General features: G+C 49.2%; 1 protein-coding gene across 1 annotated transcript; it reads left to right on the forward strand.

The window, feature by feature from the left end:
• The first annotated feature begins 21,246 nt into the window (after positions 1 to 21,246).
• On the forward strand, positions 21,247 to 56,192 carry LRRC38 (leucine rich repeat containing 38). The gene is made up of 2 exons (XM_060141974.1): positions 21,247 to 21,889; positions 54,722 to 56,192. The coding sequence occupies exons 1-2, from the start codon at positions 21,247 to 21,249 to the stop codon at positions 54,973 to 54,975; spliced, it is 897 nt and encodes a 298-aa protein (XP_059997957.1). The 3' UTR covers positions 54,976 to 56,192.
• Positions 56,193 to 71,662: the final 15,470 nt, after the last annotated feature.

Genomic DNA, 71,662 nt, shown 5'->3' on the forward strand with positions numbered 1-71,662 from the left:
CAGGAAGGAAGGTTATTTTTTAAGGAGTTGTCTTCTCGGTGCTTAGGAGAATATTGCTCTCTATAGTTGAGCAGGTATTTCTGCCAATGGGGAGGTTTGGTGGATGCATAACGCAGATACACAACAGCTGAGGGGAGAGGGGAGGCCAAAGGGCAGAGAGAATGTTCCTATGTTTAAATTTTCCTTGTCTTGCCATAAAATATTGTTACTGAACTCGGGTTTTGTTGCTCACAAAAGCCAGTGCTCGAGAATCACGTATTGGTTGGAAAGGAAAGGCTGCTTTACTCAGGAGGCTGGCACCTTGCCCACCTTGGTTTCTCTAGGGAAGAGAAACCAGAAGTGAGTGTGCTTCCTGGGACATCCCTGAATTCAATTTCGGATCTCACGAGCAGATTGCAAACTGCTAGTTATTCATTTCATGTTTTCTTTACTGGGTTAATTTACTAAGAATTAGAAATCAGTGAAGGGAAAGATTATAATGAACTCTCTCTTATGTCTCTGGTGTGTTTTCTCTGACATCACACAATTCTCCAATTCTTTGGACACCAACAGTGTGCCCGGATATTCAGCTCAATCCTGACACTATCCACCTGGAGTTCTTAAGTCTCACCTGAACTTCTGACTGACTGGCTATAAATCCAGTGTTCCCATGACTCCCTCAGTTTTGACAGGTTGTGGAACAGCTCACAGAACTTAAAAAAACGCTTAAGTTTACCAGTTTATTATGAAGGACAGTTCAGAAGTAGCCAAATGGAAGAGATACATAGGGCGAGGCATGGGGAAGGGTGTGCAGACCTTCCATGCTCTCTCTGGGAGCACCACCCTCCCAGCACTTGATGTGCTCACCAACCCAGAATCTCTCTGAATCAAAGTGTTCAAGAGTTTTTATAGGGGTCAATCTCTAGCCTCTCTCCCCTCCCAGGAGGTCAGTGGTGGGGCTGAAATTTCCCACCCTCTAATTACTTGGTCCTTCCGGTGACCGTCCCTACCCTGAGGCTGTCTAAGGGTGCCACCCTAAGTCATGCATTAGCACGAACTCAGGTGTGATCTAAAGGGGCTTGTGTCAGAACTGAATTGAATGGTTGGGCACGAAAAGAACTGAAGAACTGTGTGGTGTCAGAGAAAACACACCAGAGATATAAAGGAGCGTTTTGGTACGAATAGCAAAAGATACTCCTATCACTCAGGAAATTCCAAGGGTTTTAGGAACTCTGTGCCAGGAACTGGAGACAAAGGCCAGTATCCAAAGGTGACTTTTTTCAGCCCTCTATACGTGCATCCCCACCCTGGGGATGGTCTTTCTAATTGTTCCCACTGTTTCCCCGGGACCTCTTTAGATCAAGAGCACTGACTACAACTGGCCTGAGATTGAAACAATAGTGAAGTTGCTGGTTCCTGTCGACTTTAAAAATATGCACAACCTAAAAGCTGAGGGTTATGTTTTATTCGGTGGGAATTTTTAGGACTTCACACCGGAAGACAGCATCTCAAGGAACCCTGAGAACTGCTCCCAGGAAGTGAGGGGGAAGCCAAGATATACAGGAGTTTTGCAACAAAGGGCAGGTAGTCAGAACATCAAAAGATTATGTTAAATTGAAGAAAACCAGATATCCCAAGTTAAGGAATTTAGTGCTTTTCTATATATGGGAAGATGCAAGAGTCTGGGCTCACTGAAATCGTTCCTTTGATATGCACCTCAGCTATCTGGGGCCAGTATCGTGTGTTTTCATATCGTGAGTTTCTTCAAGGCTCACCTTAGGGAGTGGCTGCAGTCTGATAGCTGCTAGGTGGCAGGTATTCTTTCCTTCCTGAGTTTCCTCAGGGCTCACCGGCTCACATTGGAGGGCTGCAGGTCTGCAGCTGTTGATGACTGTGACATTCTTTGTTTACTGATATGGCAGGAAATATTCCATTTCTCATTCCAATGGAGGTGGTATCTATTGTTTGCTGTTATTGTTGTTTTTCCAGTTGTGTGAGGCAGAAAACCCAACTCAAACTTCAAATTGCCTCAAGAAAAGTAGAACTTTATTGGCTCATGTAACTGAGAGGCCCAGAGAGACTGCACATCTTCTCACTGGCCCCCCAATCTGCTTCCCAACAATTCATCTGCAAGCTCCACACTGGTTCAGGGCCCTGCCTGCACACAGAAGGTGCTTAATAAATACTCACAAGGCCACAAAATGGCCCCAGAAACTGCAAGCACCACATCCTCACACCACAGCATCTCAACAGAGGGCGGGAGAGGATGCTCCTCTTTCCCACAAGCCCCAGCAAAACAGCCTCTGGCAACTTCTTAGAGCCAATTGAGTCATGTATTCAGAACCAAAGGAGTCACACGGAGATGGGGTGTGGTCTGTTAAACTGTTCACGACACTTGTTAAAAAAGGAAGGCAGGGTCTTCCCTGGGGGCGCAGTGGTTAAGAATCCACCTGCCAACGCAGGGGACACGAGTTTGATCCCTTGTCCAGGAAGACCCCACATACCGCGGAGCAGCTAGGCCCGTGTACCACAACTACTGAGCCTGTGCTCTAGAGCCCGCGAGCCACAACTACTGAAGCCCGTCTGCCTAGAGCCCGTGCTCCACAACAAGAGAAGCCACTGCAGTGAGAAGCCCGTGCGCTGCAATGAAGAGTAACTACCGCTCGCCACAACTAGAGAAAGCCCGCACGCAGCAACAAAGACCCAACGCAGCCAAAAATAAAAGAAATAAATAAAAGAAAGGCAGACTTTATTCAGGACTGTGGCAATAGATACAGTACTGCTGTATCTATTGCCATGGGGTTTTGCTCCCATGGGGTTTTGCAGCAGAGGAGAGAAATTGTGCTCAGCTCCCAACACAGCAAGGAGAAGTGGGAATTTATAGCCAAGAAGCAGGGGCCAGGGATGGTCAGTGGATGGAAAATTACTGAGAGGAAGCATCAGAGTTAAGGGGGGATTCTGGGTAAACTGACCTCACAGGATCTTGCTGAAATCAGGCCAGGGTGATCAGATATCACCTGGGGGATGGTGGGGGGGTGAGGAATTTGGTCAGATATTGAGAGTGAGGGTTCTGGCTAAACTGACTTAGCAAGATTCTTGCTAAAATTAAGCTCTTGAGGACATGCCCAAGGACAAGGCCTGGTGGGAAAAGAGGTCAGAGGAACCTGACTAGAATTTGGTCAAGAAGAGAATCTCTTCAGGTCAGTGCCCCAAACGCAAGTCTGAGAATGGGGGAGGGGCTGATTTCACCAACAGGAAGAATCTTGGGAAGAGAAGAGAAGAAGGGATGGTGGAGTGACAATCAAAGCACGTCTACTACGGGGATGGAGCCAATGCTCCAAACCTGCAGAAGAGGGATGTTCAGTCTCCTGAACTGCTGGGGTGGGGGGCGGCTAATGTGAGTTTGTTTCATCTATTTCCCCAGCATGGCCAACCCATTAGAAGGTACTGTTACCCAGAAACTGGGTTCGCCTCTTGGTGGGAGTTGACCCAAAAGAGACAACCAAGTCAAGATCAGGAGAGGGAAGGATTTATTACTTGCAGCGAGTAAGGAGAACCCCGGGGATCTTACCCAAAGCAGGGTCACCCGGAACAGCAAAACTGGGGGAGCTTTAAGCTAAGGGCACAAGCATACTCAGGAAGGGGCTTGGGCAGCAGGCAGAGTCCAAGCTTCGGTTGATTGAAGTCATGAGGGTCAGAAAAGGTCACCATCCTCATCCCTTAGGTTCCAGTTGACCTGGTGGTTGAGCACCTGAGGGGGGTTTAAATTCTGCAAAATAGCTCAAAGAAAGTGCTCTAGGCTCACCTGCCCCACTGAAGGGGAACTGGGAGCCTTTACAGCTGATTTGTTATGTTTGCTATCCTTACTTCTTTTGCCTGATAACAGTTTGTTCTTTTATGCCCTTAAGATCGTTTTTTACTGAGACCTGTTCTAGGTTAAGGATTGCGGCCAGGCTTAGATCACAAAATGTCTTAGGCAAAAATGGCTTCTCCTCTGTCCACAAAGCCGTGTCTGGTTTTCTTTCTCCAGGGACCACGCCCTCCACCCTATCTGTTTATAGAACCCCAGGAAGGGATATTAGGCATCATCTAGCCTAAGAGCGTCATTTCAGAGATGAGACTGAGGACGAGAGAGCTTCATGACTTGCTTAAGATAACAGTGCGGAAGAGGCTGCACTGACCCCAGAACACAGATCTGCTGGCTCAAAGTTCAGAACTCTGTCTCCTGTCTGGAGCTAGGTGGAGAATGATAACCGGTGCCCCCCCTGGAACCAGCTCCTACCTGCTCCCAAGAGCCAATTACCAGATGATCAGGAATTTTGCAAGCTGGTGGTAAACACAGCCATTATTAAAAATTAAATGCCATAAACTTACAATTAAATAAATTATATCAAAAATGAAGGCAATTGCAACTGTTCACAGCAGCACTATTCACAATAGCCGAAAGGCAGAAACAACACATCCACAGATGTCCATCCCCAGATGAATGGGTATGTGAAATGTGGTCTGTCCACACATGGAATGGAATATTATTCAGCCATGAAAAGGAATGAAGTACTGACGTACGATACCATATGGAAGAACTTTGAAAACATTATCCTGAGTGAAAGAAGCCAGACACAGAAGGCCACATATTGTATGATTCCCTTTATATGAAGTATCCAGGGCAAGAAAATCCAGAGAGACAGAAAGTAGATTAGTGGTCGCTGCAGTCTGGGGGTGGAGGTGGGGGAGTGGTGATGGGAAGTCCTGCCTGATGGGTGTGGGTTTTCAGTTGGAGTCCTGAAAAATTCTGGAACTAAATAGTGGTGATGGTTGCATAACACTGTGAATGTACTTCATGCTACTAAATTGAACACATTAAAATGATTTTTTAAAGGCAATAAATACTCAACACATCATTTTCTAATTATTTAACTACATTTTACTATTATCTATGCTTGGGAGGTTATTTCTATCTCAGATGTCTGCATGGCAGAAAGTCTATTAAACGGTGTTCTACTTACTGTACATTTCACCGCAGCTCCATACTCAGTAATGTCATGCTGGTTGCTAGCTGTTACCATGATTGGAGTATTTGTACCACAGAAATTGGAAAACACTTACATATCAGGGCTTACTTGGCTGGGCTTTTGAAAAATGCATAGACTTAAGAAAGTGATGGGAAAGCACTAATAACACAGATTCAACTGAAAAGGGTTTTGTGTCTGTGGTTATGATATTGAGACCAGCCAGAAAAATTAAGGAAATATTCCAGTGTAGGAAAACAGTTACCTGATTCAGCAAAGAAGTTGCTCACATGATCGATGAAGTCTCAACATATACCTTCATGGTTTAACTTTTATTTTGGTTATTAATGCAAATGAAGAGATCAATGAATATCCATGCTAGAACTATAGCCAACAACCAACTACAGGAGTGACTGCTTTGCTGAGTCAGATAGTGATCAGGAAGTTATTTGTAGTCTGATTTTGCCAAATTATGGTTGAATTGCGACCAGAGGTTTGCTACAGCTCAAGAGTTCTATAAAAATCAGTGAAAACATGGGCTTCCCTGGTGGCGCAGTGGTTGAGAGTCCGCCTGCTGATGCAGGGGACACAGGTTCGTGCCCCGGTCCGGGAGGATCCCACATGCTGCGGAGCGGCTGGGCCCGTGAGCCATGGCCGCTGAGCTTGCGCGTCCGGAGCCCGTGCTCCGCAGCAGTGGGAGGCCCGTGTACCGCAAAAAAAATTCTGTGAGAATTAGTTGGGTGTATGGAATTTACAAGAAAATGAATTGCATAATTTATTATTGGTTGTAAATTGTGTGTTCTACATCCTTTATGTCAGCAAAATTTTAACTTGTTTATGCATAAGTATATTTGGAATATATTTTTTCTGGAGAGGCAGATGGTTAAACACTTACCAACACATCACTGGCTGCAGCACCTTTCTAACACGATAAGGCTCAATTTAAATGGGTTAAGCGCTTCAAAGAGTCCTTCAAATGTGATAATCCCATTAGAGCTATCATTAATTATCATCAAGACCCAGAAACAGAATGTTGGCAGCGCTGAGAATAAGGGGGACTGGTATTTCTTGGAAAAAGTAGGATAAATTGAGTAAGAGACTTCTTGTTCAGAATTGGTTCCATTTATTTCCACCTGCCAGTTGAAATATCATTTTCTCCACTCAGAGAACCAATCTGCTGTATATTCTTTCAACCTTGCCTCCCAGAATTCAACTGGGAAACCAAGTTGTTTGATGTTTAAATGAATAAGCAAAATGACATTTGTTTAGAGTATGTTGTAGAAAATTTAGAACAAAATATTTTGGGATCCCCCAAGCATTCCTTGTATGCTTGTCAAGAGAAATACACAGTCTTCTAGGTACGTAAGCTGGTAGGATTCCCACCAAAGGACCAGTACAAAGTGCTCCAAAGGACTCAGAACTCATCTGGTTTATCATGCCATCCAAGGAAGGGAACATTTTCGGTGAAAAACAGGTTTGTCCGACTTTTCTGCTCTTTCATACTTGAATGAACGACGGATGGATCACAGTTTCCAGGGGCTCAGGAAAGAGAGGACTCAATATTTGTGAAGCTTTTTAGAATCAATCAGGAGCTTCACAAATGTTACCCCATCTAATCCTTGTGGCAAACTTGAAAGGGGGGTGTTATTGAGATACTGCATGTGAGGTGAGAAAACTGGGGCTCAGAGAGAGGAAACTAATGGTCTAGCCTCAAGCAACTTTAGGAAAAATCAGATTTGAGCTCAGCCAGGAGACAAGCAAGGACCATCGGATAAAAAGGAGAGAGAAATAGCACTATGGATTTTCTATTGATTACTGATGCCTAGAGATGAAGAGGGTTGCTCTGGGCAGGAGTGGTTAAAACTAACTCCTATATAGCTTAGAAAAGAAAGTAAGAAAACGTAGTCTGCACTGATTGGGCTGCTGGGAACAGATGGAAGGCTGAGCAGGGAGGTGGTGAGGTTCAGAGGGTCTTGATAAATACCATCCCTTGTCCCTACCTGAGTTCTATATCAACTGAGAAACGAGAGAGCTGTCAGTGGACAGAGGTCTGGAACATTCTCTGTATTACTAACTTTGGAGAAGGTGGCTTAAATCTGAGAGCAAGTGGACATCCCACAGTGGAAACAGGCAGACGAAGGTGCCACGTATACGCAGAGCTGGGCCAGTTTCGTGCTGCCTCTGTAAAGCCCCAGCTTGGAGGCGCACAGATCCCAGGGGAGAGCAAGGGGAGGGGCTGGGTTAGCCAGACTCCGTTTCTCCAAGCTGCTCTTCTTCCTCTGTGAGGGATGGGTGAACCCACTGAGGACAGCTCCCTCCAGGTCGCAGGAGACATTGCCCACCATCAGCCAGCGAGGGCTGTGCCCACTATGGCCTTGGCTGGTCTGCGTGTTGCATGGCCCCTTTCTTAGCCAGCCGTGAATCTGCGGCTCACCTGTCACGTGACAATGTGCATTCCAGTAGCTGGAACTGGAAAGGAGAAAGTCCCTTCCCACCTGCACAGCCCAGGAGCCGAGGAATGATTGTGTATTCACCTTCTCAGCACTTCCTCTCCATCTGCTTGGGAGGGTTCTGTCCTTTCTGTCTTTTCTGGGCTTTTGAGATATCAAATTGGGACCATGAGTAGAGAAAAGCAAGAGACAGGACGGGAAAGGACAGGAAAAGCGAGCGGGCCGAGGCTTCAGAGTGCGTGGAGAGTGAGGGATTTGGAGGGTGGAGCGTTCTGCAACAGCTGTGCGGATTTTTGCTTATATGTGGAATCTAAAAAAAAAAATGGTACAAATGAACCTATTTACAAAACAGAAATAGAGTCACAGATGTAGAAAAGAAACTTATGGTTACCAAGGGGGAAAGGGGGGGAGGGGATAAATTGGGAGATTGGGGTTGACCTATACACACTACTATATATAAAATAGTTAACTAATAAGAACCTACTGTATAGCACAGGGAAGTCTACTCAATACTATGTATTGACCTACATGGGAAAAGAATATAAAAAAGAGTGGATATATGTGTATGTATAACTGATTCAACTTGCTGTACAGCAGAAATTAATACAACATTGTAAATCAACTATACTCCAATAAAAATTAATTTAAAAAAAAAGAGAGAGAGAGTTGGGGAGAAGAGAACCAGGGAGAGATTTCTAAAGAGTTGCCCTGGCTTGTTACTTAGATCCCTTTAGTGTCACTGGAGAAGCAGCAGCAAGGACTGAACCTGTACTGTAATTACTTTCAGGGACAGGATGGTGCTTCTTTGAATTTGACACCATAGAGACTATTTACACGTATTCCTGGCTTATACTAGGGTGCCCTAGATAATAAAACGACAGGCCTCTACATGCCAGGAGCTGATGGTTAGGGTGAGTCTTGGAATCTCTCCTTACAAAGCTCATGGTTTCATGCAAGAGACAGACAGGTGAGCAAATAATAATTGTAACTCAGTGAGGCTAGAGTTGCATCTGAGGGTTTACCAAGGACCAGGAGGACACAGGTGAGGGAAGGAGCCATTCTATCCTGGGGAGCAGTGCAGGTCGAAGGGGGCCCTAGGAAGGAGGTGGTACAGAGCAGGGAAGAGCATTCCGCATGGAGACAATAGCGGGATAGAGGCACAGAGGGCCAGTGACCAGTGTGTTTAGAAGCAGGAGGGAGGGTGGCTGGAGATTAGGGTGGAAAGACCCCCCAGGATGAGGTCACATCTGAACACTGAAAGCCTCGACATGTGCTCAGACTTTCTCTAAAGACAAAGGTAAGCCATCAAAATTTTTATTTTGATTTCAATACCCTTTTCCTCATTATAAAATGCCAGTTAGAGATAAATGGTTTTATTTTATTCTTTTTTCTCTGTGTGCATGTCTGTAAAACAAAATTGGGACATAATGTTTTGTAAACTGCTATGTTCACTTAATATTTTCCATGTCACTGAACAGTCTTCTAAAATAAGATTTCTAAGAGCTGCATAGCATTTCGTTAGGTGGACATTTATGTAACGAATCTTCTATTGTTGGATATTTGCCATGGTCTGAATGGTCCCCCATCAAATCATATGTTGAAATTCTAATCTCCAAGGAGATGGCCTTAGGGAATGGGACCACTGGGAGGTGATTGGGTCATGAGGGTGGAGCCCTCGTGAATAGGATTAGTGCCCTTATAAATGGTCCCACAGAGCTCCCAGCCCCTTCCACCATGTGAGGACATAGCGAGAAGAATGCCATTTATGAACCGGGAAGCTGGTCCTCCCCAGCTATGGAACTTGACCCTGTGGGCACCCTGATCTCAGACTTCCATCCTCCAGAAATGTGAGAAATAACTTTTGTTGTTTATAACACCGCCCTCCCACTGCCCACTGCCCCGGTCTCTTGTATTTTGTTATAGCATCCCAAATGGACTAAGACAATATTTCAGGTTGTTTCTAAAAAATTTATGTCATTATAAATAACAATATAATGAACATCTTTGTGCATATCTCTTGACCAGAAGGCTATAGGCAAAAGTCAGCTCTCTTTTGAAAGATCACAGCGATAGGAATGTCAAGTGTGATTTAGGTTGTGGCAAAGCCTGGAGACAAGAAACCAGTTAGAAGAAGAAATGTTTTCCAACCACCGAGAATGTGAGGGCAACATTCCCAGACCAGGACTGTGGTCAGCTGGGAAGCAAAAGGATACAAGGAAAATATGAAGCAAATCTCCAGGACTTGGTGTTAATGGACATGGGATTGAGGCAGAAGCAGCAGCAGCCAGGGATATAATAGTGAAAATGGTGGAGACAATAATAATAATAATAGAATCTCATACTTATCAAGGGTTGCTCTAAGCTTATATTATTTCTTTCCATCCTCACACAACCCTCTGAGGGAGGTACTACGATTCCCATTTTACAAATGAGGAGAACGAGGCACAGACTGTTTAAATAATGAGGCAAGATCACATAGTTAGTTATCGACAGCCTGGGACTCAAATGCAGGCAGGGTGACTGCACAATCTGTCAATCTAGCCCTGTGCTCACTGTCCCTACCCGGCTGTCCCAGCCTGGACCACACATGATGGAAGTGGTCCAGCCTGGACCACACATGATGGAAGTGGTCCGGCTAGCACGAGAGAGGAGGCATGGGGAAGAGCAGGCCTGCAGGCATTTTACCCCAAAATGGAGCACAAAGTCTCCGTGGCCCTGAACCAGCTTGTAAGATACCTGTTCACCCCACCGAGGGCAGAGCCTAGTACCTGGTTTGCAGAGCAGGTATTAGGTAAAGATTTGTCTGACGAGTGCATGACCAAGTGACCAATGACGGGCTCTGCCCAGAAACCAGGTGTTGCTGGAAGAAGACAACTCCTGACTGGGACCAGCTGGGCTGCGGGCTGGGTCTGCAGGGATCCAAGTGTATCTGCAGAACCACATTCACAGAGCGCCACGGGACCAGAAGACTCAGGATGCGGCGGTGGGCAGCTGCCCCAGGGCTGTGGCTCTCACCGTGACGGCGGCTGGGATGAGATGCCGCAGAGGGAAAATGCCATCAGCCAAGCAGCTGACAGGTAACTTCCAGCATCTTTGTCTTCCTTTCCTGCCCCTACCTCCTGCCGGGGAGCGGGGGTCAGCCATAGGTACAGGTGAAGTAGGCAGTCACTGGAAATGCAGTGACCTCCAGGGACACCCAGGAGCTTCCAGCCCCCAATCGCCCCACCCCCTCATCACTGCTCCATCTTCATCTTCCACTGGCTCAGATTCTGCTCTTTCCAACTCCACTGGGCAGCTAGAGGGCTGCTTCCCAAAGTTCCTGCTGTCCTTAACAGTGTCAATATTGGCCATTTCCTTCTATGTGCTTAACCGTTTTCCTTACGTAAACTCACACTTTTAAACCCGATTACCAACTTCTGCTTTGTGGTAAACAGTAAGATCTGTGAAATGCCTAACGTGCCTAACTAAGTTGTGGCGTGTGGGTTTTCTCTCTCTAGTTGTGGCGCGTGGGCTTAGTTGTCCCGCAGCATGTGGGATCTTAGTTCCCTGACCAGGGATCGAACCCGCGTGCCCTGCATTGGAAAGTGGATTCTTTACCATTGGACCACCAGGGAAGTCCCCCCGTTTGCCTTTTTATCCCAGTTCCTTGGCACAAAGGAGTTCAATGTAGTATATTTTCTAACTGAACTCATCATTCTCAAGTCTCAAGCTCCCCCATTGTCAAAGGGGGATGACAGTACCTGCCCTAAGTACCTTAAAGGCCTTTTAAAAAGAGAGTAAGATGACTGATAAATAAAAATACCTCAGTAAAAGGCATGAGGGACTCTATGAAGGTCAAATCCAGTCACCTCTTGCTTAGCCAGAGCCCCTGGTTTCTCAGCTGGACGTGAATTGACTTTGTTTGGTTCAGGGAGTGCTTGGAACTCTCCTAAGCCTAACCCTCACTGCGAGCACGGGTGTTTGTTAAGGAGAGTGATTAAGAGCTCATGACGGTCTAAAAACACGACCCTCCAGCCCCTTCCCCTGCTTTGTTTTTCTTCACTGTGTTCATCACTCTCTGACATTATCCAGTAGAGTCCTTTGCTTGGTGGGTGTGGTTCCGCGGCAAAGGCGGACGGTTGCCCACCCAGATCCATCCTCTCCTCCTCATTGGTCCCCGGCCAGACCCTGATCCCTAGCCCCTCTTGAAGTTGGATGTGGCCAGGGGCTAGGCTTTCACTCCCAGAGAGGAAACGGGAGCGATGGCTACCTTCCCCTCCCATACCCCCAGCCTGGGCTTTAGCTGGGGTGGTCCCTGCATGTTCCCTTCCACCCTCCTTGACAGCTACACAGACGTGGCAGCAGCCCAGCTCCACTCAAGCAGGAGAGGACAGCATTGTAGGTGCTTGGCAGAGCAAGGACTTGGAAGGAACCTGGGCTCTCCCCAGCGACCAGGTGGAGCAGGGCTGCCCGCCAGCCTGGGACACACATCTTAAATTACTACTGCTTGAGAGAGATTCACTTCCTTGTTCTTTAATTTTTTTTTTCTTTTTTTAACTTTTTGGCTGCAACCCACAGCTAGCAGAATCTTAGTTTCCCGGCCAGGAATTGCACCCAGGCCCCAGCAGTGAAAGCACCGAGTCCCAACCACTGGACCGCCAGGGAATTCCCTCTTTGTTCTTTAATTTAACGAACGTTGGGGTCTCTTTGTTCAGCAATCCAACTTCACCCTAACTAACATATCCTGATGCTTTCTAACAGCTGGGCTTTGTCTTCTTTGTTCACTGCAGTGTTCCCAGTGCCTAGAATAATACCTGGCTCGTAGGAGGGGCTCAAACTAATATTTGCTACAGAAACGAACCGAGCCAGACTGCCCGTGTTTGAGTCACTAACAAGACATTTGACCTTAACCCCATGGAACTCAGTCTCCTCACCTGTAAAATGGGGATAGTTATTGGACCTTTTTGATTACTGAGATTAATATATTTAGAGCTCATAGAGCCGTGCTTCAGACACAGGAAGCACTCAGTATGTGTTAGATATTGTTAGCATGATTATTGCATAAATGTTGTGTTTTCCTTTGAGGTCTTCAGCAATTCTGAAAACAATTTCATGTTAAATTAGAAGAAACTTCAGGGATAAAGAAGCCATGGCAGCTTGGATAGTAGATGTGTCCATATCTGCCATTGGCTGGCACAGATGAAGTGGATTTACCCATTAATTGTTCATTTCATGAACTCCGTGTGATGGCTTTGGGAAATGCATGCAGGTATGTATGCAAATTACATGCAAATCCACATAAAAGTAGCCTGCTTTGTGCCTCTGCATTTACTAGCAAGAATGCTGGTGGCTTTATACTCTGTTCGGGTTATGTCACGTTCCGTTCCTCATGTGCACTCTCAGGAAGACACACCTGGCTGGAAGGAGGGAGGCGTGTGCAGGTGGATGTATGCCTGTGGGGCTGTGTGCACGTCTGTGGGATGGAGGGCAGAGGTGGCTAGTGAGGGCAGCTGAAATACTGCTCTGCAATCAGATATATGTGGCTGGTCCAAACTAAACGTTAAAATTCCAGGCTCTGAGGCCCTGTATCCAATCAGTCAGCAGCCATCCTACCACCACCCGTTATTATTAAACAGCTCCCTTTAGACCACAAGAGCTGCAAAAGGAGCACAGGAAACTTGTTCCTGGAGCGGGAATGTCAAATATCCTTAGAGTTCCCCAGCCGTGCAAGCTGAGTAATCAGTGAGCCATCTGAGGCTCAGTTTCTGTAAAATGGACACAATGACGCACGGCCTGCGTACCTGACAATTGCTTTGAGGATCAGCTGGGATTATGGGTGTAAAGGGGCTTTGCAGTCCTGTGAATGGTTAACGAGAGGGCTTGGGGTCACCATCATTGTTACTGGGGAAGGGGGAGGGTTTGCAAGGAGAAGCTGCCACGGGGCCACAGAACAGCGTTTAGTATTTGTGGGGCTGAATGAACGGTTCTGTAGTACAATTCCAGAGACTCATACCTCTTGAGCTTTCCAAAGCAATTCAGACTTCAAACAGTCTTTGCCCGCTTATCATTCCACACGGCAGAGTCATTCATTCATACAGGCATGTACTCATTTGTTCATCTAGCAAAGACATTGAGCATCTGCCCTGGGCAGAGTCCTGTGCTGGGTTCCAAGATTAAAAGACGGAAAAGACACGATCTTTGCTCACAAGGACATTTTCCTGCTGTCCTTGTTCCTAAGGATCTTTTTTCTTACACCAGAGCTCACTAACCATCCAGCAGGGGAGACAAACATGTCATCGATAAATGCCACACCACATGCAAGGGACGGTGATAGAAGCCTGGGGAGCAAGAGAGGTGAAGGGGGCTGCACTTCGGAAGGTCAAGACCACCTGGAGAAATGCATGGTGTCTTGAAGGGCAATCAGGCGCCTGCCAGGTGGACCAGCGGAGGGAACGCTGCATATGCCAGGGTACAGAGCATGAAGCCACATGGCCACATGCTCCCAAATCGGATTTGGAAAATATGGTTCATGGTGTCAAGACGTACCTTTTCCAGTCACACCAGTCCAGGCATCCCTGACTCCTCCAAATGCCTGTGACATTTATAAACTCCTAAGTCTTGTTGGCAGTCATCATACACAGTGAGTCCTTGAATTGTCTGCCCTCTGCTGCTGCTGTGTGTCCCATCTCTTCAGAGAGATTGTGAGTCAGCTGACAATGAGACTTTCTATTCTATCTTTAGCTCCCAAGAACCCAGGTCAATGCGTTTCTTGTGAATATTAAGCAGGCAAAAGATGTTTGTTGCAGGAGGCAGCCGAACGGATGACAGCACCAGGATGCTGCTACTTTTGAGCACCCACCTGGATGTTGTGCTACATGCTAATTTGTGCACTATCTCATTTAATCCTCACAGTAACCCTAAGAGGTGGATACTATGAGTGTCTATTTTACAGATGAAGCAACTGAGGCTGTGAGAGATTACTTGCAGAAGAGATGCAGTCCAGAAGTGATGGAAGTAGGATTTGAATGCAGGCTGACTGGCCCAAGGGCTGATGCTTTTAGCTCTGACTCTAGCCAAATTTACTGCCCCTATTTCAGTGTACGTAATAAAGCAGCGTGAATTGGAGTTTTCAGGCTGATGGGTAAGTCCTGAGCTCTAACCAAATTGGGATTACCTCTTCCTATGGCTGCCTCCTAAGCCAGGCGCTCCTTGAGCATGGGGCTGTGCCTGCTTCATCCTTGTACCCCCATACCTAGCATAGCATCTATTCTCCTGGGATGGATAATAAGGAGACCAGGAATTTGTTCAGAGCAACTCTGGAAGGCTCCCTGGAGGAGGCCAAGTTTCCTTGAGCCAAACTTGGAACATAGTGAGAGGCAAGCTGGAAAGAGAGTGCGTGTGAAGGCTTGAAGGTGGATGTGTTAAAGCGATTTATGGGGTGCTGTGGGCTTTGATGGAGTAGAGATAAGCTAGAAATGTGTTGGGGGGAGCCCCAAACACCCAAGCTACTTCAAGGGTACAGCTGGCATGCCTTGTCCTCCACACATGAATCCCTCCCCCTCCATGGGCCCAGAGCCAAGACCACCTTTGGAGGGATGAAGGTCCTTGCTCCCCCTAGGAGGTAGATAGGCATCTCCAGGTGAGATACCACTGGAAGCTGTTGAGAAACTGGTGGCCTAGTTGAGAAGCATCATTTGTAGGCGGCAATTAATTAATTAAACATTTTTCAAATGCCTATTATATTTTTGGGGTGATTCTAGCAACTGGGACAATGTAATGGTTCTCATAGAAGTTCTATTTTAGTGCCAGGAAGTAAAGCAAGTAAGTAAACTAACAAGCAAGCTAGATAATATCAGGTGGAACAAATGTTCTGAAGAAAATAAAACAAGGCGGTAGCACAGAAGTGATGGCGGGGAGAGGGAGGTCAGTGGAGGCCAGTCAGAGGAGGTGACATGGGGGCTGAGAAGACCCGAATGACCAAATGGCACCAAACATGCCAAAAACTGGGGGAGGTGGGGGCGGGAAGTATTCCAGCCAGAGGGCACAGCACAGGCAAAGGTCCTGGGGTTGGCACAAACATGATGAATTAGATGTATGAAAAGACCAGAGTGGCTGGAGGGTGGTGAGCCAAGGGGAGAGGGGTCCAAAATGGGGTGAGAGAAGCATGTGGGGCCAGAGGGTGCAGGGTCTGGTGGGATGATTTGATTCCAAGTGCCAAGGTGTATTAGCTAGCTGTTGCTACGTAACAAATTCCCCAGAAATTTAGCAGCTTAAACAAAACACATTTTCAATCTCACAGTTTCTGTGGGCCAGGGGTCTGACTGGCCTTTGCTGGGTCCTCTGCTTAGGGTCTCTCACAGGTTGCAACCAAAATGTTTGCTGGTCTTATGTGGTTGTTGGCAGGACACAGTTTCTCATGGGCTGTAGATCGGAGGCCACCTTCAGTTCCTCACCACGCAGGCCACTCCAACACGGCGGCTTGCTTCATCGAGGTACACAAGCCAAAGAGGCAGCAGAGTGAGTCTGATAGCAAGATGGAAGTCACCGTCTCTTGTAACTTAATCATAGAAATGGCATCCGTCACCTTCGCTAAATATGTTAGAAGCAAGTTATGGGTCCTGCCCTCACTCAGGGAATACCAAGAGGTGGGGATCATTGGGGGTCATCTTAGAAGTCTGCCTACCACTCACAGGAAGCCACTGGGGGTGTCTGAACTGGGAGGCAACATATTTTCAAAGGCTCACTTTGACTTTCTTGAGTGTTGGGAGCGTGAGTGGGGAGCATGAGTGTTCCCTTGTCGGGAACAAGGCTGGAAGCAGGAAGGCCAGTGGGACTTCTGTAAAGGACGATGCCAGTTTGGACTAAGGAGATCCCAGTGGAGGCAGAGACATAGTACCAAAGGGCCTTGCTAGTGGACAGGAGGTGGGTGTGAGGGAAGAGGAAGCGGGGATGAGTCCCGAACTCGCTGGAGATCATGTGCCTCCTGCCTGTGGGATGGTGGTGCCCTTGACTGTTGGGACGTGTGCTCTGCGTTTTTCTCCTGGGAGAGACGGGGTGGCAGTATCCCCATCCTCCTTACCCAAGGTCACTCATTTGCTGGCTGGCTGGCCAGCACTAGGAGCACCGGCTGTGAGCAGAGAACAGATGTCTCCTTGTGCCAGGCTGAGGGACTGACCCCATGTCCTTGGTCTCATTGGTCTGCCCACGTCCAGGCCAACCAAGCCAGGATGCTGGAAGCTGTGCTCACAAAGTCAGCCAGAGCTGGAGGGGGCTAAAGGGGTGGGGATGTGTGTGTGTGTGTGTGTCTGAGAAATGCTACATTTGGAATAAGGTTCAGGGCAGAGAGAGTTACTAAACCCAATCCTAGAATGTAGGCCATCCCTAGAAAATACATTCCAGATAAACACTTTAATTATTTACCTAAAGAATACCACTTCCATTAAATATTTACCTGCTATATGTGAAAAAACAAAGAAATAAATAATTATGATGTCAAGACTCACTGCTAAGCACTTGATAGATCTCATTTAATCCTCATAACAACCCAGTGAAATAGGCACTAGTATTATCCCATTTCATTGATGGGAAAACTGAGGCTTAGAGAAATTAAGCAACTTGCTCAAGGTGACAGAGCCAAGGAACAAGAGAACCAGGTTTGTGCCAGGTCTGTCCGACTCCAAACCCATGTTCTTAAGCACGACTACCACCCTGCCTCCATTGAGGCTGGTTAAGGATTCGTTTCCTAGTACCAGGGGTGAAACAGGGGCAGGAGCTTTTCTTCTAAAAAGTGGGTCCAGCCTTGCCGGAGGAGAGCAAAACAAAAGCAAGTTTTATGGGAGGAGACAGCTGCTGCCTTGAGAGAGGAAGGGTTCAGCTCTCCCCAGTACAAGCGGCGGATGGTGCCCCCTGGTGGTGGTGGTGGAGAAGGGCAGTGGGTGGGAACAAATTGGAGCTTGGGGTTTGCCAGTTAGTGAGGGGACGGATACAGAGCAGTGTCGTCCTCGGAGCGGAGAGCTGGTTCCACTGAGTCAGCCTGCCCCCAGGCAAAGGGCCAGAGCACGTCTCCCTTCCTGGGGCCCACGGGGTGCCAGGTCAGCCAGGTACTCATCACAGGTGACACAGGCCAGTAACCCAAATGACATCACCAAACGCCATCCACAGTCTTATCCTTCAAACCTAGCCTCTGCACCTAAATTCAGATTCCCGCACATACCATACTGGCATCATCTTGTTTACAATTTAGGGCCTAGGATTTGGGCTAATTTAGAGGCAACCAAAGGGGAAGCCCTCACGCCCCGTTTGCTTTTGCTTAGGGACCAGCCACCACGTGGGGGATTTCCTGCGGACCCCAACCACGTAGCTCCCCAAGGCCCAGCCTCAGGGGGGAGTCAGACAGGGGCCGCTTACAAGATAAGATAGGAAGTGCTCTGTAGCTCGGGGGGCATAGAAGAGGGGTGAGAGATTCTACTTGGTGATTTGGGGAAGGTTCTGAAAACATCAGGATACCTCCGGTATTTGTCCCACCCCTGTTTTGAACCTCTTGATCAGGCATCACAAAGTGTGTTGACTCTGGGAGTAAATACAGAAATGGAGCCGATAAACTGAGTCTCTGAAGGTGTCTCTCCACATCACCTGCAGTGTTTTTCCTCAATCTGTAAGAGGCCCCCTTCCCAGGGAGGCAGCAGGGTGAGTGGGGTGGCAGGGGAGTCAGGATGCCTGCGTTCTATTTCCAGCGGCTACCACTGACTCACGGTGTGACCTTGCTGAGGTCACAGCTATGTTTTCCTTGCTGGGGGAAAATCAGAGGTGGCAAAGCTTGCATTTTCCCAAGGCATGGGAGTCTTGGAATATGGTGGGCCTGTCTGCTCCCCACGAGCCCCAGCCATGTCTGCTCCTTCTGCTATTCACAAAAAAAGCCTTTCGATTTGGATTCAAGGCACTTTGGGGGACACAAAGCAAGAAGCAAGGCGTTCCTGCCACAGCAAGACTTACCGCCACTTTTATATGCAGTGTCTCTCCAAACACTTTTCAGCTCACGTTCCAAACCAATATTTCCCCACATGGCCTTCACAGTGGCTGTGGAAGGGGAGAGGGAAGGTATTTTCCCTCTAGTTTCAGGATGAGGCAGTCAAGGCCCAGAGTGTCATTTCTCAACATTTTCATTACCGGGGACCCTTTGATTCTTTTACAACCGTGCAACCCCCTGTTTTGCAGGCCCTTGCTAAATGCTCTGAACTTATTAGGTAGAAATTCATCTGTTTCCATGAATCAAAGTCACCAGTTTCTGCTCAACACAGAAGAACTAGGGCTATCACTGAGTTCATTGCCAAGAACTGCAGCATTTGCTCTGGGTGACCTCCTTACAGGAAAAGGCCCAATTTTCACCAGAGTTTTTGAAATTCTGAAAAGAGTTGATCCTCAGGGGGCCCAAGGATCCCCGACTGGGAAGTATTTCCCTAGAGAGGTCGAGTGGCCTGTGAAAGGTTTTGTGGCTAAGGGTAGGGCCAGGACCAGGTCCAGGGGCCTGACACTCCGGCCAGGGCTCCAGCCTACCAGACCACTTGGCAGGCAGGTAGGTGCTCTCAGACACACAGGCCCAGGGGGGCACGTGTGTAGGATGGCAGCCCAGCCAAACGCAGATGCCCCGAGCAACGATGCTAGGGGCTCAGACGGGTAAGGAATAGGTTCCCCTCAGTGCTAGAGTGAGGGACCAGAGCCAAGCCTGAGGCTGGAGGGGTGGAGGGTGTAACCGATCGTTCCAGGGTGTTCCTGGAGAGTTGTAATGGGGGGACCCGTTTGTTCTGCCACCTGCCTTTGCCTTGACACGGCAATAATGCATTATTTATGCAGCCTGGGGTGTTCACCCACTCTGGGACGATTCAGACGTTTCCCCCAGACCTGCCTCATCAAAGGGATGAGACCAGAATGGGGGCTGAGCCCTTGCAGCGGGGGATGACCAAGACAAACTGGGGACCCTGGGAGAGTGGGGACACAGACAGGAGACTCAGGAGGCCTGGTGTGGAGGCCTGGGGTGTAGGCAGGCCCCCAAGTGCCTCAGAGCTTCCCTCAGGGCTCTGTACCCCTCCTCACCCAGGGCTCTGTTGCGCCCGTGGCTGTGTCCCAGAGGCTGAGGCTTTGATCCATCGGAAGGCGTCAAGCTGCGTGTACCTTTGGAGAAAGGCCAGGGCTTAGCTTTGTGGCTTCAGAATTCAAGGCTCCATCAATCCGCGTGGGGCCAGGGGCCAGGGCACGGGCTCTGGGGGCCTGCTGCCCAACAGCTGTTCCTGGGTTATTTTGGTCCAGGGGGAGCTTATCAATTCCAGGACACTTGGACCAAAATAGCCAACAGCAGGACAATCTCTTGGTGGCTCTGTGGGGACTTCCCCTTAGAAAAGTTTCTAAATGGGGTTGGGAAGGGAAAGGAGTTTGACTTGGGGGCTGGTGAAGGCTCTGAGGCTACACATACTATTCCTTGCTGTCCTTCCAGCCTTGGCACCGCCCTGACCACCTTCCTTGGGGACCAAAGCTGGGGGCTGGTTGAGGATGGAGTAGAAATTAAGAGGGAAAAGATCATTTTTATTTATTGTTTATTATTTATTTTTTTGCGGTACGCGGGCCTCTCACTGTTGTGTCCTCTTCCGCTGCGGAGCACAGGTTCCGGATGCGCACTCCCAACGGCCATGGCTCACGGGCCCAGCCGCTCCGCGGCACGCGGAATATTCCCGGACCGGGGCATGAACCCGCGTCCCCCGCATCGGCAGGAGGACTCTCAACCACTGTGCCACCAGAGAAGCCCGAAAAGCTCATTTTTAAACTCTGTTTCTTGACTCTGTGTTCCTCCCCCAAAGCTGGTGTCATGCATATTACCTTTTCCCATCTTACAGATGGGGCACACGGGGTCCAGAGTGTGGAAACACTGGAACTGAGGCCACACAGCTGGGAACCCTGGCCTCTGAGGCCTCTGAGGGAGCCTCTCGGCTGGGACTTGGTTAGATCAGCAGCAGATCCGCGCCCAGGTGGCTGCCAGTTCAGGGCCAGTGTGGAAACTGCTGACTGGCCCCTGGCTTTCCTTCGGGCCACAGCGGGGGCCCTGGCAGCGCCTACTGGTTGACTCCGCCTGTCTCACTGAGATGGGTTAAGTGCCGGTGGAGGAAAGGTGGAAGGAGGACCAGCCACCCTGGAGCTCCCTGGAGCCCTCTGGAGCCCCGCCCAACCCCGGATCAACAGCCCCTGGCGCGGCCCGCGAGAGCCCGCCGGGAATGCCCTGGCGCAGAGCCAGAGGGACCCAGGTCGCGCTCCCTTTTGCAAGGGGTGGCGCGCGGGGAGCGCGCTTTGGCACCAGGCGGGCGCGGGGGTGCGGGGCGCACGACCGTGACACGCCCTCTGAAATCCACTGGGGCTGGGGGCGCTTGGTCACTGAACTTGGTCGTCGAGTGTTCCGCGCCAAGTCCTCAAGACAGGTCTTATTGCCCGGTGTCGGAAATAAGCTGCCCGGGCGGGGCCGCGTTTGGGACGGCCACTCCGCCACCCCTGCCGCTCCCGCCTCTCTCCCGGGATTTTCCAGCGGGTTAATTTCCTGTTAGGGTAAATCCTTCGCGAGGCCCTCGGCTCTCCCTCCCCGGAGCTGCCCCCTCCGCCCGAGCCTCCCGGGCTCCCCTGGTCGGTCCGCGCTGCGCTCCATCGCCCCGCGAGCCCGGGCGCAAGCCCTCCCCGCCCCGGCAGCCCTCCGGCTCCCAGCGTCTGGCCGCCGGAACCCCGCGCGCCGCCCCGCGCCAGGGCTCGGCCCCAGAGCCGCGTCCGCGTCGCCGCCGCTCGCGCGGGTCCCGGCTATGCGCCCCCGCGCCGCGCCCCGCGCCCCCGCCGGCGCCGGCGCCGCGCTGGGGCTCTGCAGCCTCCTGCTGCTGCTCCCGCCAGGACCCGCGTGCCCCGCGGGCTGCGCCTGCACCGATCCGCACACCGTGGACTGCCGCGACCGCGGGCTGCCCAGCGTGCCCGACCCCTTCCCCCTGGACGTGCGCAAGCTTCTGGTGGCCGGTAACCGCATCCAGCACATCCCCGAGGGCTTCTTCATCTTCTACGGCGACCTGGTCTACCTGGACTTCAGGAACAACTCTCTGCGCTCTCTGGAGGAGGGCACGTTCAGCGGCTCGGCCAAGCTCGCCTTCCTCGACCTCAGCTACAACAACCTGACCCAGCTGGGCGCCGGCGCCTTCCGCTCGGCCGGGAGGCTGGTCAAGCTGAGCCTGGCCAACAACAACCTGGCGGGCGTGCACGAGGCCGCCTTCGAAACCCTGGAGTCGCTGCAGGTGCTGGAGCTCAACGACAACAACCTGCGCAGCCTCAACGTGGCCGCCCTGGCCGCGCTGCCTGCGCTGCGCACCCTGCGCCTGGACGGGAACCCCTGGCTCTGCGACTGCGACTTCGCCCACCTCTTCTCCTGGATCCAGGAGAACGTGTCCAAGCTGCCCAAAGGTGAGCCTGCCGGCCGGACCGGAAAGCGGAAAGGAGTGAGGCAGAGCGCGCGGGGAGAGCCTAGGGCAGCGGCCTCGCGTTGAGCCTGGAAGGGGAGGCCTGGGCGCCCACGGCCACTGTCCTGGATGACAGTTGCTCCCGGTGTAACCCTCCCAGGTTCCCAGAACTTTCCCTGGGACTCTGCTAGGGAAGGGGAGTGGGGAGGGACACATCTGGGATTCTCTGGAGATTCTGGGCCTGGTTGCCCTGCTTTCCCCCCTGTTTCTCCAGTAGTGTTTGGGACCTGGATTTCCGAGATCATCCTGTGGGGCTTTGGGTCCTAGTACTGGTGGGTGTGGGTTATTTCTGGGCCCCTCCTAAGTGGAAGACACCCTACTCCATGGGTAGCATTTCAGCACCCATCTCACTACACTGAACATGGGGAGGGAGCCCACCAGGTCTAAGAGCTCTCCAAGGGCTTCTGTAACCTGAGTAGGTCTTCCTTTCTCAGCTCCCAGTTTGCTCTTCTGTCTAAAAGGAGTGAGGAATATTCCTGGTGAGGAAAAGCAGCAGCTTGCTAAGAGCCAGTCATGCAGTAAAGATTGGCCGTTCAGTAGCTTTTCAGCCCAGACGTGAAATTGCTGAACAGTCTTGTGGGCTGGGGCACCCTTTGCTTGCCTCGTGCACTTTTCTGGCAGTGACATGGACATACGTCCCCACCTGGCAGACAGGAACATAAGGGCACAGCAGGTAAGAGAGCCTGTGAAGGCCAGTGGGAAGGAAGCAAAGGCAGAGCTGAGGAGAGGGGACTCCAGCATACATAAGAATGAGCCCCATGACAGGGGGCGGGTGAAATGCCCTTCTTTTCAGTGGATTCCAGGCTTCCCCTGGTGAGCATGTGAGCAGCGACCTCTCAGAGCCAGACTCCACCTCCCACCTTGACCCCGAGGGTTTGTCAGAACAGGAACCAGAGCTGAAAGACCCACAGTATAAAAGGTGACATAGATGTGGATTTATCATGGGTACATATATATTTTTTCCATTTATTGAGAATTCAGAAATGCTGCTCATCTGTGTCCGGAATTCCTGTGCTCGCTTATTCATTCTGTACTGTCACTAGCACAAATCCCAGGTATCAGGGGCCGTCACTTCTCTGCAGACACGGGTCCCTGAGCTGGAACTTTAAGCCCAGGCTGGCTCTCCCACATGAGCAAGTCCTAAAAAGATCTGACCTGCAAGGTACAGAGTCGCCTGACTTTAAACTTTGCCTTCACTCACTCCCCAGACCCTCCCCACCAGAAGACAGGAAGGTCCAGATGCAGACGTCACTGTTGAACGGCGGTTCCCCTTGGTTCTCATGGCATCTGCCTTTGCTTCTTGGTAGAGTTGGCATCATGAACCCCAGCTGTCAGTTGAGGTGCTGTCATTGGCTCCCACCATCATTCACTCGAGGGCTAGGGGTGACGGGTCAGGAGCTGTGGATTTCAGTCTCAGTTGTGCTGTGGCTGGCTGTGACCTTGACCGGGACAGGTATCCTGTCTGGGCTTCGGTTTCGTCATCTTTACAGTACTTTGGTTGCCCTCTGAGGCCTCTACTGGAGTCCTGGCTTAAAAACTGGGTGACTCTGGGAAAGTTCTTTGAACCTCCTCTTCCTCCTGTGTGAAATTGGGACACAGTGGTGCTGACCAATCCATCTGACCAGTGATTGTCAAGATAAAGCGGGTAAATTAAAGAGCAAAGAATATAAAATGTTATCCTTCCTACTGTCTGTAATGTAGGACAGCGAAGAGCCATCAGATGAGGATGTGTGGCTGGGGGTAAGGATGGACGGGTCCAGAGCAAGGAACAGTGTCCAGGCCCTGGGGAAGAGTTGGTCTCATTCAGGCGGGGAGAGGATGGAGACAGCAGCATGGCAGCATGGGGGCTTCCGGCATCTCCTGGGGTGAAGCACTGAAAGCAGCTCTGACCTCACTGCCCATGTTCTGTGGCCAGAGCAGCGTCCCGAGCTCTGTGAACCGGAAGTGGGGCGGTTGCGAAGCACCTAACCCAGGCCTTGACGTGGGAGAGCTGAGCTCCCATGTAGACTCAGATTATGACTCTAGACAAGCCCCTGACCTTCTTTGTGCCTCCGTTTCCCTGCCTCTGACTTCAGACTGAAGATCAAAATCCCACAGCATGTTTGCGGCGAGGGTTGTGCGAAGTCGGCTCTGTCGAGGGTGTGGTAATCGTAGCAAGGAGTAGATGATCTAGGTGATCGCTAGGTGTCGGTCACCCCCTTCCCTCCTCCTCCTGCATTTGGGCCTCTCATGTTTTCACAGGTGCAGCGGGCAAGGGCACCAAGTGCCCAGACTCTAGCACAGAGCTGCTTAGTTCAAATCCTGCCTCTACTTCCTACTAGTTCGGAGGATTGAAAGGGTATTATCTATAAAGTACTTAGAGCAGTGCCTGACACACAGTATGTACTAATAAGCATTAGTGCTGTTACTATTACCCTGTTTTCTCTGGAAGGCCCAGAGAGGTGATGCGAGTGACTTGCCCAAGGTCACACAGAGAGTTAGAAGCAGCTGGGAGTGCACCAGGGCCTCCTGGCTCCCCGCCCCCCGCCCCTGGCCACGCTGACTACCCACTTCCCACCAAGGAAAGCCAGGCACCATGGGGCACAAGCTCCAAGGCTTTCTAGGCAGGCACCCAGGGGAGGCAATTCAGAGGAAGGAGCAGAGGGGACCCACCCTCATTGTCTTTCCTTCACCTCCCCTGTCCCTCCTCCCCCAGAGAAGCAAATTGAACATGTGACCTTGAGCAAGTGACCTTGACTAGCCCTGACAGCACAAAAAATGTGATCGGGACTTCCCTGGTGGCGCAGTGGTTGAGAGTCCGCCTGCTGATGCAGGGAACACGGGTTCGTGCCCCGGTCCGGGAAGATCTCACATGCCGCGGAGCGACTGGGCCCATGAGCCATGGCCGCTGAGCCTGCGCGTCCGGAGCCTGTGCTCCGCAACGGGAGAGGCCACAACAGTGAGAGGCCCGCGTACTGCAAAAAAAAAAAAAAATGTGATCGTCTGCCAGTGAGCCTCCTTGCTGATGGGAGCGCTCAGCCACCCGTCGGGGGCAGCCGGTCCCCTCTGTGCAGGCTCCTCAGGGCTTGATGGGGAAGTGGGGCACGGAAGCATCTGGGTCTGAGGACTCAGGGGGAGCCGGCCTGCCGGTGCTGGGTCTGAAGGAAGAGAGCAAGGGGACGCCTGCCAGAATGCCCACTGGCCACCTTAGCAACAGCAAACAAGCAAACCAACCCCAAACAAGCAAACAAACAAGCAAAACTCCAGGATGCCCAATTCACGCTGAATTTCAGATCGACGCGGCATAATATTTTAGTATCAGTGTGTCCCGTGCCATGTTGGGATATTCTCACACACAGGATTACTTGCTATTCTTCTGAAATTCACGTCACTGGCCATCCTGTGTTTTGCCCGATGGCCCTACCTTATAGCGGTGGTTTGTGGTTTATAAGTGCCGTCTCTTTTAATACAATACCTGCGCCTGGCAAGTACCTTTACCCACAACTTCCCCAACAAGAAGCAAACGAGGTGCAAAGGTCACATCATTAGTGACTGAGAAGAGCTTGCACTCAGGAGCGTCTGACCCCACTCCTGATGCTTTCTGGAGGGTGAGAATAGCCCCAGCACTGTCCTACCATCCCCGACTCTCATGGGTGACAGCTGACCTTCCAGCCCCAGATTCTGCACCTGGTCTGGTGGTTCTCCCAGTAGATAGTAGGTCCTGGGCCAAGTGGGACAGTATACCATCAAGGGAACAGTGACCATCCCTCTTTCAGTAGAAGGGCTCCAGACCTGGAAGCAAGAGACCTGGGAAATCGCTCAAGTGACCAGCAGGATAGAGAGGGAGAGATGGGCAAGGTGTGGGGAGACAGGGAAGCATGAGCACCTTCTCAGCAGACAGTGATCTTTAAAAAGCCCTCCAGCCCCTCCCATTGCCTTCCCATTACAGCAGCCCAGTGAGGTGGGTAGGGAATGAAAACACACGGGTGATGAGAAACCTGTGTGCTAATCACCTAGGGAGCTTGTTTGACATGCAGATTCCTGGGGCCCCAGACCTACTGGATGTGTGCCCGGGGGGTGAGGCCCGGGGATCTGCATTTTAATTCCCCCCACCCCCAGCCCCTGAAAGGGGCTTGCAGTGCACCCTCACTAAAGCTTGAAAACCGTGCTGGAGGGGGAAGTCATTTTGCTGCAGCTGTGGAAATGCTGTGTGACGTTATACGACTTTCCTGTCTCTCTGTGTCTCAGATTTCTCTTTGGTAAACAAAGGAGTATGGGTAGGAGGATTTTAAGGTTCCTTCCAACTCTAAAGTTCTATGGTTTCAAGGGAAGGGAAGACTGTCTGTGTCTTAAAGGTTGGGAAGTTGAGGTCTGGGGAGACCAGGTCCCTCCAGAGACCCCTCTGTTGGAATCCAGGTGGCCATAGTCTCTGTGCAGTGGGGAGGGGGCAGATCACTCAGGCAGCCCGGGGCTGTGGGCTCACAGGACATCTCACATGTCCCAGCCTTGAGCCTGGAGCCTCAGGCGGGAAAGGCCACTGGGTATGAGGAACCATAGCCGGCAGGCGAGGGGCTGTCTCTGTGCTCAGAGGTGCCTGGAGCCAGCAGGCTTCCCCTGGGACACAGACCGCACGGAGCCCTGAGTGTGTATTATGGGAGAAGCCCAAGCAGGATCTGGGGCCTGGGGGTGAGGGGTGCCGAATAGTGAGGCACCTTCTGTCACCTCCCTTTGCAGCCGTGGCTTCGTGTGGCCTGCAGGACACAGCCCACAGCCCCAGGGGAGAGATCTGAGCTGCAACTGGGACCTTGACAAGGGAGGCTGTGGGGAGGCAAGGGCTGGGAGAAGCGGGGACTGGGGGGAAATTAAACACGGCTGCATGTCATGCCTTGAGTCTGTTCACCCTGGCCCCTTGGGTGGGTACAAGCCTCCGAGACAAGGTCCACTGTAGTGCCTGGAGCACCCGGGCATTCTGTGGTGTGGCTCAGCCCCTGCAGAGTGGACCCTGCAGGCAGAGTCCTGTCAAGGAGGGGGTTCATGGCGAGTGGGGTGCTCACCAGTTATATCACTAACCCTGCCTGCTTAGCAGGCCAGACTCGCGGCCTTCTGGGGCAGCCCGCCCCCCATCTCCCAGTAACTCCACCTCCCTTTCCTGATGTCAGATGCCGTGAGGGCCTGATTTGGTCAGATGAGTGGGGACTTGTTGTCATACTGACAGAAGAAACAGTAATTCAGCCAAAGGAGCACGAGCTGATGCTTGCCTGGAGGTCACACAGGTCCTTTTTGCCCAGGTGACTCCAAGGTGACTCGTTTTCTTTGAAAATAAAAGCATTTTATTTTTCTGATTATAAAATAACAGGTCCTTTGTAGACTTGGGAAATGTAGATAAATATCATGAAGAGAATAAAAACCACACAGAATCCCACTGCTACAAAAGTTTTACTGTGTTTAGTTCTGGTTTTATTCTTATGCACATATATATATTTTAAACAAATTGATATTATACTATATATCTTATTACTGACTCTTTTCCTCTTACTGAGTTGTGAGAGTTACCTGTCATTATAGCTCTTTGAAAATTTAACATTTTACGGTCATGTAAGAGGTCATTTTATGTCTAGTCATTGAACCTGTCTCCTGTTGTTAGAAATGTGCATTGTTTTTTTTTTCTGTTTTGTATATACACGGTGCTGAACTGAACATCCTCATTCATGTAAATTCGTGGACATCTTTGCTTATTTCTCTGGGGTGGATTCTTTGAGGTGGAATCACCAGGTCAGAGTCTATGGTTATGTTAAATCTCTGGATACCTTTTTGCCTAATTGCACCCCAGACAGCAGGCTCTGTTGGCAAATGGAAAGTACCTGTCTCACCGTGCCTCTCCCAGGTTTATGTATTATTATTATTTTTTTATTTTTTGCGGTACGCGGGCCTCTCACCGCCGTGGCCTCTCCCGTCGCGGAGCACAGGCTCCAGACGCGCAGGCCCAGCGGCCATGGCTCACGGGCCCAGCCCCTCCGCGGCATGTGGGATCTTCCCGGACCGGGGCACGAACCCGCATCCCCTGCATCAGCAGGCGGACTCCCAACCACTGCGCCACCAGGGAAGCCCTGTATTATTATTTTTAAACATGCTTTCGAATTTAATAGACAGAACAATGACATCCCCTTATTGCTATAATTTGCATGATTTGCTCGCCAGCGGAGTGGACCGCTCCCTTGTGTTTTACACTTAAGAGAACCACGTTGCTGGCAGGGGTTGACTGAGGTCTTGCTCGCTCTTGCAAGGGGCCTCCTCCTGCAGTTCACAGGCCTGTACATCTCCTGGTGTCATAGGCTCATGTGTTTTTAACTTATGTCTTAATTAGAGTTGATTCCCCGGCGTCACCTTTCTCACCATCCCCAGGGTCCCAGTCGGGTGTCAGCTTCTACAGACACCACGATCTGGAGTCCGGGGGAGAGTCAACTGCAAACATGACCTGAGACAGCCCTGCCCTGTCTCTCTTCTCCCTGGAGAGCCCCACCCGGTCCCGCTACTCTGTCCCAAACGTTGGATCTTTCTGGAAATGTCACCTCCATCCTGCTGTTCTATCAATTAACTCAAAGGGCGACCTCATTGCCGGGCTAGCGGACAGAGGACCCGCCTTCCTTCCCAGCTAGGGCAGCCCCGGGGGAGCACAGGCAGTTGGGGATTTGCTCTGGAGAGGTCAGTGTCACTGTTACCTGAAGCTGACAGGCTGCCATCTGACTCAGATACCCAAAGGCGTAGGCCTTTCAGCCAAGTGGCCGTCCAGTGCCCGCTGTCCCAGAACCCCGTGGTCTCCGAGGTAGCTGGGAGTGAGGTGCTTGGCAGGCCTTGTCCTTCGGGCTGGCAGTGTGGTGATGGCCCAGAAGGGCCTCCTCGTGGGTGGGTTGTCGTGAGGACCGGAATTGGGTGTGTTCACGGTTATGTGAGCCAAACTGTATCCTGAACTTGGTCACTGTAGGAGAACAGCAGAGTGTGTCAGTCCAGTCCTGGGAGTGTCCTGGGCTCCTGCCCTCGGGTCTTTGCCCAAACAGTGCCAGCCAGGTCCCCGATTCTTCCCTCCTGCCCTTCCCCACCTCTGCTTCTCTGCCCTTCTGGTTTTGACTTGGCCTTCCAGCCTCCAACCCTCTGGGCCTCAAGGCCGGGTTGGGAGTCTGGCCTGTGTGACCTCATTGGATGCTGTGTTATCTCTATGGCCACTACTTGAGCTTGCCAGTTCACAGGTCTGGCCTGTTTTGAGGACACAAACCGCGTCTTTTTCTCCTTGAGTCCCCAGCAGCTGGTGCAGTATATGGCATGTTTGGAAACCTTTTGTTGGCTTCCATTGCACTTAGGACAAGCCAGCTCCCTCCTAGGTCCCACGAGGCTCCTCTGTCCCGTGAACACGCCAGGTGCCAGTGACCAACCAGGACCTCCTAACTTACGGCTCCCTCTCCTGCTAAGACGTTTCCCAACCCAAATGGCTGCGTCTTCCTCATCATCACGTCCCCAGGAGATGTCCCCTCCTCAGAGAGGCCTTCCCTGACCACCCCGCCCAAGCAGTCCTGTCCCCACCCTCTCCTCGTCATATCTGCTTGTTGTGTCTGTGGCGTCTCGCTCACTGAGTCCACATTATCTCGTTCACAAGTCTTGTCCCTCTAGAAACAGGAGCACCAGATCAGCACGCCCCCTGCTGTGTCCCTAGCGCCTGGGGCCATGCCCAGTGTAGAAGGGGCTCCGTGGGGCAGGGGGCATGTGTGAGTGAGTGGACGAATGCACACTCCCGAGGGCTGCATCACAAGGGCCATTGGGGGCACAGGCCGACATCACTGGCCTTGGCTTTTGTCCCCACCAAATACCCCCTCTCCGACCTCGGTCGGCCAAGGATATCCAGATCACCCTTTAGCAAAGACAGAGCCCAGAGAGGGGTTCTCTAGCTCCTTCAGCAGACTCTGTGTGATCCTGGTCAAGTCCTGAGGCTCAGGCTCTCCACTGCGAAGGCGGGAGGGAGCTAGCTGTGCCCGCCCCATCTGTTGGAGCAGTGCTGGCAAGACGGCGGGGCAGCCATTCACTCTGGGAGTCTGTTAGCCTCTGCTCTGCGAGGTGCAGTGAGAATGGCTGGTGGGGGGAATTCAGGACACTGAGGCCGCCGATCTCAGTTTACCCCGATGAATGGGAAACCAGCTGCCTCTGACATAAGCAGACAGAAGGGTGTCTTGTAAGCATGTGGGTGTCACCAGGAACCCAAGTCCTGAACAGTCAGGCCTCCGGGAGCTCGTGGCTGAGACCCGAGAGGCTGCAGGGAACACAGCGCCTCCTTTTTTCACCTTCTGCTTCTCACACTTTTTTTACCCCCCTTCACATACTGATGGACTTTCTGTATTTTTCCATCCATGTGGCCAAAAATACGCTGCTCCGTTCACGAGACCAGCAGAGGCTGCGCGAGACTGTGCTGTCTTGGTCCCAATTTCCAGGTCCGGGGAGGAGGCTCTGGCGGGCAGAGCTTAGGGATGGGGGCTGGGCACGCCATGCACTAGACATCCAGCTAGGCAGCCGTGACCGTGGCCGAGCTTCCAGTGAACTGTCTGACGGCAGATAAATCCCCCGACATTCCTGGGCCCTGGTGTTCCCTCTGTCAAATGCAGGTGATAGCACCTGCCCTTTGACCTCGAGTGATGTCATGTGAAGATGCTCAGAGTACAGCTTCCGCCAGCACTGCACGTAGAAGCTGTTCTTTTCTTCCTTATCCAATTCATAGAAATGTGCAAACAGGCTTACAAATCCCACCGGATTTAAGCCTTTTCTGTCAAATCCCAGATGTCGACAATCCCCGGAGACGGGCATTATCTGTGTGTTCACAGCCCATCCTCCCAGTGGCTCTCAGCCTGGCCCCTCTGCTTCAGAGGCTGCCCATCAAGGAGCCCCCGGGTGCCTCATCTCTTCCATCCTCTGGGCTGGTCATGGGATAAATGCCAAGGGCAGAAGTCAGGACCTTGAGGGAGCTGCGGGTCACTCGGGACCCAGAGAGCTAGGAATCGGGGTCCCTGTCCCCACTTCCTTGTTAGCCAGCAGTCGACCTGTGTCATGTCCTCTTTCTCAGTTGCTCTAGATCATGAGTGGTGACCCCAGACGCCCCTGGGGGCTGTAGGTGGGAGTCATCAGAGAGGGAGGGGCAGGAGGGGAACCACATGCACACGAGAAACAACCTAGGGCACCGTGCTGGCCGAATCCCCCGGAACACGGTGCTGGCTGCGCTCCTCTCCCCAGCCACACGCTTTAGACCTTGGGGCTAAATGACCTCGAAGGCCTCTTCTGTCTCTGACTTTGGCTTGGTCTGTGCCCTCCCCAGCCAGCCTCCTCCGGGTCGCGGGATGAGAGGGTCTGGAAGCCGCTCGCCCCCAGCTCCCAGCACAGGTTTCCTGGGTGGGTTCCCTTGGCATATAGGCCCCATCACCCCGGTATCTCTCTTTCAAATCAGTAGGTGCAAAAGTATGTTCCTCTCTTCTCCCTCGTCATGTGAAGAAAAGGCCCTCCCCTCACATTATTAGAAAGAATGGCATTGCTTTTGCACAAGACACCAACGAGATGATGTCCCTTTTTAAACATAACCAACATAAATGATCGTCTGCATCAGAAATGAAGATGCCACATGGTCCCGTTGAGGGACTGAGAGCTTAGAGCTGACAGTCAGGACACCCTGGACCTGCTGCCACCTCCTTGACCTGGGCAGGTCACCTGACTTGTCTGGGCTGTGGTTCCCTCATCTGTTACCCCGAGGTTTATTTGAAAGATCAGGGAACTACTGATGTCAAAGAGTTTTAGAAGAAACTGGGGGCATGCAGAATAACTGTCTTTTATATATATATATATATATATATATATATATATATATATATATAAGCTTAATTTATCACAAGAATTTAATGCTTAGGGGAGATTTTTTTTTAATTTATTTATTTATTTTTGGCTGTGTTGGGTCTTCGTTTCTGTGCGAGGGCTTTCTCTAGTTGCGGCAAGTAGGATCCACTCTTCATCGTGGTGCGCGGGCCTCTCACTATCGCGGCCTGTCTTGTTGCGGAGCACAGGCTCCAGACACGCAGGCTCAGTAGTTGTGGCTCACGGGCCCAGCTGCTCCGCGGCATGTGGGATCTTCCCAGACCAGGGCTGGAACCCGTGTCCCCTGCATTGGCAGGCAGATTCTCAACCACTGCGCCACCAGGGAAGCCCCAGAATAACTGTCTTGAAGGAAGTTTTCTACTCACACATCTCTAGAAATAGGAAGAGTGGAAGCCATGCAGGGCCACACGGGGAAGCACTAGGGATGGTCAGGAGACAGAAGGAATGAAAGGAAAAACAGGTGAGAGTCTTTATTGTGGTTTTTGCAGGAAGGAATGGGCATGGCAGGGTAAGCAGAGGAGGCAGGTTAAAGGTTGGCTAGTTTGAATAATTTCAGGAGGCTCTGGCTAAAAGGGTGATCCTTAGCTGTCGTGTACCTGGCCCTGTGGTGATTTAGGGCAGGGAGATAGTGTCTCGGACTGCAAGAACCTGATAAAAGGAGGTGGGTGCGGTATGGACTTGGGTTGGTAGCTTTGCATGTCAAGGGTGTGCTCACTGGTGAGGGTTTACTGTCTCTAGGAGCTGGCCAACCCCGGGAGGGACATCCATCCCCGGTGGCAAGGCCCCAAGATGCCAAAGCTATATAAAATATAGAATGTAAAAATCATGATTAATACAAGGGTCATTGCAGATATAATTGAGTAGGATGAGATCGTTAGGGTGCACCCTAATCCAGTGTGACTGGTGTCCTTAGAAAAAAGAGGAGGTTTGAACACAGATGGGCGCAGAAAAAAACACCAGATGAAGGTGAAGTTTGAGCTCAGTGATGCCTTTACAAGCCAAGGAACGCCAAAAATTGCAAACAAACCACCAGATGCTAGGAGAGGGGAAGCAGCCTCTCTCACAGCGCTCAGCAGGAAGCAGCCCTGCCCACACCTCGGTCTCAGACCTCTAGACTTCAGAACTATGAGACAATACATTTCTGTTGTAAAGCCCCCAGTCTGTGGTGCTGTGTTACGGCAGCCCTGGGACGATACTGCAGGGGATAACGATAAACACCCTCCTTGCCAGAGGCAGGGGGATGGATTCGGTAGCCTCCAAAATGGCATCCAGCCCTTGGATTTTATGACGTCAAGAACCAGTTGCTTCACTTCCTTTGCATGTGGGAAAATAAGGTTCTAAAGGAACAAATCGGGCGCTTGTCTATGTGGCTGAGGGCTGTCCCTGCTTCCTGCCCTGAGCAGGCTTCTCCCATTGGCTCCATTTATTGCGTGTCTACTATGTTCCAGGCACTGAGCTAAGCACTCTAGGGCAGCTCCACCCAGTAGGAATAGGATTCAAAGCACGTCTAGAATTTTAAACTTGCTAGTAGCCACATTTAAGTAAATCAAACGAGTAGGTGAAATGAATTTCAGTATTTTATTTAATCCAGCGCATCCAAAATGCTATTCTTTCAACTTATCAATAGAAAACTCATTCATGAGATACTTTTCCATTCTTTGTTTCGTACAAAGTCTTCAAAATCTGGGTGTGTTTTATACTCACAGCACATCTAAGTCCAGAATGGCCGTGATCAAGTTCTCAACATGTGGCTGGTGGCTACTGTAGTGGACAGTGTAGCTCTAAGTCTATGGGTGTCTTCCAAAGAGGTCAGTGCCAGGCGCACCCCATTTTACAGGTGAGAACTCCAAGGCACAGACAGGTTAATGTAACTTGGCCAAGGTCACCAGCCAAGAAGTGATAGAGGGAGGGATGAGCCAGGGTCTTTGTCACCAACCATTGCATGGCTTCTTAAATATCATGTCAGAACCAGGTCCTTTATCCGCAAGCCCACCCTCTCAGGTCCACAGCTCCTGCTTTAGGTGCAGAACGAAACTTAGTCTTGCCAACTCAGAACCTTGACTTGGAGGAAATCAAAGCTGACGAACATATTAGTGGAAACCAGAGTAGACTGAACACCTGTTGAAAGCAAGTTCAGCTCCTACTTTCTGCTCTTCTGAGAGCTTTATCTGGAACAATGACCCCTCCCTGCTTGCCAGAAAGATATCAAGTCATGTCCTTCCTCTGCTCAGAACTCTTCAGTAACTCCCATGTCACTGAGATTAGAAGCCAAGGTTCTTCCAGGGGCTTCTAAGCAGCCCCCCACCCCCATGATCTGACCTCCTCCTTTCTTTCTGGCCTAATTTCCTACGACTCCCCTTTCATTCACTCTGATCCAGGCACCCAGACCCCTTATTGTTCCCCCAACACACCAGGCATATTTCAACCCCAGGGCCTTTGCACTTGCTGCTCCCTCCACCTGGAGCACCCTTTCCTGATGTCGACATGACTTTCTCCCTCATTCCTTTTAGCTGCTTGCTCAAATACCATTTTCTCACCAAGCCTTTCCTCCCAGCCCCACTGAATCCTGCGACCCGCCGCTTCCAGCTCTCCTTCCCTCCGCACTTTGCTTCTCTTTCTCCATAACACCTGTCACCATCTGCTGCATAATACATATTACTGATTTACTCGTGGTCTGTCTGGTTCCCCTCACTAAATTGTAGTCACAAATGATTTTTTCACTGTTTTTACCTCAGAGCTGGCCTATATTAGGTGCTCGATATGTATTTGTTGACTGAATGAATGACTCAGTGATGGATGCTAACACAAGGCAAAGGGGAGGAGGTCGGAGACGAGGTGGCCTCCAGAACCACCCCCCTTGCTTAGAGAAAACAGTTTGGTAAACTAACTCTCAGCAAAGTGGTAGTGACTTGAGGGCTAACCAGGAATAAATACAGTAAAGGCAGAAGGAGGGGACCGCTGCTCACTGTGGAGGCACAGTCTGTGTAGAATTTCAGATGCGGGGAGGCCTGGAGGGAAGGTCAGAGCCCCCAGGCCTCACCAAACTGCAGCTTGTAAGCAGTTACCTGGGCTTCCTGTCTGTTGGAAATTGCCAGAGACTCTTTGTATTTGGAGAATAAGACCATATTGACATAGGAATATGGATGTTTATCTAAGGACAGACGTGGAAGGACATAGCCCCTGTCTCCTGATGTCTGAGGAGCTGTCACTGAATGTGAGCAACTTGTTTTGGCCTCTGAAGATGGACCCATGGTTACGAACTACAAGGACACTGATTGTGACACTCTATGAGGAGGGACCACCAGCTGTTGGGCTCCGTGAATGGCCCCGAATTATTGTGATCTCTGTTTCCATCCTTACACCTCCTCTCTGACTCTGACCTTCCTCCCTCTTATAAGGACCCTTGTGACTACATTGGAGCCACCTGGACAGTCCATACCCTGAACTTAATCATATCTTCAAAGGTAACATTTTCTCAGATTCCAGGAATTAGGACGTGGTCATTTGGGGGGCATTTTTCTGTCACCACGGGGAAGTAACTTCACTTCCCCAGGGCGGTTTCTCCACCTGTGAAAGGAGAGGGTCAGATAACGATGCATCCTCTCCACCTGCACACATTGTTTCTAACGACGCCCCCCCACAAACGCCGTACCCTGAAGTCACTTCCCAACAGCCCACAACTCTGGCTCCAGTGACAGCAGTTGCCACAGTGCCAGGACCCGCTGAAAACTGCAGGGTGAAGGTGTCCGCCCCCGGGATCCTGGGGCTCCCCCTGGTCCCCGCTGCCAGAGGAAGCATAAATGTAAAAAAAAAAAAAAAACCAGCCTGGTTCCTGACTTCCCAGAAAAATCAGAATTTCTGTGTTGGTAAATTGTTTCGGAGCCATCCGGGGCATAGAGAGAGCTTTATGGGTTGAGAGGGAAGTACCAGCACTCGTGGGAAGACGTCCTGGAGTGGTCGTCACGAGCAGCACAGATGGGGCAGCCACCAGGTCACTCCAGAGAGAGGCAGGTAAGTGAAGTCCAACCCATGACCCATATGTGAGTGAGCCTGACCAAGACTGAGGACACCGTGGTGTCGTGGCGAGAGGATGGGCTGTGATGACAGCCAGGCCTGCCCTTAAGTCCAGACCCTCCCAGACGACTTGTATGACTTCGGGTGAGTCACACGGCTTCTTAGAGCCCCGGTCTCTGCATCTAAAACCTACCCCGCATTTGCACCCATGTTCGTAGCAGCACTATTCCCAATAGCCAAAAGGTGAGAGCAACACAGGTGTCCATCGGTGGATGAATGATAAACAAAATGTGGTCCATGCATACAACAGAATATTATTTAGCCTTAAAAGGAGGGAAATTCTGACACACACTACAACATGGATGAACCTGAGAACATGATGCTAAGTGAAAGAGGCCAGTCATAAAAGGACAAATACTGTATGATCCCACTTATCTGAGGCACCTTGGAAGAGGCAAATTTCACAGACACAGAACTGTGGTTGCCAGCGTCTGGGAGGACGGAAGAATGGAGGGTTAGTGTTTAATGGGAACAGGGATTTAGTTCTGCAGAATGAAAAGAGCTCTAGAGATGGACGGTGGTGATAGTGGCACAACAATGTGAATGTACTTTATGCCACAGAACTGCATGCTTAAAAATTGTTAAGATGGCAAATTTTACCACAAAATTTAAATTAGAAAAATGGGGCTACAAAAAAAAATACTCCAAAGCAGGCATCCCAGCCTCGGCATCATGGGCATTATGGGCTGGCTAATTCTTCGCCTTGGGGGTCACCCTGGCACCGTTGGCTAGTAACATCCCTTCTTCTACCCAGTAGATGCCAGTAGCACCCCACCTAGTGTGAGAACCAAAGATATCTCCAGACATCGTCAAATGCCCACTGAGGGGCAAGATCACCCCCAGATGAGAACCACTCTTCAAAAGGGCTGTGGAGAAAGAGGATTAAATGACACGGTAATGGGGAAGTACTTCTCATAGTTCCTGGCAAACGATGAGTTTCAATAAATATGACTTCCCCATAGAACGTCACCTCCACAGTGAAATCTGAGGGGGCCCGCTTAACACACACACCCCTCCTCACCCCCGGGACCGCTTCTTCCAGCTGGCCAGTGAGTCCGCTGACAGAGATTAACTTGGGACACTGGGTGCTAAGCGGGGCAGGTCTAAGGAGGGAGGCCCAGTGGGGGACTCTGAGCAGTATAGAGCATCAATCACCATGAGTAGTGGGAGGTACCAGGCTCACGAGGCCAGTCTTAGACTTCCTCATGCGGGCCTTGCCGGAAGGTTCTAACCAGTTCATCAGTTATAATAACTAGACACAGGTTGGTATCCTCAGCCCAGGGCCCAACTTGTAACAAATGTCTGTGATGGATGATGGAGGTGGCAGCCCTGGTGGTGATGGTGGTAGAAATACTGGAGGTGGGCATCAGGGTGGAGATGGCGGACGTGGGGAGGTGGGCATCAGGGTGGAGATGGCGGACATGGGGAGGTGGGCATCAGGGTGGAGATGGCGGACATGGGGAAGTAGAGAAGGTGGACATGGGAAGGTGGACATCAGGGTGGAGATGGCGGACATGGGGAGGTGGGCATCAGGGTGGAGATGGCGGACATGGGGCGGTAGAGAAGGTGGACATGGGGAGGTGGACATCAGGGTGGAGATGGCGGACGTGGGGAGGTGGGCATCAGGGTGGACGTGGTGGACATGGGTGAGGTAGAGAAGGTGGACATGGGGAGGTGGTCCTCAGGGTGGAGGTGGAGGACATGGGGGAGTGGGCATCATTTTGGAAATGGTGGACTTGGCCAAAGTGGGCATCACGGCAGAGATGGTGGATATAGGAATGGTGGTGGTCAAGTTGATGGCAAGTGGTGGTGATAGTGGAAATGCTTGCAAGCTTCCCAGAGAATAAAAGTGTAAGCTGTCAGGATCATCTCTGCTCATTTCTTACCGGGGGAGGACAGTCTGGGCAAACCGCATTGTGAGTCAGTCAGTTTTCCATGCTTGTGTGTGTGACTAATGTCAGTGTCCTGAGGTTCGGGGTGGGAGTCAGGCTGGAGTGGAGGACAGCAGACACAAGTCTCAACCCTGGTGCAGGATCCACTCTTCCGTGCTGCCCCTTCTACAGGACATGCTCTGCGGAGCCAGAACCAAGCAGGAGCCCTTGACCCAAAACTGCAGCTGCGTCTTCCTCTAGTAGAAATCAGCTGATTACTTAATCAGATGAAGTGTCTGCCGGCTGATACGGTGAGAAGTGGGAATTTTCCCCTATGTGGTGATACTTAATGAAGGTGGTGGTAGGGAGCAAAGGTCAGCACTGTGAAACATGAGAGCTGGTGTTCCCCGGCATCGTGCTCCCCAGAAGCATGAGCAAGCCCTGCCTGCCATCTGCGACGCCCCCTCGTGCAGTCTTCCCGTGTAACACGCAGTGGCTGCAGCAAGGGCCACAGCACATGCAACTCCAGGCGCTTGTGGTGAGCTAAGAACCTGAGCTAAGAACCTCAAAAGAGTGCTAAACGGGGAGTCAGGAGACCTGGGTTCTGTCCAGACTCCATGTGACCTTAGACAAGTTGCCTAACTTCTCTGGGCCTCTCATCTGTAAAGTAAAGGAGAGAGGTTGGGGAGGGGCACCTTCAAGTCTAACTCTGTATGATGCTATGACGTCAGAGGCTGAAAGTCCGGCTGTGCATGTAAAAGAACCAAAGCTGCTGCTTTTTCCTGGTCCTTTGGGTTTGGGTTCTGGAAGGCTGGCAGGGAGGGCCTGGCTGGGTGTTTCACCAGCCCAGGCCGAGCCCTCTTACTCCAATGAGCAGAAGAGGAGAGTGGAAGAGGCAGTGGAGAACTCTGGCCAAGGCCAATGGGACCGACAGCAGTGGTCCTGGACAATGTCCTTCCTCCCGGCTGTGGGACAGGGAACCCCCTTCCCTGGGAGCTGTAGCGCCAGCAGTGAGCTGGGTGGAGGGGATCAGCCTGACTCTCTCGCCAGTGTTTCTTCTCATCAGGGCCGTCTCGTACCTTGGTAAGCCTTGCGAAGCTCTTAGCACAGGCCTTGGGCAGGCACTTTACAGAAAAACAGCTCCAAGTGGGTGGTGAGCACACCATACAATGGTCAGCTCTCCTGGTAATCAGGGAAATGCAAATTCAATCACCAGTGTGCACTTTTATGGCTTATCAGGTTGGCAAAGATGAAAAAGTGACAAAATCCATTGTGGGCGTGAGTTCGGGGACTCTCACACAACCTCCAACTTGGCAGAATGTGTCTTGGGGAAATAATTTAAAACGTGTACGCGGTACTCATAGCAGCTTTGCTTCTAGTAAGAAAAAAACTGGAAACATTCAGTGATTGGGCAAGTAAATCATGGCTCATCTGCGTAATAAAATACACTGTAGCCATTACAAATGATGTTTGATAATTATACTGGTGGAATGAAAGATGTTCCCAGAACGGTTATCCACCAGAGTGGCGGAGTGTATTTCTACTCCGGGGAGTACGTGCACACACAGAAGAAAAAAATCTAGCAAGGTGTAAGCCAGTGTGTTAAACATGTATTTGTGAGTTCTTTTATCCCGCTTCTTTTTGTTTACTTCTATTGTTTCAGTGTATACAGAGGCTTTGCATAATAAGTGGAATTAGGAAAGCAAAAATATATTTTTAATGACAAAAAGCACTTAGTGGCAGTTCCCGAGAGGCCAGATCAGGGGAAAGGCCTGGCTGCAGGCCTGTTTGTTGGCATGGGCGAGAGATAAATCTTACTCTGCCTTCTGCTGTGTCACCATCTATTTCGGGAGAGTGGCAGCAATTCACGCTCTCCGGCTCAGGTGTCAGCTGCTGGGGAGATGTCATCAGTCAAGGGCAGAGGACCAGGAAGGGCGGCAGCAGGCAGGGAGCCAAGCCACCCTGCACGAGGAATGGCCCATCTCTTCGGAGTTGCCTGGTGGAAAAGAAGGAGGTGCTTCTGAAGCAAAGGAGCAGTGAACCACATTCCGCCTGGACCCAAACGAGCCAGAGCCCACTTTGTTTTAGTGGAAGGTCAGTCTGTGTTGAAGGAAGACCCCTAACAAGACAGAAGGTAGGAACTCAGCTTCCCATCAGTCGTGCCTGTTCCCTGAGTTGTCTCCCTAGGAGGGGAGATGGGTTGCACAGAATCAATTGCACTTCCTCCAGAGCCTGGAACCGCCAAACACGTGGTTTTGTGGGACAGCAGGGCAGAGTGAGATGATTTGTGACTGTGGAACAGGGGCTGACCTGACTCTGTTTTCATATAATCCATTGGTTATTGGGCCTCTTGACTGTAAACAACAGAAGCCAACTCTGGTTGATGTAAGCAAGAAAAGGACTCATTGCAGGTACGTCAGGTAATTCACAGAACTGAAGAGAAAGCTGGGGAAGCAGGCTCAGAAAAGAATGAGGCAGCCCTGGGAGTCTGGAAAGGAAAAACCAGTTGAGGAGTTCTCCAGGGCGGGGCTGCTGGATTGAACGGGCTCTGGCCATATTTTTTGGTCAGTCCACTCAAGTTTCAGTGTATTGGGACAGAGAGACTCTGGTGAGGGGCCATGCATTTGAAGAAAGTCTCACTAAGACGTACCCATGGGGTGAGAGGTGATTGCCCAAAATGAAATCTGGGAGCGGACTCCAAATGAGGAGAGATGGAGGTGAGAAGCTGAAGGATGACAAATGACTGTTACACATAAGACACCTGGACTGGGTTGAATTGCATCCTTCAAAGGGATATGTCCAAGCCCTAATGCCTGGAACCTATGAAGGTGACCTTATTTGGAAAAAGAGTCTGTCCATATAACTGAGTTAAGGATCTCGAGGTGAGATCATCCTGGATTTAGGATGGGCCCTAAATCCAATGACAGCTGTCCTTGTAAGAGAAAGAGAGAGATGTGAAAGAGATACAGAGCAGAAAGCCACATGACGACAGAGGCAGAGATCCGAGTGATGCTCCCACAAGCCAAGGAATGCCACGAGCCACCAGGAGCTGGAAGAGGCCAGGAAGGATTCTCCCCTCGAGCCCTCAGAGGGAGCCTGGCCCTCGGGCACTTTAATTTTGGACTTCCGGCCTCAGCAACTACGAGAGAACGAATTTGTCTCAAGCCACCTGGTTTGTGATAATTTGTTACCGCAGTCCTAGGAAATACGACAACACCCAGACCCTTTAGAATGACCTCTCCCCGCGGAGTACTCTGGGCTTGGGCCACCACTGGAGGTGACGTGGGTTCCAAACTGGGTTTACAAGTTTCCTGGGCAGCTTTGGCTTAAGTCTGTGACTCACTGGGTCTCAGTATCCCCACAATAACTTGTGCAAGCATTTTTAAGACAATAGGGGAGGGTAACGGCTAACAGCATAGGCTCTGGAGTCAGACCGCCTGACTCCAAATCCTGGCTCCATCATTTCTCAGCCAGAGAACCGGAAGCAGGTAACAGAAGTAGCATTCAGCTTCTTTGTCTGCTGACCGGGGTCACTATAGTACTAGCCACAGAGCTTGTTTTATGGATTAGAGGAGTGTAGACAGTGCAATGCTTAGAAGACTACCCAGCATGTGGTAAGGCTGCAGGGGGTTATAGCTGATTTGCCCTCACTGTTTGCAGAGTTACTTTGTTCTGCTCCATCTGTGTCCAAAGAGCAGTGAATGTTTCCACCTCCCAAGAGGGAAAAGCATGGGAGAAATATATACAGCTTCTTCTTCGTCCTAGTGAGCTGCAAGGTGTATGGCGATGGATTTAGCGTAAAGGACTTCTGTCCTGCAAGGGAGGGACCTGTGCTTGTCCAGCACCATCAGCCATTAGGTGGGATGGACTGTCTGTTTGGGGAGGTGGTCTAGGAACCCCTCTGTGGCCATGCAACTAAGCCACGCTCTCCAATCCTGTCTTTATTCATACATCATTCAAAAATACTTTTGAAAGTTCTAGGTACTGGGAATACAGCAGGGAACAAAACCAAAAGCCCGACCTCCCAGAGCTGACAATTGAGTGGAGAGGGGCAGGGAAGCAGGAAATAAACAGATAGATACACATATACCATGTCAGGTGGTCCCATAGAGAAAAATAAAGCCAGGTACAGGGGATGGGGAGTGATCGTGGGGCTGGGGAGAGCATCTCTGATAAAGTGACATCTGAACAGAGACCTTAAGGAAGTGGAGTGAGCCAGGCAGAGGGAACAGGTGCAAAGGCCCTGAGGTAGGCCTGTGCATGGGGTGTCTGAGGAATGGCAAGCAAGGTGGAGTGAGGGGTTTGCGGGAACAGTGGTAGGGATCGTGGATTTCACTTTGGGAAATAGGAGGAGCCTTAGTGGCGGTGGTGGTAGGAGGTGTTGAGCAGGAGAATGATGGGATATAAGTTTTTCTGTAAAAGTCTCATTCTGGCTGCTGCAGGGAGAATTGGGGCTGCCAGTAGGGTAGACACAGGAAGACAGCATAGGCTCCTGCAGTTTCATCAGTAACAAAACTGATGTTCTCACCTATTTCCCCTGAGTCCTGTGTCTCTCAATCATTCAGTTCTAAACTCAGGGCGGGAACTGAGTTATCTATTGAACCCACCAGCTATTACTAGTATTATTTCAGAAATCATATGTAGTAAATAGGAAGTGGTCTCCGCATCTCGGATGCACTTCACTGAAGAAGACAGAGAAATCACAAAAGTTGATAGCTCCCAGCATTTTTGCCAGTAAAGAACCTATTGTATTAATGTTTCCAGACCCTGAGTTTGAAAGATTTTGTCTACCAAATTGCATGTTCGAGTAAATAGCCCCTGAGGCCTTCTCACAGACAAGTGACTGATTGGCCTTTTGGCAACTAGTCCTTGCTTACAGAGCCCCAGCCCACCTGCAGGACCCCGGCTGGGAGCCATGCACGAGGATCCTTCTCACCCAGGTATTTCTGAGTTGTTTTAGATTTTCCCAGCTTTCCTGATGTTCGTGTGCTGTGTGTCAGACCCTGAGCTGGCGGCTGTGTCTGCAGATGGGAGAGACACAGGCCGCCCCGTGGAGGAGTTGACTTTTGTGGAGGAGGCGTGGGGGGCCAGGAAGGGAGGGGTCTGATTCAGGGGAAGGGGGAGCACAGGAAACATTCAGGGCAGGCTTCCCAGAGGAGGTGTTTACTGGGTTGAGTTTTGAACAGGAGTTGGCAGACTTTCTATTAAGGGCTGGGTAGTAAATATTTTAGGCCTCGTGAGCCATAGAATCTCTTGCAACTACTCAAACTTACCATTGTAGCTCGAAAGCAGCCTTAGCTAATGTGTAAACCAGGGGGTCTGGCTGTGTTCCAGTAAGACTTTATTTACAAATACATGTGGGAGAGGGAAGGAAGGGCGATTTGGGCCTGGAGCTGTAGTTTGCAGGTGTACCTCTGGTCTTGAAGAATAAGGAAGTGGTCCCCGGGCTCTTGTTCCAGGTGGGATAGAGAGTACGGAATATGACGATGCTTCCCAAATGTGGCCTTTTATCAGGGGTCATTTTTTTCCAGGCAAAATGAGAGCAATGAGGGCACTGTGGTGAGTGTTTTTTAAGGCCAGTGTATTAACTGATTTGCTGTTATCCTGCCTTTCTTAACTTTAATGATGTACCAATGTTCTCTTTTATAAAATGATGATGGCGTGTGTGTGTTTAATGTCCTGAGAAGAATTATCAGCTGTAGCCCTGTGTCAGTCTCCTCTATTTCTTATTTTAATTAATTAATTAATTAATTTATTATTTTTTGCGGTACGCAGGCCTCTCACTGTTGTGGCCTCTCCTGCTGTGGAGCACAGGCTCCGGACGCGCAGGCTCAGCGGCCATGGCTCACGGGCCCAGCCTCTCCGTGGCATGCGGGATCCTCCCGGACCGGGGCACGAACCTGTGTCCCCTGCATCAGCAGGCGGACTCTCAACCACTGCGCCACCAGGGAAGCCCTATTTCTTATTTGAAAAAATTTTTGTACCATTATGTAAAAGTCAAAAGCCGGAGGATCATAGCTGTAGACTCTAGGCTTCCGAGAGATCTTAGTCACAGGCGGGTGGTCTTACCCTAAACTTATGCCCATGCCTTGCAGTCCCTGGCTGCCTCTGGGATGCAGGACAGGCAGAAACACTGCCCCAGGGGGTTACAAACTCACATGCCTGCACAGGGGCCAGCAGGTGACATGAATGAGTGAGCAGGCTCACAGCATGTGTCCTGTCGCATTAGGGCGGCCTGACAGTTGTCTCCATGTGACAACATTGCCTTATCTGCTGATTTGAATGTTTTTTTAGATTCTTAAGATAAAAGACCACTATTGTTGCTTTGACAAAAAATAAAAAAATCTTTTGCAATCTGAGCCTGGCTCAGCGGTTGCCATCCTTTAATCTCTTAATCCAGATTCTCAGATCCTGGCCATGACGTGCTCCGTCGACTCCACACGCAGCCACTGGACATCAGCCAGTGGCAGCCATTTGGGAAGATATTGTATTTGGGGGTCGCTATTCTAGCCCAGGAGGGCGCCTCTAATGTCATTCTCACCCACACTTCCAGATTCCATCCGGGCCTCTTGCCTGCAATGCCTTTCTCATTCCTCCCCAGGAATCCCCTGAACTCAAAGGTATGTGTTCATTCCATAAATATGGATGAGTATTACCAGACCTTCCACACACCCTGGCTCTTCATTCTCTGAATTTGTAGAGCCCAAAGTCGAGTCTCAACCATATATTGTCTTCCTTCCCCATTGCTTGATGTATTTTAGTTTGGGCTCCTCTGTCAGATTATAAACTTCCTGAGGCTGAGGATGTCACTTTCTTCAGCGTTACAGACAACATAGAGTGACGGGAAAAACACAGGCTTTGGAGTAAAACAAAGTGAGAGGATAGTTTGAATTTGGGCTTCCCTATTTAACAGTACGTGAATTGCCAAAGATTTCTGAGACCCGCTTCCTCAGCTATGAATTGAGGATAATGCCGCTCACCTCCCAGTTGGAGGTCAACTGTAAATGACGTGTGTTAAGGGGTGTGCACTGCATCAGAACGTAACAGGTGCTCAATAAATGCTACCCACCCCCTGCACACACATTCTTCCCAGTTTAGGGCGTGGATGAAGGCGCGGGAAGTAGTAAGTGAATATACTGGATTGAGAGATATGCCTAGTCTTCCTTTTCAGAAATCTGCCCAGTGTGCCTCTGGGTCCCCCCCAGGGTTTCTCAGCCCTGTTTTCTACCCAGGTTTGACTTACCTGGGACCAACCTTTTGCAACATGGCTGCTAATCCTTGATGAAATGCCCCATGCAGGCTGTTTAGGAGACTATGGCCTTCATTTAAAAAGAAGGAGCAGGCCAATAAACACATGAAAGGATGCTGGATATCACTAGTCAGTAGAGAAATGCAAATCAAAACCACCAGGAAAATGAATACTACTTCACTTCCATTAGGTTGGCCACTTTTTAAAATGTAAAATAACACGTGTGGGCAAGGATATAGAGAAATTGGAACCCTTGTGCACTGTTTTTGTTTTTTTAATATTTATTTATTTATTTATTTTTATTTGGTTGTGCCGGGTCTTAGTTGTGGCAGGCGGGCTCCCTAGTTGCAGCTCCAGGGCTCCTTAGTTGCGGCTCACCAGCTCCTTAGTTGCAGCACGTGAGCTCCTTAGTTGCAGCAGGTGGGCTCCTTAGTTGTGGCTCCAGGGCTCCTTAGTAGATGCTCACCAGCTCCTTAGTTGCAGCACATGGGCTCCTTAGTTGCGGCAGGTGGGCTCCTTAACTGCGGTTCTTGGGCTCCTTAGATGCAGCTCGCCAGCTCCTTAGTTGCGGCACACAGGCTCCTTAGTTGTGACATGCAAACTCTTAGTTGCGGCATCTAGTTCCCCGACCAGGGATCGAACCCGGGCCCCCTGCATTGGGAGTGCAGAGTCTCATCCACTGCACTACCAAGGAAGGCCCCTCTTGTGCACTGTTTATGGGAGTATAAACTGTGTAGCCATAGCGGAAATCACTATGGTCGTTCATCAAAAAATGAAATGTAGAATTACAATATGATCCCTCAATTCCACTTCTCAGTTATGTACCTAAAAGAATTGAAAGCAGAGACTTCAACAAGTCTATTGTATGCCAAGGTTTATAGCAGCATTATTCACAATAGCCAAAAGGTGGAGACAACCCAAGTGCCCATCAGTAATGAATGGATAAACAAAATGTGGTGTCACCATACAATGGAATATTATTCAGCCTTAAAAAAGAAGGAACTTCTGGGGCTTCCCTGGTGGCGCAGTGGTTGAGAGTCCGCCTGCCGATGCACGGGACACGGGTTCGTGCCCCGGTTCGGGAAGATCCCACATGCTGTGGAGCGGCTGGGCCCGTGAGCCATGGCTGCTGAGCCTGCACGTCTGGAGCCTGCGCTCTGCAACGGGAGAGGCCACAACAGTGAGAGGCCCGCGTATCGCAAAAAAAAAAAAAAGAAGGAATTTCTGATACATGCTACAACATGGCTGGACCTCGCAGACATTATGCTAGATGAAATAAGCCAGTCACAAAATGACAAATATTGTATGATTCCACTTATATGATTAGGCAGTTCATGGAGACAGAAAGTAGGGAGTGGTTGCCAGGGGCTGGGAAAGAGGCAAGGGGAGTTACGGTTTAATGGGTACAGAGTTTGGGGGATGACAAAGTTTTGGAAATAAATAGTGGTGATGGTCATACATCATGGTATATGTACTTAATGCCAATGAATTTATACACTTAAAAATAGTTAAAATGATAACCATTATGTTATGCATATTTTACCAAAATTTTAAAATTGCAAAGGATAAGACAGAGAAGGAAAGGAAAGGGAGGAGGAGGAGGGAGGAGATGGAGGAAGAGCAGAGAAGGAGGCTCCACTGGCTCTGTAGTCAGGATGACTCTGGACATGCAGATCTTTCTGGCATTAAGGATCCTTAACGAGTTCCACCTCCCTATCTCAGATGTCTTGAGCAAGTAGAGGAAAGGAGAGTTTCATTTAAATTTCTGCCTCATCCTAATGTAATTAGAGAAGCATCTCTCCTGCTGCTGCTGCAAGTGTAGAGAGCACTGTGATGGCTGAGTTTATGTGTCAACTTGACTGGGTCGTGGGTCCCCTGATATTTGGTCAGACATTATTCTGGGTGTGTCTGTGAGGGTGTTTGGGGATGAAATTAACACTTGAATCAGTAGACTGAGTAAAGCAGATGACCCTTCCTAATGTGGGTGGACCTCATCCAATCAGTTAAAGGCCTGATTACAGCAAAAAGGCTGACCCTCCTTCGAGTAGGGGGGAACCCCTCCTGCATGACTGCCTAGGGCTGGGACATCAGTTCCTTCTTGCCTTCGGATAGAACGGTAACACTGGCCCTCCCTGTGTCCTGAGCCAGTGGGCATTCGTACTGTAACTATACCACCAGCTTTCCTGGGTCTCCAGCTTCCTGACTGCAGATCTTGGGGCTTGTCAGCTCCATAGTTCCATGAGCCAATTCCTTATAATAAGTATCTCCGTGTATACTCATCCTATTGGTTCTGTTTCTTTGGAGAACCCTGACTAACAAAGCCACCCTCATCAGATACCAGGAGTCAGGCCTGCTCACAATTTGAAACCTTGAAAATCTGTATGATACTAACAGTGGCTTTTTCAAGCTTGAATGGTGGCCAGGCACCCTGGTAAGAGCTTTTCAGATATCCCCTCATTACATGCTCAGAGCATCATCACAAGGCACTGCTTGGGGAGACAGGACCTGGGCCAGGATCATAGGATATCAGGAGGTAGAGCCAGGGCCCCCCCGGAGGTCTGTTCGAACACTCACAGGATGGTTTCCCTCCACATCTGCACTTCACAGTACCCACAGAGCACTTCTCCTGACCAGGGAGAGGCTATGCCAGCACCTTGACCTTTCCAGGTCAGGGCCTGGGGACCAGGAGGGTTGCTGGAGAGTTCCAGAACATCTCTTTAAAAGACGATTGCAACAAAAAGAATGAAATACCTAGGAATAAACGTACCTAAGGAGACAAAAACCTGTATGCAGAAAATTATAAGACACTGATGAAAGAAATTAAAGATGACACAAACAGATGGAGAGATATACCATGTTCTTGGACTGGAAGAATCAACATTGTGAAAATGACTATACTACCCAAAGCAATCTACAGATTCAATGCAATCCCTATCAAACTACCACTGGCATTTTTCACAGAACTAGAACAAAAAATTGCACAATTTGTATGGAAACACAAAAGACCCCAAATAGCCAAAGAAATCTTGAGAAAGAAAAACGGAGCTGGAGGAATCAAGCTCCTGGACTTCAGAATATACTACAAAGCTACAGAAATCCAGAGAGTATGGTACTGGCACAAAAACAGAAATATAGATCAGTGGAACAGGATAGAAAGCCCAGAGATAAACCCACGCACATATGGTCAACTAATCTATGACAAAGGAGGCAAGAACATACAATGGAGAAAAGACAGCCTCTTCAATAAGTGGTGCTGGGAAAACTGGACAGCTACATGTAAAAGAATGAACTTAGAACGCTCCCTAACACCATACACAAAAATAAGCTCCAAATGGATTAAAGACCTAAATATAAGGCCAGACACTATAAAACTCTTAGAGGAGAACATAGGCAGAACACTCTATGACATAAATCACACCAAGATCCTTTTTGACCCACCTCCTAGAGAAATGGAAATAAAAACAAAAATAAACAAATGAGACCTAATGAAACTTAAAAGCTTTTGCACAGCAAAGGAAACCATAAACAAGACGAAAAGACAACCCTCAGAATGGGAGAAAATATTTGCAAATGAAGCAACTGACAAAGGATTAATCTCCAAAACTTATAAGCAGCTCATGCAGCTCAATATCAAAAAAACAAACAACGCAATCCAAAAATGGGCAGAAGACCTAAATAGGCATTTCTCCAAAGAAGATATACAGATTGCCTACAAACACATGAAAGGTTGCTCAACATCCCTAATCATTAGAGAAATGCAAGTCAAAACTACAGTGAGGTATCACCTCACACCCGTCAGAGTGGCCATCATGAAAAAATCTACAAACAATAAATGCTGGAGAGGGTGTGGAGAAAAGGGAACCCCTTGCACTGTTGGTGGGAATGTAAACTGATACAGCCACTATGGAGAACAGTATGGAGGTTCTTTAAAACACTTGAAATAGAACTACCATACGACCCAGCAATCCCACTACTGGGCATATACCCTGAAAAAGCCATAATTCAAAAAGAGTCATGCACGATGTTCATTGCAGCTCTATTTACAATAGCCTGGACATGGAAGCAACCTAAGTGTCCATCGACAGATGAATGGATAAAGAAGATGTGGCACATATATACAGTGGAATATTACTCAGCCATAAAAAGAAATGAAATTGAGTTATTTGTAGTGAGGTGGATGGACCTAGAGTCTGTCATACAGAGTGAAGTAAGTCAGAAAGAGAAAAACAAATACCATATGCTAACATATATATATGGAATCTAAAAAAAAAAAATGGTCATGAAGAACCTAGGAGCAGGACAGGAATAAAGACGTAGACCTACTAGAGAATGGACTTGAGGGCCCACAAGAGGGAAGGGTAAGCTCGGACAAAGTGAGAGAGTGGCATGGACATACATACACTACCAAATGTAAAATAGACAGATATTGGGAAGTGGCCACATAGCACAGGGCGATCAGCTCAGAGCTTTGTGACCACCTAGAGGGGTGGGATAGGGAGGGTGTGAGGGAGACTCAAGGGGGAGGAGATATGGGAACATATGTATATGTATAGCTGATTCACTTTGTTATAAAGCAGAAACTAACACACCATTGTAAAGCAATTATACTCCAATAAAGATGTTAAAAAAAAAAAAGAAAGAAAGGAATGCTCTACACCATAAAAAAAAAAAAAAAAAAAAAGCCGCTGCCTGGAGGAGGGAACTTGTTCTGAGGCCCTGGGTGGGGCTGGTTCAGCCTTAGGTCTCCCTGACAGGGAAAATGGGTGGGAGTGCATAGTGGCTGGTGTCAGTCTAGGCTCTGTCTGTTTCCTGGCAGTGTGGCCTTGGGCAAGTCACTTGACTTCCCTGTGTCTCAGTTTGAACATCTGTAAAGTGGGGATGACTAGAGGCTCCTCTTCGGGTTGGCCTGAGGATTCAGTGAGCTAATGTGTATAAAGCCCTAAGAGCAGGGCCTGGCACACATGAAGTGCCCCATAAATACTGGTTCTTGTTTACTATTCTTAACTCAGACAGCTGAGGAGGTGGGCTCAGAAAAGGAGGGAGAACATTCCAAATCAAGTAGGGACATCACATGGACTCCCCTCCTCCCCTCCACAGCTCATGACCAGCCATCCTCCCTCTGTCCCTCCGGGCCTCCCCCCAGAGACCCCTACCCCGCACTCTCCTCGCAACTTTTCTCCGGCTTTCACTGGACCTCTTGTGCGACTTCTCACTCTCTCTCCTAAAATATCACTATTTATGCTTGTGTCCTGCTGCCCCTATTAGACCTAAGTTCCTTGAGGCCAGGACTGTGTCTTCCTCTTTTTCTCTCCTCCCTCTTTCCCTCCCTCCCTCCCTCCCCCCCTTCCTGCCTTCTTTCTTTTGTCCTTTCTTTCTCTCTCTCCTTTCTTTTCTTTTCTTTTTTTGGTATCTAACATTAAGCTTTACCCATTTTGTTTAATGCATGAATTAAAAAACCATTTAACAACTAAATGTCTGCCTAGTAGCCAAGAGCAGCCCTGCCTTAGAAGCTTACCTACTTAGCTGAGCATTTCAGTCTAAAGCAGTGGTTCTCAACCAGGGAATTCTGTCTCCTTCCCCGACCTCCTCCTGGGGACATGTGGCACTGTCTGGAGACATTATTGATTGTCACACTGGGTGGGGATGCTACTGGCATCTCGTGGGTAGAGGACAGGGATAATGATAAACATTCTGCAGTATATAGGACAGCCTCCTACCTCAAAGAATTATCCAGGCCCGAATGTTGGTAGCGCTTGTTGGTCTAGAGTAGCTCCGGCAGGGGAGAAGAGGGGACCCCAAAGTCAGATTACTCCAACTCCTGAGTTCTGCAGTTGGCCTTGACTGTGTCCTTACAGCAGCCGGCAGTGGTGCCCTTGCCCCCCTCTGCTGGGTCCTGCTGACTCTCTTTTCTCTGCCCTTTGTGAGCTACGGAAACCCATTAAGTCAGTGTATCTTGTGATGACTCCATTGAGCGTGGGTCCAGAGCCTCCCACTCCTGGTGGGCTTGTGTGTGGGGTTTTTCAAGCAAGCCTGCTTCCTCTAGCCACAGAGAAATGTGATATGACAGTTTGTAAAAGTGTCGCTTTGTAAAAATGCCAGGCGTAATCTCAAGGCACAAAGAACACCGTAGAAATCAAAATCGACTTGAGGAGTCGTGGCCAGCAAAGGTTGGATTCAAATGGCAGGCTCTGTGGGCTCGTGTTGTTTTGTTGGGGTGGTGTTTGCCAGTTAAGACAGCTCATTGAAAAAATGACTTCTAGACCTTTTCTCTCTTTAATAACGACCTGTTACGTGTTTGAAAATGGCAAATATTATCTTCATTTTAGAAACTGCCTGAGCTTCATGTAGTCCAATGGTGTCCATCTTTTTTATTTTTGTAACATCTTTGGCTGGAGGGGAGGGGTGGGGTGGATGTTAAGAAGAGGCAGGTCAATTGATTTTCCTGCTTTTCCATTGAAAAAAATAATGTCTGCAAGGGAACCCCACAATAACTCTTCATAAAGCTCTCCTGTTCTGTTCAAATGCATTTAAAATGCTCAGAAGTAAACAAAAGCTTGGCTTAAGAAAAGAAATAGTCAAAAACGTAGTCAAGTGTAAACTGGAGAAATCTGCAGAGCTTTGGTCCAGCTAATTCCTTGGATATCTAAGGTAGGCATCCATTCAGGGAGAGGAGGGAACGTGAGTATGGTTGCTGAGCAACAGTTCCCATGGGGAGAAGAGCATCAGTGGGTTGGCTATAGACTGCATAAAAGATGGGTCAGGACAGACGGAAGGAGGAAGCTCAGTCATTCTTCCTCCACCTTCTGTTTCTGAGCTAGAAGGAAAGATACACAATAAAGACCCAAAGGGTGGTGGCAGGATTGCTGTGCAATTAGCAGGGCTGCTCTTTGCAGAACAGAAACCAGCTAATTATTGAGGTGTGAGGAATCATTCTGACTTTCAGATTATGCTAGATATGGGTTGAAGGCAGCTTTCTGAAACCAGGAAGCACTGAAAAAGAGAATAATTGAAGGTTTCCTGAGAACTGAAAGGACGCCAAAGATAAACAGAAATTGCAGGCAGGTGAGCTTAATGTCAAAACGGTGTCTTCACATCCCTGTGAAGCTGTGTTGCTGAAGGCAAGGTGTGTAAATTCTCTGTGCTTCAGTTTTCTCATTCATAAAATGGGTGTAATAATAGTTGTTGTGAGAATTAAGAGTTAATATGCATATAGAACTTAGAACAGTGTTTGCATGTAGTAAGTGCAATATGAATATTAGGTACTATTACTTTATTTTTCTCTCTTCTTCCAGATCAAAGACAGGTCTGACCTTTTTATGCATTTTAATATCATGCATTTTCTTATATTCGAAGTTCGTGAAATTATGACAGTAACTTGACTTTGTATGTAGTTCATATTGTATATCCATCAGGATGTGCAGATTATGCTTGATAACGAACAGTCTTTAGAGCTTAATACTGTGCCTTTTGTTCTTGTCCAGTGAGGATTGTTTTTAGTCTACTAGGGTTGCCATAACAAAATACCACAGATCGGGTGGCTTAAACAACAGAAATTTATTTTATCACAGTTCCAGAGGCTAGAAGTCCAAGATCAAGGTGTGTGCAGGCTTGGTTTCTGCTGAGGCCTGTTTTCCTGGCTTGCAGATGGCCACCTTCTCGCTGTTTCTTCACATGGCCCTTCCTCTGTGCACACACAGAGAGAAAGAGAGAGCTCTCTGTTATCTCTTCCTCTTCTTATAAAGACACCAGTCCTATTGATCAGGGCCCCACCCTTATGACCCCATTTAACCTTAATTACCTCCCTAGAGACCCTATGTCCAAATATAGTCACATTGGAGGTTAGGGCTTCAACATATGAATTTGGGGTGGGGGGAGATACAATCCAGCCCATAACAGGATTGGGGGTGGAGATGGGCCTTTCTTCATAGTATTTGTTTGAAGACTCCGGTTCTCAGGGGCTTCATCTCAGCACATGCCCATCTCTCCCGCCCCAGCTCTTGCTGAATGAACTCACTCTGATGCCCCAGCTGCACGGTTCCCCGAACTCCGAGTTCTTTGCCAGCTTCCTTCTTCTCTACCTGGACTGTTCTTCCATAACTGCTTCCATCTCATCCTTTAGACCTTAGTTGACACCCTATCTACAGATGGTCCTTTGTCCCAGGCAAGCCTCAGCTTTAGGCTCCTACGAGTAAGTAGAAGGGGTAAAATTCACCGGCCTGCAGTTCTCGTAGCTGCCCTCCCATTTCACTTGATGGTAGATGGGGTACCCCGAGGGGAACCGCTAACTGATAGAGGAGCAGTCATACAGTGGTATCTCTAAAATGCCATGAATCCATTACACTAGGAACATGTCCCTCACCCCCAGGTGACCGACAACTGCTGTCACCACCACTCCTCTTGGTGGCAGCCATGAGAAGACAGTGTTGGCTTCCTGTGCCCCGGCCCCTCTCTTCCTGGCTTTCCTCTCCAGCCTCACACCTGCTTTCTGTTCCTTTTGGAGGCACAGTGGCTGCAGGCCAGGTCTCTGGAGGCAATGGTTTGAGTTAGAGTCCAAGCTAGGCCACTTACTAGCTGTGCCACTTTGGACAAGTTACTTTACCTCTCTGAGCCTGTTTCCTCATCTGTAAAATGGGGATGATGGCAGGACCTATCTCACAGAGTTGTGAGGATTAAACTATTTCTGATGTGTGAAGTGCTTAGAACAGTGCCTGGCCCATGGTAAGCTCTAGATTGCATTTATTGTGTTGCTATGAAGCACTGTCTCAGCACATACCCAGATGTAACATTTTTTTTGACCTGTGGATTTGAAACTTCTTTTTAAATTAGCCAGACACTTTTCACATGAGATCTTAAAGGGAACCCCAATATATAAAACAGAGTTTACCAGGGCTCTTCTGGTTGTAGTGGGGTGGGTGTCCCAGGAACTCTCTCTCAAACCCCTCAGTCTCTCTCACCAACTAGAAGATAATGTTTCTCACGTGTGCCTCGTGGACCAGCGGCATCAGAATCACCTGGATTTTAAAAATGCAGAGGCTGGGGTCCCAGTGCAGCCTGCTGAATTGGATTCTCCAGGGGGCGGAGCCTGGGAATCTGGATTTCGGTATAGTCTTCAGGTGATTCTGAAGCACAGAGGAGCTCATGCAAGCATCATAACTACATATTTATTTTCCCCACTCTTGCCAAGGGAAAACCCTTCTAGGGTAGTGAGTGGAGTTTCTACAGCGCTACACTGATCCTCTGTTCAGTTTCTCCTGGGTGGCAGTGGAAAGGAGGCTGGCATTCTTCTTGGGAAGCTGCCTTACACACTGGAGGGTACTGCCATTGGTTGGCACCGCCCCTCCGCATCCCACAGCCTTGCCCTGCCCTCTGCCCCGAGGGCGCTGGGTATTACCAGATCTGGATTACGGTCTACAGAGTTTCTAAACCCTAAAAAGATTATGCTCCCTTCCATCACCACCTTGAGTGATTCAAAATCAAGAGTGCCACACCTTAAAGAAAGGGAGACCAGCACATTCTGGTTTCTTCCATGTGATTCCCCTGAGGCTTTTTGAAAACGTTTAAATTGCATTCAAGTCAACTTTTTCCCCCTTTTGTGTTTGGGGGCACGCGCCTGCTTTGCACCTGGTAAGCACTCACCTTGCTAACTTGTAGGCAATCCTGGGCTGCAGCCTAAACCTCTCTCTCGTTCTGCCTGCCTTTCTCACAGGCCTTGACGAAATCCAATGCTCCCTGCCCATGGAGAACAGGAGGATATTCCTGCAAGAGCTGTCGGAGGCCAGCTTCAGCGAGTGCAAGTTCAGCCTCTCGCTCACAGACCTGTTCATCATCATCTTCTCTGGCGTGGCTGTGTCCATCGCCGCCATCATCTCCAGCTTTTTTCTGGCCACCGTGGTGCAGTGCTTCCAGAGGTGCGCCCCCAACAAAGACACTGAGGACGAAGATGAGGATGAGGACGACTGAACCACCTGCACCCCCTCCTCGCTCTCCAGACCCCCAGCAGGTGGCGCTCCTCCGAGGGAAATGCTGAAAACGGAGAAGAATTGACCATCAGTGACCAGAGCAGCACCTGCTCTGAGCCTTGCCCCCGGGGCGCACCCGCTGAGACCGCTGATCTCAGAGTTTAGAATCCGCAGAGCGAAGGAGCCCAGGAAGGATTCCCCGAGGAGAGCCTGCCTCTCGGCTTGAGGTGCGTGTGGGGAGAAGATGACCGAGTCAGGTTTCAGAGGTGACAGCTGAAAACAGCACGGGGGATGTGAAGACTGGCAGCTCTCACCTGCAAAGATGACTTTGCGCCGTCCATTTCTCTGACCTGGACCGCAGAACCAGGCAGCTTCTCCTTCCTCCTGAGAGGCAGCAGCCTAGACAGTGGGGATTGGAGTTCAGGTCCGTCTCCACGGGAGTGGGACTTCTGCCCCTTCTGGAATGGGCTTCGGCCGCCTTAGGGTGTTACGCAGAGAACAGCCCCACATCTGGCTACAGTGGCACCGAGGAAAAAGCTAAGACCTGGCCAAAGGGTGTTTGTTGTTATATTTTGGTGAGCAGGTCAGGAAAACATGTGTTGACAGAACTCAAACCCCGATCCTTATCCTAAGAGGTAGCAACTGGTAAAGGAAGAACAGTCGTTTCTGCACAATTGTGATGGCCTCTGCTGAGAGCCACTCTTGCCTCTGAAGCACAGCAGTTGTTTCCATCTTGCCCCGCCACCTCCTTCAGCCTCGAGTCCCGCCTCGACTGAATAACGCGGTTCATTCTCTGTGCTGGCACCGTTCCAGACTTGTCGTCTCCAGAACTTGCGACAAACTTTCCTGGAGGCCAGGATTCCAAAAAGCAGGTTATATCGGACCAATAAAATGTTAAAAAAAGAAAACAACAAAAAAACCTGGGACTTGGCTTCTGTAGAGCCTCCATCAGTGGCCTTAGGGTGTGTGTGACATTCTTTGGAGCATAGGCTGTGACAGGCAGTGTTTTCCAGGATGTGGACTGCAGCACTTTGGTTCAGAGACAGTATGAAACAATGCCATGCACCCAGCAGGTTGATGCACGATGATGGGTATCGGCAGCGTCGGACCTTGCTGGGGGCTGACACTTAGACGAGGGGCTGGTGAGAAGCTCCTGGGATATTTGGGGAAGCATCTTTCCATTGTTTCCCATAATATATTCCTTATGTTTCTTCCTCATTGCTCTCTTGCATCTCTGCCTCCACAAAGAATTACTGAGTGCTTGCTAAGTGCCCTGGTCCAGGAATTGTGGGTACACCTTCCAGAAGGAAGGTGGGGCCCCAGCTCGCTTGGGCCTCAATAATCTTATGGGTAGAATATAAAAGAAACAGGTAAACAAAACTATAATTGTAGGTAGTGATAAGCGCCATGAAGGAAAGAAATGAGACCTTGTGACAGAGAGTAAGTGGGAGGAACCGGTCAAGAGTGGATGGATGGGTGTATTAGGCAGGGCTCTCTAGAGAAACAGGATCAATTGGAGCTCTGCGTATCCATCTATGTGCATTACAAGGAATTGGCTCGGGCAGTTATGGGAACTGAGAAGTCCCACAGTCTGCAGCCAGCCAGCTGGAGACCCAAGGAATGCTGGTGGTGCAGTTCTGGTCTGAGTCCAAAGGCCTGATAGCCAGGAGAGGCAATGGTTAAGTTCTAGTTTGAGGGCAGGAGAAAACTTAGGTCAAGTAGTCAGGCAGAGGGAGAGGAAGGAGAGAGAGAGAGAGAGGGAGAGAGAGAAATTCCTCCTTTCTCCGCCTTTTTGTTCTATTCAGGTCCTGATGGATTCGGTGCTGCCCACCCACTTTGGGGAGGGGCATCCGCTTTACTCAGTCTACAGATTCAAATCCTAATCTCATCCAGAAACAGCCTCACAGACACACCCAGAAAGAATGTTTAACCAAATAACTGGCACCCTATGACCCAGTCAAATTGATGCATAAAATCAGCTGTCACTCGGGGGCCTCTGATTGGGTCGTTTTGAGCTGAATCCTGCCTCCTTCTCCCACCTCCTTGCTTCCCTCTCCCCTTCTCTCCTTTCCTCCTCTTCCACTCTCTGTCTCTACTCTTCTTTCTCCTCTTCACCCTCAAGGAGACTCCCGGTCACCTTTCTAGCCCCCAGCATTGCTGGCTCCAGCGGAGGAGACCCCTGGCTCAGAGGGGCTGTCTTCTCAGAGTCGCTGGGCAAATGGAGAAGTGGGCCAGCATCTTCCCGATTCCATGGCAACCTCCGTGGGCCCCACCCTCAGTGCAGGTAACGCTTCCATTGAGGAAACAATATAGACAAACAAAATGGTCATCACGAACCGTTAGGTGCTGCTCGAATTCCTGTCGAAAGGTTCCAGCCATCATTTGTACCTTATTGTGAATGAAGGTTCCTGGAGACAGTTTTCAGTCAGGAGAGAGAACTGCACTGATGGGCCATCATAGGGGAGATAGAAAAGACCATGGAGTAGGGGGCCGAGTGCTCAGAGGACACGAAACAATCTAACACCAGCACCTCCCCAGCCTGGCCACAGACTCAGCTGAGACTTGTGCGGGGTTGGAATTACGGTCTGTCATCACAGTCTCCAATCGCCATTCCCGGGAGCATCCTACCAGGGACACAACTAAAGGCCCTGGATCCAACTGGGCCCCCACCGAAGGCACACTGTGTTTTTCCCAGAATCCTAGGGAGGTGATACCCCAAGTTGTGGAAACTGCACTAGACCCTTGTTATGATAGGTTCTGATAGATGAATTCCCTCTTAATAAGTCTATTTTAATCCTTCGGTCCACTTCAAGTGGTTCATTGTGGTCAGCAGGCTCAGCTCTTTGCTCGGAAGACACACACCCTGCAGAGTGTAGGGGCCGGTGGTCATTTACTGAATGGATGAGTGAGCAAGGGAGGGGCCCCAAGGCTTGCTGGGGGCCAATTAACCATCATTTCTGCGGACTGCAACCTAGAGGTTTGAAAAGAACATGATTTGGGGGAAAAAGAAGAGTTTTCAAGTATTGGCAGTTGAAACAGTCATCTCCTGGATGTAAAGTTCCCGTGAAACACTGGGGACATGGGGACATTAGGGACATCTGTGGTCAAATCCAAGGAAATATACTGACCAGGAGCCACAGCTCAACTGGGGAAACGCCTTTGAGAAGTGACATTGCACAAGCAGCAGGTGATGATTTAGTGCTCTCTGTTGCATCTCAAGTTATCATTAACAACCATGGTAATGCTGCATACCAGTTGAGGGCCTCCTCTGCGCCGGACATTCCCCGCGCAGATCTCCCAGATCTCCACTAGTGTCACCTGGGTCTCAAGTGTCACCTCCTCAGAGCCACTCTCATCACGCCATCCTGTATTATCTTTTGCACAGCGTGTACCATGGTGTGAAGCTATCCCACCTCTGTGTTTACATGTTTATTGTCTACCTTTTCTGAACTAGAACATGAGCTCCCCAAGGGCAGGAACTCAGGCCCTTCGTGTCTCCAGCATTTGAACAGTAGTGGCACAACCAGTATGCTTGTGGGGTGCAAAAGCAAACAAATGAATTCCAGGCACAGTACTAGAAACTCTAAAAGCCTGAGCTCTACTTAAGCATACTCACAACTCAGGTGGAGAGCTGCTATCATCCTCATTTTGTCGACTGAAAAAAACTGCCCAACCTAAAAACAGAGTTATGTTTTATTCGGTGGGAAGTTTTAGGACTTCAAGCCGGGGAGGGAGCATCTCAAGTAGCCCTGAGAACTGCTCCAAGGAGGCAACAGTGGGCAGCTAGGATATATAGGAATTTTGCAACAAAGGGTAGGTAGTCTGAACGTCAAAAGATTATTGTTAATTAAAGAAAACCAGACCGCTGAAGGAATTTAGTGCTTTTCTATATATGGGAAGGTGCAAGAGTCTGGGCTTACTGAAATTATTCCTTTGATATGCACCTCACCTATCTGGGGCCAGTATCCTGTGTTTTCATATCCTGAGTTCCCTCAGGGCTTATCGGATCGCCATGGCCATGGCTACAATCACTGATGACTGTGCATCCTTTGTTTACTGACATGGCAGGCAATATTCCATTTCTCAGTTTCATAGGTGAGCAAACCAAAGCTCGGAGAAGGTGGTGGATGACAGGACACGACAGAACCAGAACAGATTTGTGGCTGTAGGACTCCAAAGCTGTGCTCTCGGTTATAACAGTTCATGTGTATCGAGAGAACTGTCCATGCTAGGTGCTGAACCAAGCCCTTTGCACAACTCACCCCTGTAAAGGCAGTATATTTGTCAGGGTTCTCCAATAGGATGTGTGTATATATATATATATATATATATATATATATATATATATGATTTATTTTAAGGAATTCGCTCATGTGATTGTGGAGACTCACAAGTCCACAATCTGCAGGACGGGCCAGCAGGCTGGAGACCCAGGGAAGAGCCAATGTAGCAGTTCAAGTCTGGAGGCATCTGCTGCACACACCCTCTTGCCCAGGGGCGGTCAGTCTTTTATTCTACTAAGGCCTTCAGCTTATTAGATGAGGCCCACCCACATTATGGAGGGCAATCTGCTTTACTCAAAGTCCACTGATTGAAATGTTAATTTAATCTAAAAACACCCTCATAGAAACATCCGGAATAATGTTTGACCTCACGTCTGGGCACCGTGGCCCAGTCAACTTGACATGTAAAATAAACCATTACAGGCAGGTACCATTATTGTCTCACCTTTATGGATCTATCACCTCCATGTGGTCATTGAGAGATCTGATTTGGTCTTGGGAATAACTTACCTGGTGGGACAAAGCTAGTCAGTGTTGGAGTAGGCTTTGTGCTCTGACCACTGCATGCCCTCTCTACGCCCAACTGCATATTCCCTTCTCGGGTCAGCAGGAGCTGACCTGGCAGGGACAGCGCAGAATGGCACATTTCCTGGGGTTGTATGCTAGACTCCAGGAAAAGCAACCTGCACTTGCTAGGTGCACCCAGAATGAGTTTATTTTAAGCCTCAAATTCAACATCTCAGACCCATTCAGGAGAACCAAAAGCACCAAAGTATCTTGTCTTACCACCTTGCTCTCCTTAAGATCTGATGACCAGAAGGTTCTGGCAGCATCACAAATGAATTCCTCTCGTCGTGAACACAGCAGGAACCACCAGTGTGGCCCTTGGACCTGGGCAATGGGCCCCTTTTGGGCCCAGTGCTTTGGAGGGCCCTGTTCCAGCTCTCCTCCAGTTGTCCTCTTCCTCTGGGGTAAAGAATCTGTGAGGCCAAGGGCACACTCCCACCCAGTACCAGTGCCCTATTTTAGCACATCCTCAGGATCCCAGAATTCTCTGCACAAATGACCCCAAGCTCGGGGGTGGGCCCCTTCCCAGCATCCCTCCTCCAGGGTGAACTGAGCAGCCAGGCAGTGGATGTTGGCTGGGCATGTGAACAGAGGCTAGATGTGTAGGCTGAGGTATCCACATATGGGTACACAAGACCCTTAGAGGCTCAGGATGGAGCCAGGGCTGGGAAGAGAGAGGGGAAGGTCATACGGCTCAGCTCTCCCCACACTGCCATATTCTGGTGCAGATTTCCAGGAATTCAAGAATCATCATTTAAACCTGGTCTTCCAAGTCATTAGGAAGGTATTTTTGTCAAGGTAGCTGGGTGGAACGTTTTCTTAGCAGTTTATCTTTATGACTTATGAATGTTTAGATATGGGTGTGTGGAGGGTATTTGTACTCTGGTCCTGGCTTCACAGATGGTACAGGTAGGCCTGGGTACCACAGTAGAGACCAAAGGGTGGCCACACACCCTGGCTCTGGCCCTAGAACTGAATATTGCTTCTTGCCTATGGGGCTGGTCCACAGGAGCCTTTATACAGAAAGGCTGAAAAATGCATGCACACTGATTGCTTTTCCCAGTGATGCAGAGGTTTGCACTGAACATCCATGCGTCCCCCTCCCCATCCGCCAATCCTCCTCCTTCTCCCCCTCTCCCTCCCCCCTCTCCTTTCCTTCTCCTCCGCCCACCAATGCTATAGGCTTGAACTCTAGGTGCAGTCAGTGGCTGGAGACAGGTGGGTTTTACACCCTTATTACACTTAACTGGACCCTGGAACATATCAAGGCTCTATTTCCTTAACATCTCACCACCACCGACTGAATCAGCTGCAGGCCCTGGGCCTTGGCCATAAAATTCTTTTTAGTGGTCTCTAATGACCTTGAAGGTTAAGTGATTTATTATTTGCAAAGTGGTCTACTCTCACCGAACCTCCCCAAAGCAGACCCCTGTGGATTTCATTTGCCTGCAACCAACAACGTAGCCTTGTTCTTTAAGACTCCAGGCTAATGAACACACATCCAAACTTGACATTATTTTTCCACGTAAAAGAATTTTTCAAAACAGAAAGGAACATTGTTCTCTGTTGTTTGCAAACGTGATCCATTTTCTGAAAACATGTCTTTCCAGGGTATAAGTGAGACATCCTTGGAAAACATACAATGTGCTTTTCTGGTAAAACGTCACATGCATGCTCAGGACGTTAGTCATGAACTCAATTGCTCTCTGGAGATCTTTGGTACCAGAGCTGGGAGTGCTTTTCCAGTACAGATCCACAATCCCCAAGTGAGCCCCTGACTGTGAATAATCAGAGTGGGGCAACCGCACGTCAACCAGCCTCAAAAGGAGCCCTCGGGGGTGGAGGGTCAGTCTCCAGTGGAATGTCCACCTATCCTCATACCTGATGCCCTGGGCTGTGCCAGGGACCCTCTGGGAGCCTCAAGCCCTCCCCTGTGAGCAGAGAAACACTGACTTGTTGGCAGAGTTGATGAGAATACAGTGAAACGGTGGGAGGGACACCTTCCCTCCTCTTCCACAATCTTCCTCCAGAATCCTTAAGCATTCATAGAAGAGGGTGCTGTCTAAAGAGAACAGTAGGATCAGAGCTCGAATCCCAGCATCAGATAACAGGAGCCGAGTTCCAGCAGTCTGAAGACCTCAGCAGGTATCACAGGAGCTCAGTTCTCATTTCTACATGTTGTAATCAGCCCCCAGCCCCGCTGCCAGTGACCTAACAGTCCCAGCTGCATCTGGGGCTCACGAGCCTGCATAAATGTCAGAGGCCACTTTTGCTCGCATGTCCCCAGGGTCCACTCACCAGGAATACACATGAGGCCACATCAATACTCAGATTATGTTGTCCTGGTGGATCCTGCCAGCCTGACTGCAAGTCAGCAGAAGTACCATCACCCCAGCCTATCCCCCAGCCCACAGACACTATGTATTTATGGGAATGGAGAGCCTCTCTCAGGCTCGAAATCCAGCATGAACTGGCATCCGCCAAGCATCCATCACATCTGCTGAGGGTTGACACTTGCCTTGGGCAGTGTGGCCTCCACCAGCCATGCGGTGGCTCCTTGGGGGGGCTCCTCCCCACACCATCCCTGCCCTGTCCAGGTTTTTAATCCCAGACTTCCATCCCTCACTCACTCTGCAGAACCACATTGTATTACCCATGGAAATGGGGACAATGCCCCAGGTGTGGGGTCAGACTAGACCATAGGCCAGGCTTAGAACCAGACCCCCTAAGAGCCTCCCAGTTTCCCCATCTCTCCAGCCTCCTCCCTCAGGTTTCCACTCAGGTTTATCAACATAAGCAAATAGATTCCCTGGGAAGGGCTGCCACCACCTGCAGCCACGGCAACCAGCCAGCTTCCAAACCAGAGAAGGCTCAGGTAGGATGGGGATATGGACATCAAAGCCAATCAGCACCTGCGTTCCTTCCTGATTGATGGGGGAGGCTGCAGATTCTGCTGAGACTGGGGGAAGCACTGGGCTCTCCACACCCTAAGAGCTGCCTGAGAAGGTAAGAAATGCAGGGGCAGTTTAAGAAAATTGAAATTGTATCAAGTATCTTTTCTGACCACAACGCTATGAGACTAGATATCAATTACTGGAAAAATCTGTAAAAATTACAAACACCTGGAGGCTAAACAATACACTACTTAATAACGAAGAGATCACTGAAGAAATCAAAGAGGAAATCAAAAAATACCAAGAAAAAATGACAGTGAAAACACAATGACCCAAAACCTATGGGATGCAGAAAAAGCAGTTCTAAGAGGGAAGTTTATAACAATACAATCCTACCTCAAGAAACAAGAAACATCTCAAATAAACAACCTAACCTTACACCTAAAGCAATTAGAGAAAGAGGAACAAAAATACCTCAAAGTTAGCAGAAGGAAAGAAATCATAAAGATCAGATCAGAAATAAATGAAAAAGAAATGAAGGAAACAATAGCAAAGATCAATAAAAATAAAAGCTGGTTCTTTGAGAAGATAAACAAATTGGTAAACCATTAGCCAGACTCATCAAGAAAAAAAGGGAGAAGACTCAAATCAACAGAATTAGAAATGAAAAAGGAGAAGTAACAACTGACACAGCAGAAATACAAAGGATCATGAGAGATTACTACAAGCAATTCTATGCCAATAAAATGGACAACCTGGAAGAAATGGACACATTCATAGAAAAGCACAACCTTCTGAGACTGAACGAGGAAGAAATAGAAAATATAAACAGAAAAATCACAAGCACTGAAATTGATACTGTGATTAAAAATCTTCCAACAAACAGAAGCCCAGGACCAGATGACTTCACAGGCGAATTCTATCAAATATTTAGAGACGAGCTAACACCTATCCTTATCAAACTCTTCCAAAATATAGCAGAGGGAGGAACTCTCCCCAACTCATCCTACAAGGCCACCATCGCCCTGATACCAAAACCAGACCAAGATGTCACAAAGAAAGAAAACTACAGGCCAATATCACTGATGAACATAGATGCAAAAATTCTCAACAAAATACTAGCAAACAGAATCCAACAGCACATTAAAAGGATCATACACCATGATCAAGTGGGATTATACCAGGAATGCAAGGATTCTTCAATATATGCAAACCAATCAATGTGATACACCATATTAACAAATTGAAGGAGAAAAATAATATGATCACCTCAATAGATGCTGAAAAAACTTTCAACAGAATTCAACACTGATTTATGATAAAAACCCTCCAGAAAGTAGACATAGAGGGAAACTTACCTCAACATAATAAAGGCCATATATGACAAACCCACAGCCAACATCGTCCTCAATGGTGAAAAACTGAAACCATTTCCACTAAGATCAGGAACAAGACAAGGTTGCCCACTCTCACCTCTATTATGCAACATAGTTTTGGAAGTTTTAGCCACAGCAATCAGAGAAGAAAAATAAATAAAAGGAATCCAAATTGGAAAAGAAGAAGTAAAACTGTCACTGTTTGCAGATGACATGATACTATATGTAGAGAATCCTAAAGACGCTACCAGAAAACTACTAGAACTAATCAATGAATTTGGTAAAATAGCAGGATACAAAATTAATGCACAGAAATCTCTTGCATTCCTATACATTAATGATGAAAAATCTGAAAGAGAAATTAAGGAAACACTCCCATTTACCATTGCAACATAAATAATAAAATACCTAGGAATAAACCTACCTAAGGAGACAAAAGACCTGTATGCAGAAAACTATAAGACATTGATGAAAGAAACTAAAGATGATACAAACAGATGGAGAGATATACCATGTTCTTGGATTGGAAGAATCAACATTGTGAAAATGACTCTACTACCCAAAGCAATCTACAGATTCAATGCAATCCCTATCAAACTACCAATGGCATTTTTCACAGAACTAGAACAAAATATTTCACAATTTGTATGGAAACACAAAAGATCCTGAATAGCCAAAGCAATCTTGAGAAAGAAAAACGGAGCTGGAAGAATCAGGCTCCCTGACTTCAGACTATACTACAAAGCTACAGAAATCCAGACAGTATGGTACTGGCACAAAAACAGAAAGATAGATCAATGGAACAGGATAGAAAGCCCAGAGATAAACCCACACACATACGGTCACCTTATTTTGATAAAGGAGGCAAGAATATACAATGGAGAAAAGACAGCCTCTTCAATACGTGGTGCTGGGAAAACTGGACAGCTACATGTAAAAGAATGAAATTAGAACACTCTCTAACACCATACACAAAAGTAAACTCAAAATGGATTAAAGACCTAAAGGCAGGCCAGACACTACAAAACTCTTAGAGGAGAACATAGGCAGAACACTCTATGACATAAATCACACCAAGATCCTTTTTGACCCACCTCCTAGAGAAATGGAAATGAAAACAAAAATAAACAAATAAGACCTAATGAAACTTAAAAGCTTTTGCACAGCCAAGGAAACCATAAACAAGACAAAAAGACAACCCTCAGAATGGGAGAAAATATTTGCAAATGAAGCAACTGACAAAGGATTAATCTCCAAAATTTACAAGCAGCTCATGCAGCTCAATATCAAAAAAACAAACAACCCAATCCAAAAATGGGCAGAAGACCTGAATAGACATTTCTCCAAAGAAGAAAAACAGATTGCCAACAAACACATGAAAGAATTTTCAACATTACTAATCATTAGAGAAATGCAAAACAAAGCTACAACGAAGTATCACCTCACACCCGTCGGAATGGCCATCATGAAAAAAATCTATAAACCATGAATGCTGGAGAGGGTGTGGCGAAAAGGGAACCCTCTTGCACTGTTGGTGAGAATGTAAATTGATACAGCCTTTATGGAGAACAGTATGGAGGTTCCTTAAAAAACTAAAAATAGAACTACCATACGACCCAGCAATCCCACTACTGGGCATGTACCCTGAGAAAACCATAATTCAAAAAGAGTCATGTACCACAATGTTCATTGCAGCTCTATTCACAATAGCCAGGACATTGAAGCAACCTAAGTGTCCATCGACAGGTGAATGGATAAAGAAGATGTGGCATGTATATACAATGCAATATTACTCAGCCATAAAAAGAAATGAAATTGAGTTATTTGTAGTGAGGTGGATGGACCTAGATTCTGTCCTACAAAATGAAGTAAGTCAGAAAGAGAAAAACAAATACCATATGCTAACACATATATATGGAATCTGAAAAAAAAAGTGGTTCTCAGAACCTAGGGGCAGGACAGAATAAAGACACAGATGTAGAGAATGGACTTGAGGACACAGGGAGGGGGAAGGGTAAGCTGGGATGAAGTGGGAGAGTGGTATAGACTTATACATACTACCAAATGTAAAATGGATAGCTAGTGGGTAGCAGCTACATAGCACAGGGAGATCAGCTCAGTGCTTTGTGACCACCTAGACGGGTGGGATAGGGAGGGTGGGAGGGAGACGCAAGGGAGAGGAGATATGGGGATATATGTATATGTATATGTATAGCTGATTCAGTTTGTTATAAAGCAGAAACTAACACACCATTGTAAAGCAATTGTACTCCAATAAAGGTGCTAAAAACAAAGAAAGAAAGAAAAAGAAATGCAGGGGCAGGACATCCCCACTAGGTGGCTCTGAGCTGGCACTGTGGATGTCTCCTCCTGCCCCATGGAATCCTCTGTACCCAGAGATGCTCCATGAGGTCAGAGCCAGTGGGTCACCATCACTGAACACCAACCCTTGACCAGGACTGGCAGAAAGGAGCCCTCAACTGTCGCATGAACAGGGGAACACACCAGTATCCCATCTGAAGAGGGCCACACCATGTGGCCTCCCTCAAGGAAGGAAGTCCAAGAGGCGGAGGAGGTGGGACAGAGTCCAGGCTGGGGTCCAAGCCAGCTTATTGCAGTTGACCTACAGCCACTGAAATGGTCCGAACAGAGTATTTGGGAGGAGTATTACTGGAGCATTAAAATAGCAGAGTAATAAAAGTTTCTGGTATGTGAGTACCAAGGTATTCACATGAGTATTGGGAGGGCAAGCAAGCTGGCCCTCAGATTGTGTGGTGCTGCTGTGAGTGATCCCTGAGTTTGCTGACTCCTCCCCTTCTCCCCACGCAGGTCCCCATCACTCACTCTTTTCAGCCCCTTGGCTTCTTCAGTCAAGGGCCCTTGCAGTTGGCTGTCCCCTCATCCTGGGATGCTCTCCCCATAGATCTTTTCTCCTTCTTGTCATTTAGCTCAAAGGTCACTTTCTCAAAAAGTCCTTGCTGCCCATCCCAGCTGAAGAAACCCTTACCTGTCACCCTCTAACCCATTATCACCCTGTTTCATTCTCTTCACAGGACTCGTTGTGTGGGCTTCTCGGGTTTTGTTTGCTTGCTTGTGTACCGTTTCCTCCTCTCTGGATTGTGAAGTGCAAGATCAAGGTCCATGCTTGTCTTGTTTGTCTTGTATGCCCAGAGCCTAGCCCTGTTGTGGATTTGGCAGGAACCTGATAAATATCTGTGAAGTAGATGGATGAGGTGGGTGGATGGATGGATGGATGGATGGATGGGTGGATGGATGGGAAGGTGGATGGATGGGTGAGTAGGTGAACAGATGAATGGATGAGTGGGTGGATGGATGGATCAGTGGGTGGATGGATGGGTGAGTAGGTGAGCAGATGAATGGATCAGTGGGTGGATGGATGGATCAGTGGGTGGATGGATGGGTGAGTGGATGGAAAAATTTCCACCATTTCTAAAGACTTGAAAGCCACACATAACGTGTGAGGAATACAACAAAGGAAGGATTTACAAGACATGCTGAGTACGTTAAAGTGCTTCTTCACCTTGCAGAGAGCACAGTTCTGAGCCTTGGGCTGCAGTAATGTCAGGAATCACTTGTATTTCCTTCCTTAGCAGTTGCCCATCTTTGTTGTAGCTCTGAAGGCTTCGCCTCTGCCCGGTGTGGGCTGCTGATTATGGATGCAAACCCCCAGACTTCACAGCTTGCCTTTAGTCTGAGAGCCGGGAGAACAAGCCCCCCTCAGATCACCGCATCCTGTGGGGCGATGGTGGTGGCTGCCTCTTCTCCTCTTTGGACCCTCCCCCCCCACCCCCTCCATGTTCGCCTCTCCTTGGCATGAACAAGCTTGGCATTGGTGGCTGGGTACTGAAAGATTTCCATTCGTGACCACCCGACCCCTAATTACTTCTATTAATTACTTGGACAGCTTTCCCTGCAAAAAGGACTTGCACCCAGGGAGGACAAGAAGACGATGTTTTTCACCTGTCCTTGCCCACCACCTGCCTCAAGAGGAAGGAGGCTTTGTACCACTCAGGTTACTCAGTTTTCCAGAGATTTGCTCTCAAAGGAGATCAGTCTGTCCCTTTGATGAGTTCCGTCTAAGAGCTTATTCTCTCACTAATTCTGCACCTTCTAAAGTGCTTGATAGCTTGTTGGGGAAACAAGTGTGATAGCAGGAGAGAGAGGGGAGAGCTGGTGCAATGTGGAATTAACTGACTCATTCATTTCTGGTCCCTGCTGTCACTCCCACATCCAGGGAAAGGCAGCATGGAGCTGCCCGGCCCAGGACAGAAGTCCAGGTGGGGCATTAAATGCCTGCAGGTCCCATGCCCCTCAAACCACCATCTGACACATTTGTCAAACCTCGTTTCTCTCTGGTTTTAAAGAGAGTGTAACAGGCTCCCAGGTTGTCTGACTTTTCACCTTCCCCTCATTTCCCCCAGTTTGTTCTGCCTAAATCCACCTTGTCTTAGATGCTTCTTACTTGGGACTCATTCATTCATTTAAACATTCGTTAATTCATTCAACATTTCTTAAGTGTTTCCCCCTGGCCAGGCGCTGGACATACAGCAGCACAGGACAAACAGACTCTCATCACAGGCAGTTTTCCATCAGAGGACACAAATAAAACAAGTGATCACAATAATGTGATAATTTACTCCAGGGAATGCCAGTGCCTGGGGAACCCAGAGCAGGGGCCAGCTCAGGGTGAGGGGCCAGGAAAAGGGTCCCTGGTGAGAAATAAGGACTCTGTCCAAATCCCTGCACTGGGAGAGGACCAAATCCTAGCAGGGCTTCTAGGAGCATAAGGCCTTGTCCCTAGGAAGACCCTAGCCCCCCATCAAATGCCTGCCTGGGCAAGCTCCAGGAGGCCAAGAAAATTTACTACTGTTCTAGCCAACACCTGAGGTAGACTCCAGTCTCCATTTCTTAGAGATCTACAACTGTTAATCCTTGCTCTGTCCCTTTGAGATGTATATGTACCTCCTACAACTCAGGGGTGCCTTCTCTAGGGCCTGGGGAAGATTCCTGTGAAAAGTAATTATCAGGAAGATAGGGCTTCTCTCCCACTCTCCGTGGGAGGATGGAATCCTGACTTCCACAGCTGTCAGCTAGCAGACACAGCTTTCCTAATCGCATGGACACCAACCAACCCAAGAAAACCAGACCTCTCAGGTTAATGAATTTAGCCCTTTTCTATGTGCGGGAAGATGCAAGAGCTGGGCTTACTGAAATTATTCCTTTGATATCCACCTTAATTATCTAGGGCCAGTATCCTGTTTTTCTCCATCCTGAATCCCCTCAGAGTGCACTATTGGGGATGACTGCAGAGGCTGGTGGCTTGATGGCCTCAACATCTTTTGTTTACTGAAATGGCAGGTGACATTCTTTGTTCACACCGACATTGCAATGGGTTGGGGAGGGACATCACCAGATGCAGTTTTGGGTTAGTTAGGCTTTGCCCATCCTTACGTTCCTGCTGGGGCTTCGCCTAACAGCTATAGCCTTCTCTAGTGCTTACAGTTGGACTGTTTTTTAAATTAATTAATTAATTTGGTTGCACCAGCTCTCAGTTGCGTCTTGCCAGCTCCTTAGTTGTGGCACATTGAAGCCACCACCTGGGAGTCACACAGCCCTCCCCCCAGGGGTGTGCTAGAACAAGGGCTCACGGAAAAAAGTACTGGTTTGTAGCACTTGCCGATTTCCCCAGTGTAAATATTCCCCCCTTGGCCAATTTCAAGCTCCCAATGTGATGTCACTGAACTAGTGCAGTTGGTCTCACCAGCTGATAGGAGTTGACAAGAGCACATCACTGCTTTCCTCCCCAGGGTCCCCCAGGCCAACAGCAGTGACTGATGGAGAGAAGGTAGTCAGGGGTACAGAAGCCCCCCTCCTTTGCCTCAAGGTGGGAAGGGTCCTGGGGGGGGGCAGGTCGTGCTCCCTGAGGACATGCCATAGCTAAACTTCTGCTGAAACCAGACTTGTGTTCCTTCCCGTTACTACTTCTGCTTCCCTCACTCCCTTACTGGTTTCTTCCAAGGGCTCTCACTCAATAAATCACATGCCCACAGATCCTGGTCTCAGGCTCAGCTTCTAGGGGTCCCAACCAATGACAGGCCTCTTTGCCAAGCAGTGGCCCAGACCAGGCTCTGTCCTGAGGTTGGCCGGGAGCTCTCCCCACCTGCATGCCGGTTTCTGAGAGTGGCAGGGAGGGAGGACATGACCATCCCTGATATTTGTGAGGTGGTCAGAACAGCCCTGTACTAGGGAGCTGGAAATCTGGGTCCTGACTCCACTGCTGACCCTGGACAAGGTCCTTCCACTGGATCTTCTTAACTCTCACCAGGAGAAGGACGGGTGCTGACTCCATCATGCCAAGAAGCTTTGAAATTCTTTATTAGGCCCCATTAGTGGAAACTCGGGTTCCTTATGCCAGGTTGGGGTGCTTTCTTCTTTAACAAACACCTCTGGACAGTCTGTGATCAGGTGAGGGGGGAAACTGTTCTCGGGTAGGATTTCTCAGCCTTGGCACCACTGAAATTTGGGCTGGATCATTCTTTGTCGTGGAGGCTGTCCTGCGCCCTACAGGAGGTGCTAAGCAGCGTCCCTGGGCTGTGCCCACTAGATGCCAGCGGCACCCTCCTCAGTGTGACAACCAAAAATACCTCCAGACTCTGCCAAGACATCCCCCGGGGGCCAAAACCATACCCGAAAATCTATGAACCTTGAACTGTCATGGCCACTTGTCAGACTATGGTAAGGAGACCCTATGGATTGAATTCCCCACAAACCTCTTTACCCTGAAAAATAAGTCTATTTATATTGTACTTTCCAATTATATGTGTGTAGAAGTGTACAGATATATTTTCTCTTATTTTTCTTAAAGTTATCATTACTATCATTATTATTTTAAGGGAAGGAAAGGAAAACTACATGGAATTGTTTATCTGGGGACCCATCAGTTTTGCTTTACCTCCCTCCCCTTCATAACTGTGTCCCCTCTCAAGCACTGTCTTTAGATGGAGGTAGTTCCCTCTGAATCACACTGTTTGTTCTCACTGCTATAAGCAGAAGCTCCTACAAGACCTAAGGGTGGGAGAAGCAAGCAGAAGTAGCAGAAATGTGGGAGGGGGCAGCAGGTCACCATCCCTGGGGGGAGAGGCTCATAAGCAAACCTATCAGAGGCACAGCACTTTCAGCAGGTCCTAGTTGAGTGGCAGGTTCCAAAGGGTCCTTTAACATGGGGGAACCCTAGAGCCAGAGTGCGTGGCAACCCTCAAAAGATGGCCCATTATAAGCAGTCACTTTACATCCCAAATAGAGTCCCTGAAAGCCAGACAGAGGATTTTGGGCTCATTATGTAATGCAGTAGGGAGTCATTGAAAGTTCTTCATCAAGGGCATGGTGACACCGGCTAACATGCTCCAAAGCAGGAAGGATCCTGACATTCGCTGAATCTCTAGGCTTTCTGATGCCTCTACAGTTTACAGCAAACTTTCCTGACGGTAATGAGAGGGTAATTAGAGGAGGAAGAGCTCCCGGGCCACCCATCAACTAGACAGAAATGA

The sequence above is a fragment of the Lagenorhynchus albirostris genome, chromosome 2 (genome assembly GCF_949774975.1).
Source record: "Lagenorhynchus albirostris chromosome 2, mLagAlb1.1, whole genome shotgun sequence".
In the NCBI taxonomy this organism is placed as follows: Eukaryota; Metazoa; Chordata; class Mammalia; order Artiodactyla; family Delphinidae; genus Lagenorhynchus; species Lagenorhynchus albirostris.

Excerpts from the sequence above, each read along its gene's own strand:
- LRRC38 (XM_060141974.1), top strand. The coding sequence starts at position 21,247 with ATGCGCCCCCGCGCCGCGCCCCGCGCCCCCGCCGGCGCCGGCGCCGCG. Across the intron at positions 21,890-54,721 it reads CGTGTCCAAGCTGCCCAAAG|GCCTTGACGAAATCCAATGC; the intron begins GTGAGCCTGCCG and ends CCTTTCTCACAG.